Genomic DNA, 72,089 nt, shown 5'->3' on the forward strand with positions numbered 1-72,089 from the left:
TAAAGTTGTATTCAGTTAAGTATCCATAGGGGGCAAGCCCAGCCTTCAGGGTGGAGATTCTCATTTTTAATATAAACCAGTATTACTTATGTAACAAGACATCTCCGCTTTTCCCTAGATAATCTTTGCTGCCTACTTCCATAACAAGTCATGTTTTTAAGTGCCATGTACTCCTCTGGCTCCATATAAATAATGCTGGGGGAGGTAATAGTAATTAAGGTGTTGGTAGCAGAGTTCTGACTGATTTACTTGAAGAAAGCTATACTGTAGATATAAATTCATCATTTTTAGGTGTAAACCATTTTTTGAAGTTTTATTAAGTAAGTTTCCTATTGTTTGTTTGTGTAAGAGCTACATCTACACTACAAGAATCCCCATCTCCTAAAGACTATTTTTTAAATATAAGGTTTTAAGACATTTCAGGGAACAGTTTTAATAGCCAGACAACATTTGTACGCTTGGTTTCCAAGAACAGTTTGAAACAGATTCTCAAGTTTTTATATTGCAGATCACATCTGAGTAGAAAGACTGTCCTGTGTGCCACCTCTTTTTCTATTCATAATCATCCACCCTCTTTCCCACACAGGACCACACTATACCCATATGGTAACTACAGCAAATATTTTAAAATACATGTAGTTGACTTGTTCCTGGACACAAGGAGAGCTAGAATCATGTGATCAAGTGTTCTGCCAACTACAGACTGAGAATGTGATGTTAGTTGGATGTTATACCTCATCCACCACAAGGCAGTAGTAGCCCAACACCACCATTTTCCTGAAACTATTCTCAAAAAACACCTTTGAAGACAATTTTAGGATACAAGCACCAGAGTAAGGCATGCTCCTCTGCCTCACTTTCCTCATCTGTAAAATGGATATAATCCCTTGCATCCCAGGGCGACTTCATTCATTCATGGCTGTAAGGCACCATGAGATCTATGGATGGGATGTACTATCATGTACACAAAACCAAAGAGACCAGAAATTCAACAAAGTCAGACAAAAAGTGGCATTAAACAAAACGAGCAAATTTTAATAAAATTTAATGATTAAATCATTAAACAAAAGTTATATACATTGCTGGCACATTGCATCATTCAGTCAAATAATCCCTTTCAACAGCTAAAAATTAGGTTTAATGGTACTATTGTGTTACCATTTTTGTACCTTAGAAAAGATACCGGTGTGTTTAAAGTGCAAACTTGATGCCAGTAAGCTATATTTTAAGGGTAGCAAAAAATAAAGTTTTCATCCAATGACACAATTATAAACAACGTTAATTATATAGGAGTATCCTAATTTTTTTTTTAAATCTCAGATCCTATGCTCTTAAAAGTTATCTGATATATAACATGATACTCTTGCATATACCTGTCTTTCAAAAGGATCTCCTATAACTTGACTAATACCAACCTTTAAACAAACACTTTGCAAGACACAAAAACAGACTGTTCTGACCATTTTTCATACAGATTTTAAGGGCACAAGCTCAATAGCAATTAAAGATTAAAGAAAATCCTTTAACTGTATCCAGCATAATCACATTATTTTCTTAGGTACTTCACTGGTTTTTCTGCTTACTTCCTTTTTGTCTCTCAAATTCAGCAATTTGATTGAATATGTTGAGTAAATTCTGGGGCAGGCTCTTTTTAACACCACTTTCTGATTGCCCTTTACCATTGAGTGTAGTTTCCTCATCTAGCTCCTTTGCTTTAGTAGTTTCCCCAGGACTACTTTCCCTATTTTTATAGTCTCTCCTTTCATTTGTACTCTGCGTTAACTCATGTCTGCTACCATCATCATTTCCACTGTACTCATATAACCAAGTGCTGCTGTACTGTTTATTCTTTTCTACTGATTTGCCTGAGAAATCTGACCCTGCTGGAGAAGTGGAATACATGCTCTGACTTGAACCACACTTTCTAAACTGTTCTTTTCTCCCCTCTACTTCCTTTTCTAACTTTCTAGAATCATGTGTCTTGGTTTTATCATCCGACTTCCAGTGATATGAACTTGAGGAACCCCTCCTATTAGAGGAGGATCTGTCTGCTTTACCCTGTTTTTCATTTTTGCTGCTGGTTGACTGAGTCTTGGAGCTACAATAAGAATCCCTTGAATCTTCAGACCTACCTCCAAAAGTGTCTTCATCATCAGCAGAAGTCCTTGATAGAGAACACTGTCTGTCTCTCTCTCTCACCTCTGTCTTTTGATACACTAATCTGTCCTGCCGCTCCAGTAGTTTTTCCATTTCATATTTTTGGTTAAGGAAGGAAGCAGAGGTATCAGCTGGGGGCGAGTACCATTCATCTTTCCTACTCTGATCTCGCTGATGTGAAGAAACCCTAGATGAATGTTTTTTGGAGCTGCGAGAGGACACTGACCGATTTCTACTCCTTTTCTTGTGCCTTTTGTGATCAGAAGAGGAGGAGGAAGAGGATGAAACTGATACATCAGATGAGGAATCACTTGAGGAGGAGGAAGAGGAAGAAGTTGATCTTCTCCTTTTCTTCTTCAGCCTAAAAATGTAATTAACCTATGAGGCATCACCACCAGAATCATCCATAGACTGCAAGTTTCTGGCAAAGCTCTGTCCTTTTCAAGGTCCCTGGAACACAGCCTTTAACTCAGAACAGCTCCAAGACCAAAATATTTAATAAAAGCCTCATTGGGACATGGAGAGAATCTTTTAGCCACACAGTACTTTAAAAAAATATTTATTTTCTTGTGTACATTTCAGCTACTTGAAGTGCAGCGGATCAGCTGGGAAGGACACAGGATTGTAGAGAGTCCTGTGTGGATCATACTCTTGAAGTAGCTTATTTAGCAAGCTTCAGATATGCTATTGCAACAAAAAAAACTTTGAACTTTAAATATTACTTTAGGTTGTTTCAAACAACCAATGTGACTCAAAAGAGGGCGATCTTTAGATGAGTTTAGCTGAGATCCTGGACTGCGGTCAGATCTGAGTAATATTCACAAACCACTAGTGACAAGAAGGTATACTAGGCCCAATCTGGCAAGCCTTGCACGTGTAGAATTGCCATGATTTCAAGTGACATTCCTGCGTAGGGAGGACTTTAACAAACAGGCTCTTTGGGGCCTTGGTATTACAAGAAGGGTTCTTCTGGTTGGGTATCCCATCGTACTTCCTAAATACCCATTTAGGCAGATAAGTATTATTTCCATATATTCCCCCTGCAAAAATCCAGGTGTAGTAGTAAAGAACACCTCATAGGAAAGTTTGGGGGAAACAACTTGTTAGTTCTACCTAACTAAAATTTTCTTTTTTAACTAATGAAATCTGTAGGAAAATGGATTCTTCACGGGCTTATCTGTTCATTCGCTCTTTTAGGCATAATCCTGCTTTAATAACCTCACTATTTGTTGCTGTGGAAGCAATTACAATGTCACAAACAGATGGGATTACAACTTTATATGAGGACTTTATATTATATTCTGAGCAGCGGGAGCTAGTGAACTACTGAAATCAGAGGTTATTTTATGCCGTTAACCCAGCTAACAGGGTGGGAAAGAAAACAGCATATAGAAGATTATCCATGAGGTATCAGTGGCTGTTTAGTGGCTTTATTTAAAAAAAACAAACACATTGCTTTATTCACTATTGCCTGACCTCTGTTACCTGTTAAGAAAATGGGGTCTAAGTATGAATCACTAATGTAAAAAGGAAGCTTAGCAATAACAGGAACAGAAATATCACCCATTTCAGTGACTGGATGCTAACTGCTGTTTACTTACTTATGTTTTATATTAGTGATGCTAATGCTCTGGTTCTAATCAGCAGTAGATTCTTTAAGATGTAGTATATTGAATATAATAGGGTTACCTTTTTTCTTCTTTTAAGAGCTTACGCAGTTTTTGTGCACTTGTTTCTATTTTCTTTTCCTTCTGTCTCTCTTCTTTTGCAGCTTGCTTCTCCCTCATTTCCAAAGATTTCTTTTTTGAACCCAGACATCAAAAAATCATATTAAAAGTAACAGTATGGTAACCCAATATTTCCCCAAATCCCACCCCCCACCACCACCACAAGATATATAAACACACACACCAACGAATACAATACCAAGATTCCCAGATGAAGATGTTATGTTAATCAAATAAAAGTTGATTGTGCAGAAGTTTGGCATTAATCGTTGAGATGATCAGTATGGTATTAAGGACCATATTGCAGTAAATATCACATTAAAAAAAGACATGACCAGCCATTGCATTGGTACCCATGACCCAGGCCAAAAGAGGCAGGAAAAATACAACAAAGTTAGTTACGTGAATAAAGATTGAAACAGGGAGATACGTATTGGGGAAGGTGGTATTACAGTTTGTATATAAAACGTGATGACAAATCCAATTTTAAAATGTTGTTGGAAGTGGCCATGTTCGGATACAAACCATTTTGTAATTGTACCACAGCCCAGTTTGATGCATGTTTACATAAGAAATCATATTCCAGTGGGTTGTTGTTGATGAGCAGCACCAGATGTCAGACACAGCAGCAACGGTCCAGTTCAGAAGAAAATGCATTAAAAAAAAACATATCATCAGTATTACAGGAAAAGAGTATTTTGAACTGTAAATTGTATCATTCTAGTAGGGCAGCTAAAAACAGAGAGACATGTAAACCAAGGTTTACTTAGAGGTAACGGAGCCTTCAGTTACTAATCAATCAATCATTAAAGGCATGCTAGCTAAGCCCATTAGCTGGACAGGCTCCTGTACCCCACAGCTCTCTAAGGGCTTGTCTACATTGTGCAACAATATGCACTATGGCGGGGAGGCAATTTCTAAAAATGCTAACGTGCTAACTGGTCCATGTAGACCCTGCTGGTGTGCACTAAAAACTCCCTGATGTGCTTTAACGTGGTACTGTTTGAAATGGTTTGAAACAGTTGAATTCGTATCCAGGGTGAGCAGCAAGTCTCTGGATACCAATTCTCAAGGCTTGGCAATGGTCATATAAGAGATACTGCCTTAGGATATAAGGGAAACCCTTAATTTATCGTGGGCAAACTTACACAAACTGCTGAACAACAGCGAGCCTTATGTTCCTCAGCTGCATCAATGACCATCACCATCAGTATAACTTGGAATGAGAGTAAAACCATTTCTTTGACTTGTTTCATCACTTTTATTTGTGACTTAGGTTGTAAGACTCCTTGTTACAGCAACAATACTTTTTCTCAGGATAATGCCAAATATGTTGGCAGTGCTCACATACTGCAAGTGGAGATTTCTGCAGTATAATTTAGCTTTAATAAAGGTTACCATAAATCTCCTCTTCCCCATCCTTCAACAAAACCTTTTCACATTATGGCTTCCCTGACCTGCTAAAGCAGTGTCAATCAAGCCCTGCATAAAGAAACCAGCCTGCACACTTCTACCCCAGTCTATTTACTTCCTTCAGCACAGCAGCATTGAGTACAGCAACCCAGTGCCCCAGTTCTCTAACTTTAATTCACTCTTTTTGATCCTATCTGGAAAACAATGTAAGTAAAGGAGACCAATGAAAAAGCCAAAGAGAACGCCACAGACAAAGGAGCTTGACATGGAGACCCATAGGGGCTCACTAAGGAAACATGTTGTGGGCGGCAGAGAAAAGAAAAAAAAGGGACCCTGGAACTTGCTTCCCCCATTATTTCCTCCAAAGCTTGCACCCTGGTTTAATTGTTATTTTTTTCTCCGTTTTAAATAACTGGCTTGTTAATTTGCACCTCACAAGTTTGGCAGAATTCTGGATTATCAGCTGACCATAACAGTGACACGGTGTCCTCAGCTCTCTCCAGGCCTTTAATTAAGATCCTTTTTGTGCCACATGAAGATACACAAAGTCTTCCTTTTGAGCTAGCCCTGATTAGTCTTACCCTGCTCCTCTTTGAATATTCCCAATTACAACCCTCTGGCATATGTCTAAAACTGACCTGTCTGTTTCGGGATTTCACCCTACACAAAGTCTTAATTCTGTATCAGCAGTCCCACTCATGTGAACAGGTTGTTCTCTCCTCCCCTTCACCAGAAACAGTTACTGAGTTCTGGTCTTTCCCTGCATCCGACCTCTGTGCTGTTGCTTCCCCTGCCCATCTGAAATGATCAAGCCATCCACAGGCACCTTGCTTTTTGTAGATACAGCCATAATACTTACTGTGACAGATGTGTTGTAAAGAGGGGAAAGAGGAGAATAAGACACAGTAACCAGTAAATCATTTCCCCCTTCCCAATGTTTTTAATAGGAGTTTTGATTGTAGCAGATAAAGTTAAGAGAAAATAAAGAATCACCTGCATATGTTTACGGAGTTTCAGTAAGGCATCCTCCGCTTCTTTAAAAGTCTCATCCAAAATTAAAGCTTTCTTATAATAATTCTGAGCATTTAATAGGTTATCTTCCTCTTCCAACCTAACATTCATATGACAAATGTTTACAACAAACAGAATTTGTTTTTGATTATAATGCTTACTGTCTTAATTCTCAGACCGATACGTATTAAAAAGCTCACTAAAATGCAGATGTTTACATCCCTGACATGTCATTACTTTCTGAACATCAGTAGTACTGTACTTTCAAACTTTGATTCCAGTTTTTGATGAATAAAATGTTGTTACTTCTGAATGAGTCTCCAGTTTACTCAGATTGATAACCTTTTTTTCCTGAATATTAATTCTGGAATTCTTACTGTTTTTCTGAGTAGAGTATTTATATGCAATTAATTCAGAAGTTTAATAAAACAAAACACAAGTCATGGTATAAAAAAAATGTGTAAAAATTTTAAATGTTGTAAAAATGCCTTGTTAAATATTCATCACAAAATTTCATTGAATGTTATACAGGTTTAATATTCCATCAGCTAAACTGTATTAAGAAAAAAACAGTGAGGAGGAGAGATTTAAACTGATGTGTGGCAGGGTGGGGCGACATGGGAGAATATAAACAGATTATACACCCTGAACTGCTTTCACAGCAGACTTCTTATTGTTGGCACACAGGCAGGAAAGAGATAAAACACTCCCTTTTTTATATACTTAGTTAGCCCAATATAAAAAAGAATGAAAAAACTGAATTGCCCATAACTGCATAAAGAATAGAATTCAACACTTACTGGCCTCCTCTTTCCACAAGTGTCTGACAGAGATATTTCCTTGCATTTCTATGGGTTGGACAGTTTTTTAACGCAACTTCAAAATCATCTATGGCTTTGTTTAAGCTTCCTTTTGTTGCATAACTATAAAAATGGAAAAGCGATACAGGAATTGTAAATAAACATCACAATTGATCTTTAAATAGATTATTGGAATCCATCTTTAACAACGAAGGGGAAAAATAAAGAAAAGACTTACAGTGCCCCACGAGCTACCAAGGCTTCAACATTTTGTGCATCTATTTCCAAGGCCTTGTTGTATTCATTCATAGCCTCCACATGGCGACCAACCTTAAAATAATCAACCCCTATCTTCACACTAGAACAAATAGTAAAAAAAAAGAAGCATTACACAGAGTCATCAAGCTAAACAAATATACTTAAAATCAGTTTGAGAAGCCGTGCAACTTGTAGTACATCATCCTGCCATAAGAGTAACAGAATTGGAGCATTTTAGCAAGATACAGTTTCAAGAATTGCTCTTTAGATTAATGCCATATTTACATCACACCAAAGTGTAAATTCTTTTATCTGAAAGTTTAGAAAGCACACATACATGCTACACTGTATTCTCCATTTACAAATGGTAGGCTTACAGTACTTTAGTGTTTTTCTAAGACTTGTCATATTACCCCCTAATGGGGGGAGAGTTTTAGGCCATGTCTATGCTTACAAGCTTAAAGCAGCACAGCTGTACTGATACAGCTGTGCTGGTGTAAGATCGTGTAGCCGTGTAATATGGATGGGAGAGCGACATAATAAAACCAGCTCAACAAGCAGTAGTAGCTCTCCCGCTGACATGGTGCGGCGCACACAAGCACTTATGCAAGCAAAATTTATGTCATCCAGGGGTGTATTTTTTTCACACCACTGAGCGACAAAAGTTTTGCCGACATAAGTGCTAGTGTAGACATGGCTTTATAATGTACAGGGACAGATTCAACGCTATAGTAAGGGGGCACAATGACACTGAAGTCAATTTTGCCCCATGTAAGATGCTTTAAGACTTATATTTCATATCTTACAAACTGAAGCTTCTCTCACACATTTGTCTAAAGATAAATTATCTTCCAATGAGTTAACAGTTGGGGCTCCGAATTTCATATCAGATTTATCATGAGACTTCACTACAGCAATCAAGATTCATGATTTAATACAGCAATATATGGCCACAGATTATAGAAAATGGTTGTACTTAATCTCCAATGAATAAGACCTTATTGAATTGCGGGATGATTGTCAAATAATTGCAGCTGAGTTGCAGACAACATGTGGAAAATTGCAGAAAAGTAATAATGGACCTTTATTATTTGCAGTAATTTGGAAAAGCTTAGAGCGGGGGCCCTGGGGGCGGCCGGCCAAGGCTCCCACTGTTGAAATTGCAGTGGAGGCCTAATATTGCGGGATTCACAATATGGCAAATTAAGCAGGGTTTAACTAATGAAATAAATGATGTACTATATTAAAATTAAAGACAGTTTCCAAGACTGGCATTATCTCTACCACCACTAATTCCATCTCATTCCCCTTCCAGCTGTATCATTTTTATGTCTGGGACTACTTCCCAACTAAATATTGCTTCTGTGGACCTGCCTACTCATCTCAATAATTTCCATGGACAGGAGGTGAGACCAGAATGGCAAGGGGCAATTCCCAGCTTGACTGGGTTATGGGCAGAGGCTGCTGAGCTGAAAGATGATAAACCTTCCCCATTCACCCTCTTCTCCACGCTGGACTAAGGGAGATTGGTAAACCACTTTGTCTATTCCCTTTCCAACTCTGTGCTTTTCCTGGTAGAGCTGGGAAGGAACTTTGTTTCCCACCCTGAAAGAATTTTGAGATTTCAAAAAAAGTTTTCCCATCCTGAATAGCGACAAAAAGTCAAAGTCTTAATAGTTTCTGCACACTTTCAATCCATAAAAAAATTTAGTTTGGGTCTACCAAAACGTTTTGTTTAGATTTTGACCTTTTTACATTTAAAAGCATAAATTAACTACAATTTTAAAACAAAAAGTCATTTCAAAGCAAAAAATGAAGTTGCTTCAGCAATGTTGAAACAAGAGGTTTTGACAATTTTGAACATTTCTAATTAAAAAGAAAAAGAAAAATCAGGATATTCATCAAAACCAACTCTTTCCTGTGAACACTTTCTGTGAAACAGCATTTTCCAGTGAAAAAGCCATCTCGTTGGAAAATTCCTGACAAGCCCCATCTCTTGGGTGCCTGCTGGGCTATGGAAGAGCAGAACGCACTCTGCAGCTTCATCCCAGGCACAGCCGTAAAGAAACGGCAGCTGCCCAAAGCAGCCTCTTCAAATGCTCTCAGTGAGTTCAGTGTTGATACACAGTGACTGACGCCAGCTCAGGCCACAAGGGAATTGCTCACAAGTTTAGGTTTGGGCTCAGGTGTCAAGACAAGGGAACTCAAGGTCATCTGATTGCTATTTATAAAAGGCTGAGCTGGGTACTAGGGCTAGGGTCCTTTGGGAAAGCTGAGGAGACAAGACAGAGCAGTGCTCAGGTCTAATTTCAGGAGCCAGCACAAGTGACCTTAACCTTTGGGAACTAAACTAAAGGCTTTTCCTTAAAATTTGATTTTTTTTTTTTTACTTTACAAACAGAGAGCATTCCCCCACTCCCATAACCTATCAACTGACCACAGCCACTCAGTAAGTTGCTCCCTGGTGATATTCAGGAGGTTATTCATTGTGAACACTGGTACAAAGAAATATGATGAACTATGATCATTGATTCTAAAGTAGATGCCACCTAAATTGCTTGACAAGAAAATTAAATACGCTGTACCATTTCAAGGCCCAAGATGCAGATTGCTTTTTCCTCAATGCAAAGGCAAAGTCTTCTTCATTGAAGTTTTTGCTGTTTAAAAACAAAAAAAAACAAAAAAACAAAAAAACAATCAAGGGAATAAAATTATTAACTACCCAAGTTTCCTTCTGAGTCCATATTATCAAAAATTTATACCAAGGTTTAAATAAAATTTCAGCATGGCTGAAACAATATTATATTACTCTCCCCTCAATCAGCAATAGCATTTCCGATTTCCAAAGTCATAGCCTCCCTAAATGTATTTGTCTATTGCAGTCAAGTATACTGTCCCATGCCAGTTGCATTAATATAGATTAAATTTTGAGCTACACATCAAATGGGAAATAATCTACATGTTAATTTTCTGTACTTGAGAAAGAAAATTTTCTGAAACTGTACTGCTCAGAAGATCAGGTCCATTAGTAAAGCAAGCTATTACTAAGAAGTGTTGGGGATAAATATTATTAGGATGTAAAGTAACCTGTGATTTTAATCTAATGTTCCCACCAATATACAATGAACAGTTTACCCAGTTAAACAGTATCAAGCAGATTACTAGTGGATGAAGTGGCTTAGAATTCTGTCACTTTTTTAAAAAAGTGGCAGAATTTTAAGAGTAATTTTGTTGTTCTGGAGTGTCTTTTATATTTAATTGCTGAGCTCACGCAAGAGAGGATCAACCCAAGGTTGAAGTAACAGTTGTCACAGAAATTTTTACATAGAAACTACAAATAAAGACAGGTTTCAGAGGAACAGCCGTGTTAGTCTGTATTCGCAAAAAGAAAAGGAGTACTTGTGGCACTTTAGAGACTAACCAATTTATTTGAGCATGAGCTTTCGTGAGCTACAGCTCACTTCATCAGATGCAAAGCTATTACCAGCGGGACAGTGGGGTGGGAGGAGGTATTGTTTCATATTCTCTGTGTATATATAAAGTCTGCTGCAGTTTCCACGGTATGCATCTGATGAAGTGAGCTGTAGCTCACGAAAGCTCATGCTCAAATAAATTGGTTAGTCTCTAAAGTGCCACAAGTACTCCTTTTCTTTTTACAAATAAAGAGACATTTCAGATAGTGGCATTTTCTCTAGAAAGCAATGGAGACGGTGCAATGTCACTGTACCTTTGCAGGCCTCTCATTAACGATGGTGGGCTGGATTCACTTAGTCCTAGTTTTCCTAATAAAAATTCAACTACTGCTGGATTAGCAAATCCCAAGGAATGATGTAAGACTTTTTCATATGTCTCCGAAGTACTGGCTACTTCAACACTTCTCCTTAAAGAAAATATGAACATACACAAATATGACCACTCATTTCTTTAGTAATGTTGACATATGTAAAGTCAACATACATTGATACTTTTACCCACACTGGTTCACAAGCAAATTACATAGCTTCCCTTCCCTCAAGTGGAAATACAACACAACTCCTTGGCCTTTGCTGCTGTTCCTCCTCATCCACTAGCTGCAGAATTCTGTGGTCAGTTTTCTTGCCCTTCCTCCTCCTGTTTTATCCCACCCTTTGCCCTCCTGACTAATGAGAAGCAGTACTTGAAAACCTCATTTTGGCTCTCTTCTCTTGCAGTACCATAGCTCCTTCTGGGCCTTGAGACAAGCCCTACAAGCACTCCTGTACTTCTTGCTGAAGACAGATTTTAAGAGTTTCATATCTCAGCCCTTTAAGTCATTAGTTTATTAATCCTGTATTCTCCCACGTAATGATCATTTCCTGCAATATATATTTTAAGTCTCTCTCTCTCTCTCGGCTAAGTTTACTTCATTCTTCATCTTTTTGTGAAAAATTCTGAAACGAACTACATCCATATATGAACAGTGATGCTTTTATTTAGGAAAACAAGTCAATAGTATAAAATTGAAGAATATATGTCGATCAGCAGAGTACAAGAGAATGCAAGGTCTTACCTATAATGTAAAGGCAAGTCTTCAGAACTAATTACCCCCAGTTTAGTACTAGATAGACTGGGTGGAAGAGCAGAGCTGTGCAGTGATATCGTGAGCTTTTCATGGTAACGATCAATGTCCTTGATTGCAGCTATAAAAAAAACAACAAAAAACCCCACTAAACAACATCTTAAAGTTGAGAACAAAGTCAACAAAACTGGAAAGAAACAGCTTCCAGAACAGTTTTAATATGCATTCACCTTGTATAAGGTCTCCAGTTTGATAATATGATAAAGGATCACCATGGCTGCTATGAGAAGGCACATCTCTCAACGGACAAAGAGCCTGCAATGGAAGAGACCAAAAATGTGACCAGGAACTCTGATCTTAATAAAGCAAATGATAATAAAATGTGTTGCATTAGAAGACAACTTCCCTCAGCCCAGAAGTATCAGCTTGCACAATGAAGATTTGTCCCATGAGCAAATATTAAATTATGTTTCAAAAAAATCTAGGTTTTAATTACAATGGCAGTTATCCTGCTGAAGAGAACTCATTTGTGATACTGTGATATTGAAGACTAATGTGAGTAATCCAGTTTCCACCCAGCTTTAACCCTTAAACAAATGTTGAAAAATGAACTTGTTATCTGTAATCAAAAAAGTCCATTTTGTGTATATTAAACTAGATGGAAACTAGTCTTAGGTTATGTCTACACTACGGACCTCACAGCGGCACAGCTATATCGCTGCAGCTGCACCGCTGTAAGATCGCCTATGTAGCCGCTCTATGCCGACAGGAGAACATCTCCTGCCGACATAGCGCTGTCCACATTGTCGCTTTTGTCAGTAAATCTTATATAGGTCCGGGGGTGTTTTTTTCACACCCCTGACCGACAAAAGTTTTGCCAATGAAAGTGCTAGTGTAGACAAAGCCTAAATCTGTCCAAAATTGAGCATTAAAGCAGAGTGATATTAGTATGATTAAATTCAGATCGAGGTCAATGCATCAAAACATACACTAACTTTTCAACCTACAGCTAAAATATTTGAGTGGTAAAGAAAGAAAATATCTTGCTAAGAAAGCAAGGCAGCTTCCACCTTAATCAAAGCCAGAATGAATTAAGGCTTTGAACTATTAACCATCCCAGAACTCAGGTTTACCCCTCATAATTCAGGTCCCTAGCACAAGATGGAGCCAACACATTAGAAAGCCAGGACTGCCCTGCATCAGTTTACTTGTTACTGATCATACTCAAGTCTTACAGTGATTTCTAACTGTGAGATCTCTCTGATGACACCACTGCCCAGACAGATTAACACCATGAAAAAGCCAAATTCACGAATAGAACTAATTCTTCCGATCACAACATCGCCACGCTCAATGTCTCGGAAAAACAGCTCCCTCCTGTCCTCACTTGGCACCTCCATGAACTGCTCCAGGGGTGGCATAACAGCATAACAATCTGCAATTAATGGGGAGAAAAAGTTATGAAATAACTGCTCTGCCTTCTGAAATCTAATTACAGTTCACTATAGTATCAGAAAATCAATGTGATTTTTAATAAAGCACTTTATATTCCTTTATTAGGCATTATGTATAGGCAACACATCCCAACATACGCAACGTTGCAATAGGAACTCTTGTTCCTTCTTGACCTGAGGAAACTAAGAGCACTCTTTCCTTTCTCACCCCTGCCCTGGCCAACAAGGTCCTCCATGCCCATGTCCAAGTCCCCAGAGATCTCATTCCCTCCTCCCCATATCTGTACTTTAATTTTCTGCTCAAAAAGGATTGGGTAACATTTGCTTTTTAGAGTCTGTCAATATCATTTCTTTAGTCAGCCAGAAACAGTAATTTTTGATCAACACAAGGTCAACACTTGCTTCATATATCCACTACAAACTCTGCGGCACCCAGCATCTGCTAGCCGCCAGTTCACATCTATTGCATTTTGAGTTATTGGCAGAGGGAAGCAAGATCCTGGATCCAACCTGACTTCTCTCTTGTCCAACAGCTTCAGCTAGCTCTGTAACTTTCTACAGATCAAAGAACTGGTTTGCTATTGCATCTATTGGCAGCTATTAACAACTTTCAGCATAGTAATACCCCTATCTAAGCTCTGCCCATTCTCCCAATAGAGTTTAATACGTTGACACCTTAACTCAAAGACAGAAAGAAATGGTGGGGTGATTGGGGGCACACAGGGACTGACACAGGTGGATGTACAAAATCCCTGAAATTGAAGGGGACGGAAAGGTGGCACACAGAGAGCTTGTAGGAGGAAAGCACGGGAAACACAGGAAGCCAAGAAGGCCTGCTGTAAGCAATGATCTTGTCCTACAGAAGTTATGAAGTGTGCATTTTCACATCACAATTTTGCTTCCAGCAAAAAATCTCCTAGGAGCTTTCCTCTCTCTACCCAATTTATCTTCAGCCAGCTAGGGGGGCCCACTTTCAAAGGACCTATTGTTTCTGCAGAGCCTGTTTGCTGAGACAAACTTCACCCATTCTGTTCCAATGGAGAATTCATACCATCACAACTCTTCCAGCCTCAGTTTCCACAGCTACATTCTCAGTTACTTCGGACAGCCACATAAGATTCTATTCCCAGATACCTTTTCAGATGGTCCTTAAACCTGAAAACCCATTTGCACTTAAAAAGTTGGATTGAACACAGCATTTGGCCTACTTGAACAACAAAGTGTATAACCCTCTAGTTAATATGGTGGAGTGACAGCAACTTTAGTACTAGACTTCACATAACAATGAGTACTTTTTACTGACTGTTTAATTTGAATATTTTTCCAAAATGCTAAACACAGATATCCATTAAGTAACCATGGGTGGCATGGTGGCCCCACCTGTGCTCTGCCTCTTCCCCTCTCTGCTCTGCCCTTTCCCCAAGGAGGAAAGCATGAGTGGCAGGGGCATTGGAGAGGAGGGACACAGCAAAGGTACCGGGTCTGGGGCAGAGTGGGGGTGGAGCTGTGGGCGGAAGAGGTAGGACAGGGAGCTAGCTTCCCACAGGGGAAGCTTCACCTGACGCCCATGTAAGTAACCAAAACGCCCACATATTTTGCTTCTTTCACAATGTGTCACCACATTTTTCCAACAACAATTGTTTTTTAAACAGCAGGAAACTTTCAACCTTAACAGAGCTGCTGTTCTAACAAAATAGTTTGCGAGAAGAAAAAAGGCACCTTGGAACATCCCCAGCAAGTCTGTACAACAGAATGGTAGAATTCCCATTTCTTTTGCATGAAGGATCAGTGTTAGTAATAACGCCTCCCTGCATTTACTTGGTGAGCATCAGAGGAGTTTAGAATGTTTTACATATAAGTACACCCTAACAAACCTGTGTAGCAGGTAATCTAGTAATCTGCGTAGCAGGTAGTAATCTAGTTGTATAAATAGGAATATTGAGGCACAGAAAGACCAAAGTCAAAGTATGGGATAGAACCCATGTCTTCAAAATCCCAGACTCATAATACAACACCGTAATAGCTGCATTCCCCTTAGATGCTTAGCAATGTGCGCTTACTTTTACACTTTGTTCCTGAAGATAATGTTGGAATATTGATGGATCCTTTGGACAGTAAGTATTTAACAGAAATTCTCTGAAAGAAGGCTCTTCATACAAAATATTGTATGAACGTATTTCTTGCAATAATTTATCAATTAACACTTAATGCTTGAATTTTAGTGTTAATAAGATTAAATATTCTCCTCAATTCCTAAGCTAACACTTTGGGTTTGTTCACACAAGAAAATTTATCCAGAATAGGGTTAGGTATAAATTTAAAGCAGATTAAAGCAGTTATTTCTGAATAACTCATTGTGTATTCCAGAATAAGGGCACACTATTCTGAATTAGTTTAATCTGCTTCCAGAATAAGAGCATCCACACATGAAGTTAATCAGGAATAACTTCCTGTTTGATCAAGCCCTTAAGAAGCGTGCTGTGACCTTCTGAACAGCAGTCACGTTCCTCCCAAAAGACTGTTACGTTTCAGCAAACCAAGTTTGTGTCCACCTTGGTGTGTAATTAAAATTGGGGTCTTCCAGGAACACAGGTGCAACAGACCCTCGCTAGAGCGCGTGTTGCTATAGTGCAGATTCACATATAGCACGGTCGCGGCGATGGATCCCAAATTTAAATAGGGATCCATGGTAATGTGGCCCCTGCTATAACACGGTCCCCGCATTAACGCGGTACCACGCATGGATCCTGAACCCTGGGTTCTAGCGAGGGTCCAGTGTATTACATAAATCAGTCTTGTAAAATTATGCTCATCCATTCACTTAATACAAATAATTTTCTCACCAGCTCAGTAAAGAGTACAGAAGTGTGAGAAATAATTTTACAAGGCTGACATGATTTAGTCTGATCTATGACTAATGACATCAGTGCTTTAGATAATGGCATAGAATACACTTAAAAAGTTTGCGGATGATACCAAACTGGGAGGGGTTGCACGTGCTTTGGAGGATAAGATTAAAATTCAAAATGATCTGCACAAACTGGAGAAGTGGTTTGAAGTAAATAGGATGAAATTCAATAAGGACGAATTCAAAGTACTCCACTTAGGAAAGAACAATCAGTTGCACACATACAAAATGGGAAATGACTGCCTAGGAAGGAAAACTGTGGAAAGGGATCTGGGATTAAGAGTGGATCACAAGCTAAAAAAAAAAAGCACAACCATAATTCTGGGATGTACTAGCAGGAGTGTTGTAACCAAGACACAAGAAGTAATTCTTCCGCTCTACTCTGTGCTGATTATGCCTCAACTGGAGTATTGTGTCTAGTTCTGGCACCACATTTTAGGAAATATGTGGACAAATTGGAAAATGCCAGAGAAGAGCAACAAAAATGATTAAAGGATTTTTAAGAACAGGTTAGACAAACACTTGTCAGGAATGATCTAGATAATACTAGTGCTGTCATGAGTGCAGGGGACTGGACTAGATGACCTCTCAAGGTCCCTTACACAAGTCATATTTGAGGTGGTCAGAACCCCAGTCCAAGACTGATTTAGGTCTCAGTTCTGCAAATATGCACCTGGGTAACTTTATTCATGAAAATAGTTCCACTAATTTATGGGACTACTCATATGCCTAAGTGTGTGAGGAATCCATGGCCTTTTTTTTTGTACATCTGTTTTTTAAAAAGCGGAAGCTGTTTTGAGAATTGGAAGATCAAGGATGCCTTCTGCTTCCACGACTCCATTTTCACATCAGTACTACAGTGTTCAGAGTGTCACTCGAGGTGTTTACATTTTCATATTAGATAAACTGAAAACATACTTATTTAAGCCAAAAATGCAAACATGTTACCTTTCCCCACCACATTCCACAGTATAGGCCTTAATCATGGTTGACTAAAATGAGAATTATTTTTAAAATCTGACAGATGTATTCAGAGTGTGAAGATTATTTAAATGATTTATCTACTCCATGCATTTCTAAACTTCAAAAAACTTGAAATAAAATAACACTCTTTTTATAAATACCATTTATTTTTAAAATGTATTGTATACACAAGACTTTTACTGAATTCCTCACAGCTAATTTGTCTCTTAGAGAATCACTTTTCACCTGTGATTACAGGATTTACCTTCATTCTCTTCATTTGATTCTGAATCTGTTGATGCACTTGGTTTCCATGAAAGAGCAAAAAGTAAATCAGCTTTCTTTGCAATGAAGTGTTGTATCTCAATGTTATCAATTCTCTTCTCTTTCCTAAGAAAAATAAAGAAAAATCTAGTCCTCCCCGCTTTGTTCACATAGCATGCTACACCTGCTACATAAAAATAAATAAATAAATAAATCACTGTCCAGGGCTTTGCATAAGCATTTAATTAAATATGCCCCAATTTATACTACTGATGACATGTTTAGTACAAAATGCTTTGCCCAAGTTTTTCTACATCTAATGTAGAGCATGGTGGTAGAGACAACATTTGTGTACAGCACCAAGAACATGAATGGTGCTGAATAGCGAAGCTTCCAGAACAATGGCGTTTGGATTTTCTCTGTCAAACTAAGCCTAGCAGATTTCACAGTATGCTGCCAGGTGCCTTTGCATCAGCTTTTGAATTGAGTGTACAGATACTACTAGGAAGTAGGACACAAAAAGCTCCTCCTGCCATTTCCCTTTCAGCCACAAGAAAGAAATCCATCCTCAATACCCTGAAGCCTTTCAACTCGAGCGATGAAAAACACTATTCAGGAAGAGGGTATTAGTGCAATGCGGCCCTGTTCCTGGAGTCAAGTGGAAAATGTCAGCTTTCATTTAAAAAGAATGAGATTCTAGCCCTCACGGTTCCAGAGGAAAGCTTGGAAACAGGACGCAGGAACCAAAAGGCAAAGAACCAAACATTCACTTTTTAACCACCTCTGATTTTTAAGCCAGTCATCGGTGGGTTTTTTTGTTGTTTTTATTGGGGGGCGGGGGAAGAAGAGAGAAAACGGGGGGGGGGGGGCGCTGACTCATTTGTAAATGCCTGTGGCTACCACTACCAGGGAGCTGCTCAGGGGCGAGGGAGCTGGTGTCAGCGCCCAGGCTGGGGGAGACTCTGCCCGAGGCTTAGAGGGACGAAGTCCAGGGCAGCGGATCCCCGGTTGTGGGGGGAGGGGAGTGCGGGTCCCTCTGACCCCGGGGGTCACCGACCGACCAAACCCTCGGCGGGGGCCGTGGAGCCGCATTAAAGCCGATACAGGGGCGGGGGGGGGGGCTCCCCAGACCCGGCTGGGGCGTATCAGCAGCTCCCTCCCCTCCCCGGCCCGGCTCCTTACCTGGCGGGCGGCTGATGCTGGGCTTCCCGGGGCGGCTCCAGGCTGGGCCCGGCCGGGGGCAGGAGGCCCCGGAAGTCGGGGTTATCGTGCTGCTCGGTGCGGAGCAGAGAGAGCAGCGTGGGGCCATGGAAACTCAGCGCCTGGCGGAGCAGGTCCCGCTCCATCCCCACCGCGGCGACTCCCCCCTCCCACCGCGCAGCCACCGGAAGCTTCAGATGAGCAACCCGGAAGTAGAACCCGCCCACGTCTTCCCCCTCCCCGGAAGGGGAAAGGGGCGGGGTTACAACGGGAGCCCGCAAAAAACCGGCCCCGCTCTCGCGCATGCGTACGGCGGGAGGGCAAGAGCTGTGAGGGGGCGGGGCGAGAGAGGCCGAGTGACGGGAGGGAACAAGAAAAGCTCCGTTCCTGTGCCCCCCTCCCTTTGCTCAGCCCGGCGCGAGGGGGCGCTGGCAAGGCGGGGTACGGGCTCCCTCAGCCCGCCCGTCTCCGGTAGCTGGGCCCCGCCCAGAGCGGGGGCGGGGTTAAGGACGCACGTCTCGTGCGGGCCAGCCCCGGCGGGGGCGGGGGGGTATCGCCAGCCCCTCGTGACACGAGCTGCGGCGTCGCACCAGCGCGCGGGGGGGGGGGGGCGCCTGCGGGAGCTCGGGCGTGAGGGGGGGTCACGCTCCCAGCTGTTCTCCGCCGGGCCCGGGCGCTGCAGGGCTGGCGTTGCCGGGAAAGCAAAGGGGGCAAGAGCTGAGCCCGTTGTGAGGCTTCAGCCCGCCTGCCTGCGCTGCCGCTCGCTGGAAGCGGGAGCCTGGCCGGAGATTACATTTCCCGCTCCAGCAGCCCTGCTCGGTGGGCGCCCGCAGTCGCTGGGATTAGTGCAGTGGAAGCCCCATGACTTTATTCTGTGCTTTACACCCTGATCAACTAGATACGTGACTTATTGTTGCTTGTGGTGAGATTCGTCGGACCCGATGAGGGGCCGTGTGCATATAAGTAGGGCCCTAAGCTCCATTTTGGTTAATTTCACGGTTTTAGGACTTTTAGAATAGTAAATTTCATGATTTTAGTCAGGGGCGGATTTACCATGAAACACACAGTGCACTGGCTGGGGGGGCCCCCAGCAACCCTTTTTTGTGTCAGGACCCTCAGTTTGAGAAATGCTGGTCCTCCCCCCAAGAAATCTATATAGTATAGGGTAAAAGTACCCAAAAGACCAGCTTTCACGGTCCATGACACGGTTTTTGCAGCCATGAATTTGGTAGGGCCCTACACATGAAACAAAGTTGGTCACAGTCTCAGACCCAGAGCAGGCAGAAATTCACACACACATGCTTATCTTTAATTACATGCATATGGACAGTTTCAGGGCCTAAATATATGAGATAACAGGTTTGTCCAAGTTCCAACAGATGAGGAGCAGAAGGCAACAGTTAACTATTAGCATAATAAATAGCTGTTATAGCACATCAGTGGTCTAACAGATCTTATCTATAAAGATAGATAAGCAAAATCTTTACAAATGGACACTTTTGTTTTACTTTGTGTGGAGATTATGCTATCTTAGCTTTAAACTGACCTAATTTATAATACTTATGTCATTTACATACTAGTTCATACTCTAGTGAACACCATGAGAATTGCTTTCAAAATATTGTCGTATCTCCAAAAATGAAAATGTCTTGCCTATAATAAAAGCAAATATACATTAAGCAATTATTACTATTTTAATATATTAAGTGCTCTTAGGAGAGCAGACTTAAAAAGCTAAAATATCCTAAAATACAGTTAATATAGGTCATCTATCTGCAATGTGTAACTGTGAGATAAACAATTATTTGAGTTATTGAAGGCAACAAATTTCCCAGCGCCTTTGATGCATGCTTTATCACACAGTAACGTGCCTTGTCATTAGCACATCATACTCCCACATTACTTTACGAAATGATCATGCTTTTATTTGTGTTATGTATTTCAAAACCACTGGCCTAACAGTCTGGGTTCTCTCTTGCTCATCACTTGCTATTAGCACTTTTTATCAAGACAATTTGGTATCCCTCCTCCCTACCTCCCTTGCTTTCTAGCCATCTTTCCTCCTAACAGAATGGCATTCAATTTCCTTGAAAAGGAAGTTGCTGAGGATAGTTCACTAGAGGATGCTATAAGACCACAGTGACTAGTCTTTCCCCTTTAAAGAAGTGTGTACAAAAAACCCTGTGTTTTTGAAATTTATCCTCCCAGAATTACATGACTCACACGTAGAATCTGTTTTTTTTAGTGAGGTGCTGCTTCTGCATCCACTTTTCCCATAAAACTAGCTAACTCAGATCCGAGGACATCAATGACTTGCTAAGGTTACAAACAATGAATTGGTGACTTCACGGATTAGAACTAAGATGCTAATCCTGCAAACTGCTCCAGGCAAGCAGATCTCTGCCCTTGGACAGTCTTATTGACTTTAATGGGCCCTGCATGGGCAGAATATCTTGCAGGATCAGGGCACTGCGTTTCCTTTCCTCTGCTCTAACTACATGAACAGGATAAAATAGTCCAAGGTAGAGCATGGCCCCTAATAATGAAAATTGGATTCTGACAAGGAGTGTGAGTACAATCTAGTGTTTCAAAGAGGAGGCTGAGAGTCAGAAGTCCTGGGATCCCTTCCTAATTCACTTGCTGAGTTACTTTAGTCAAATTACTTATCCTCTCCATCCCTTGGTTTACCCATTCATAAACTAGATCTAATTATACTTATGGCTGAGATTTAAGTCAGTGTAGAGAATATGAATGCACAATTCTCATTAATTTTCCTTTGGAATTGGGCATCCAAACCTCAAAAGCATCTTGTCTACTCACAAAAGTTGCATATACCTCAGCAGCAATGACCTGCAAGAACCTTTCTGCCCACCAGGGATTGCTAGAGCATATTGTGTCCCACCCATGCTCCTCCCACCCAGGCCCCACCCCCACCAAGTTGGGGGGCTAGAACAGGCCTAGCATAGGGCCAGCTAAACCAACTTTATGTCATTTGGGGCTTCTCCTGCACCAGAAAGATCTCCAGTACTGCAAGGGGGCTGTATCAGGACTCGATTGAGCTGTACATGTTTTTTAAAAAGGGAAATCCATTGTTTGCTTGATAACTTACTGAGAACCGAGACTGTGTAGTACCTAAACTTAATGCAAAATACCATTACTTTTTTTTCCAAATGCTGATAAGTAGGGCCCTACCAAATTCACAGCCATGAAAAACATTTCATGGACCGTGAAATCTGGTCTCCCCCGTGAAATCTGGTCTTTTGTGTGCTTTTACCCTATACTGTACAGATTTCATGGAGGAGACCAGTGTTTCTCAACTTGGTGGTCCTGACGCAAAAGGGAGTTGCAGGGGGATCACAAGGTTTTTTTAGGGGGGTTGCAGTATTGCCACCTTTACTTCTACACTGACTTCAGAGCTGGGCAGCCAGAGCAGCAGCAGCTATTGGCCGGGTGCCCAGCTATGAAGACAGCGCCCCGCCAGCATCAGCACAGAAGTAAGGGTAACAATACCATCCCATCCTTATTTCTGTACTGGTGCTGGCCGTGGCTCTGCCTTCAGAGCTGGGCTCCCAGCCAGCAGCTGCCACTCTCGGACTGCCAGCTCTGAAGGCCGCGCTGCCGTCAGCAGCAGTGCAGAAATATGGGTAGTAGTACCGCAACCCACCCTAAAATAACCTTGTGATCCCCGCCAACTCTTTTCTGAGTCAGGACCCCTACAATTACAACACCCTGAAATTTCACATTTAAATAGCTGAAATCATGAAATTGACGATTTTTAAAATCCTATGTCCATGAAATTGACCAAAATGGACCATGAAATTTGGTAGGGCCCTACTGATAATGGAAGCATATTTGCTATCAGGAGTTATAAAAAATGACTTATTGCACTGCAGAAGCACTCCACTTCCAGAAGTCAAAACATACCTTGATTTGTTCTCATACAGTCAGTTCCTATGCTAATAATGTTTATGAGTTGAAATGTGGTGAGGTAAATAGTTGACAGAATATTACAAAATCCACAGCCTGAGCTTAGCTGGAACAATTTTTTGGATTTTTTCCCCTTCATATTGAAACTGAATACTTGCAAGGCCTTATAATTTAAGGGGTTCCCCTCCCACCCCCAGACACCTCATCATAAATTTAGAAAACTGAAAACAAGGAATTAAGCTAATAGGAAAAACTAAGGTGGGATTTTCAAAAACCATGTGAGTTAGGCACCCAACTTCTAACTCACTTTACTATTGATGCCCTTTAAAATTTATAAACAATGTTTTCATCCCTAAAGTTGTGATAAATGATCATCACTGACCATCTGAATCAATATATTATGCAAATAAAACAGTTTTACTAAGGAAAAGTATCTAGTCAGTTTAAGAAAAGAAAATCCAGTGTTTACATTTGAAAAGTTTAAACAAGTAAAATACAGGTAGCGCTCTCTCTCTCTCTCTATAGAAACACATAGTTGCCCAACCCTGAAATCCCTATTAATTTGTCTCTGGAGTGATATAAAAAATTACCATCACGAACACCATAACGTCACACCCAACCTGAACACAAACAAAGAATAGAAAAAAACCAAGAATGCTGATACTCAGAAGGTCAGTCCCAAGTACCTTTCCGGAAGTGGCGTCACTAATAGGGTAAGGATAGACTTAAAGGTAAAGACGATGCTGGGGGGTTGGATGGTTTCAAAAGGTCAGACCAAAGAGATCCCCTTCAGGCAATGGCATCACTGCTGCGATAGGGGTCAGGGAGGGCTGGGAAGGGAAAATTTGCATTTTAATGTGTGTCTCCCTTTGTTTTAGTATTATGAGAAAGGGTAAACAGAAGACAAATCAGTAAAGCTTAGAATTATTTTAGAATTATTTAGCTCAGTGGTTTGAGCATTGGCCTGCTAAACCAAGGGTTGTGAGTTCAATCCTTGAGGGGGCCATTTAGGGATCTGGGGCAAAAATTGGGGATTGGTCCTGCTTCAAGCAGGGGGTTGGACTAGATGACCTCCTGAGGTCCCTTCCAACCCTAACCTTCTATGATCACATTATTGTCTCATTGCTTTGAGTCAGGAGCTTCCAATAACTAGGAACATAGGACTTAGTCTTCTGTTTTCCCATGGTGACACACTTAAACCCTGACATGTAATTAGGAATAATGAATTCAGAAAAGAAACGTGGACTTGAAAAACGGGAAATTTCCAGACAGTAAGATTTGTTAGGCCCCAATCCACATCAGCAGACTCCATGCACCTTCACAAATCCAGATATAGGATTGAAGCTTTTGTCTATTGAACTGTTTTCCCAAGGAAATGTTGTGAATATTTTTGCACTTTACTGGATGATGACAGTTTTATTTGGAGGGGAAGTATTGGAGGAAGTATGAGTTTGTGGGTTTAGCAAATAAAACAAGACAGCAAAAAGTTGTTTGAAGTACAAACTCTTTGCTTATGTAAGCAATTTTCCAATCCAATACACAGCTACACATAGAAAAAAATAAAAAAGTACAGTGAGTGGCTAAAAATAAATGATCTTATGTTTCAGTTCAGAGGAGACATGATGATTAGTATATTAATTATGTTATGGCCTCCAGATTGTCATATCAGCAGAAATACATCTGTAAAGCAAACCTACCTACAGAATAATTATGGTCTTTTCAAGTTTTATAAAAGGAAAAATTTTTGTGAATAGAAATGAAGGCCACTTCTGAGAAGAATGTTAACAAATATGTTTAGATCATATTATCAGATATGGTACTTTAGAAAGGAGGTTAGTTACCTCTGAACATCACAGCTGAGCTGAGAGTAAGTGATGGTTTCTCTTTGGAGTGCCTCCTTGGACAGAGACATCTGCTGATCTTTTATGTCAGGGAGAGAAAGAGGGCTGAGACATTGGAAGCATAGGGAAAAAACTGAAGCCCTCCTTAAGAGACAAGGAAATGGCCAAATTCAAACCTAGTTTTCTCCAGGCTGTACCTAGTTCCATCAGGTTTGAATTCTGACATTACCTTAATCAAACATCACCAAATGATCCAGCCTTGGGAGATCCGTTTACTGTTTACCCAAGAAGGTTATAATTTCATTCTTATACTAATTTTTTCATGTCTCTCGATATATTAGTAAATTAATCTGTTTAAGATGGCAATCCTGCAAACAGTTACACATATATGCTTAAATTTAAGCACATAACTAGTCCCGTTTTACTTCTGTGGGAGTATGCCATTTTGAATGGCATCTGCTGTAAAATTCCTTTACCAGCAACACTGATTGTAAAACATTTGAAAAAGTTCTGAATCGTTCAGTGACCTATCTGAAAGGCTTAAAAGAAATTTCTAAACAACTTCAGATTTGTTGCAGTTCTCTCATCTCTGGTGAAACAACCTGTTTCTTTTCATGTATGAATCAGTAATTCTAACCCACCACTTGTGCAATGTGCACAATAAATAGTTACTAAAGAGCAAATAGAACAAAGTAACCATTGAACACTCAATGAAGCAGAAGTGTACCCATTGCCCCAAAGTAATTAGCAACCTCTTCACTTGTTTTGTTAAGTTGTGTTGCTACTTAAAATTATCTTAAAGTAACACTTAGGAGCACAATTTAAAAAACAAGACTTGTTTCAATAATATTCTCTAGATAAAGATTAAGGTTAATTAGCCAAAGATCACTTGGCAACTGTTAACTACTGATTAGTGGTCCCCATAGTATTTGCCCCTAGAAAGCATTTTTTTAAATGGGCCATGTTGTGTGTATTTTTTAAGATTTTAATGGACCACATTCAGCCGTGGCATAAATGGGTGAAATTCCCATTGAAGTCAATGGGCTGAACTGACTTACATGGCGCCAAATTACTTTATAAAAAGAAAAGGAGTACTTGTGGCACCTTGTGGCACCTGTAGCTCACGAAAGCTCATGCTCAAATAAATTGGTTAGTCTCTAAGGTGCCACAAATCCTCCTTTTTGCGAATACAGACTAACACGGCTGTTACTCTGAAACCTGTCAAATTACTTTATAATAACTATTAGAGCTAGCTGGAAAATACAGTGACACAAAACTATTTTTGTAAATAAAAGTGGCAAGCTCATGTCACTGTTACTTGTGGGTATAAGAGCAGCCGCTGGAGTTAGTGAACCCCTGGCATGTAATTGGGGTATTACCTTTGGTAACACATTCCCATGTTCTGTGACTGGGGCTAGTAAATAAAAATTAGTCTTTCTTCCCAGCATTTCTGTTTGTCATGCTGTTACCACAAAGGAATCATATTAATAGTAATTTGTGAACTCAGACAGCAGCTACATATTTGTGAAAAGGTCTTTGAATCCCAGAAGTTGCATGAATAATAATTCATCTCAAATGTAAACCACAAATGCATTATTAATTCACTGATATTTATTATTTGTTACTTAAACTATCTTGTGAACGCTTCTGAATAAGAAATCAATTCCAGGAAAGCAGGGTTGGTTCACAAGTAAACTAGAAGGCAGGAAAAGAGCTAAATTGGCAATGAATATATTCAGAATGTGTAATATGTCTTTCTGTTAACTTAAAGGAGCTTCAGGGATAAAAGTGGGCCGGTACGGCGCACCGGTAAAAAGTGGCCCCCGGTACCGGCCCGTAGCAGCTGACGTTAAAGCGCTGCTGCGGCATCACTTTAAGCAGGGTCCTTTGCCACAGCAGCACTTTAAGGCAGTGCTTTAACCTTGCTGCCCCTTTTGCGCCTCCCGACGGCGGCCCTGCTGGGTCCCTACTGGCAGGGCCGCTGACAAGGGGCGGGGGCTTAAGTGCTGCTGCAGCAAAGGACCCTGCTTAAAGTGCTGCAATGGCAGCAGTTAAACATCGTTGCCCCTTTTGTCCCCATCAGGCCGCCAACAGGGGGGCAAAAGGAGCAGCTGCCCCGGGGCCAGCGATTTTAACGAGCTTGCGGCTTCGGCCGCCACTGCTGCTACCACAGCAGTGGTGGCCGGAGCCCTGGGCCCTTTAAATCACTGCTGGAGCCCCAGGCGGTGCAGGCCAGGCAGCGAGCATGGACTGGCTGGGGGATGCTGATCCCCAGCCTCGCCCCTTCCACCCACGGCCCCGCGCCTTCCAGGGCCCGGAGCTGGCCCCCATGCCGGTAGGTGTTGAGTGTTACTTTCACCCCTGAGTAGATTTGGACATTGCTCAGAGATTTTCATTGTGTATAATTTGACTTTTTTTTAACTCCCGGTAACCCTTGAGAGTCAGTATCTTGCCTTCTATTCTTGGCTCTGCCTCTGGCTTAATGAGTAAATCAGTGAAGATTCAGATTAATATCTGTAAAGTGTTTGGATGGCTCTGTTAAAATGTAAGTGTACTCATTCCCCCACCCCTGATCTTTCTGTGGGATTGTGTGCACATGCCAACCACTGAAATCAATCAGAATCAGCCATTTATCTGAGCATGAGATTTGGGCCAGATCTTTAACAACCATTATTTTTGTACTCCCAATCAAATAGAGGTGCAAAATTGCAGGTGAAAATTATAGTCTGTTCATCTACTATCGATCTGTCTATTACTCTATTGTATTTCCTATGTGACCATTACCATTTTCTAAAGGTCCAGATTTTCAAAGATATTTAGGCACCTAAATGTGCAGACAAGTGCCTAGTGAGATTTTCAGAATCACCAAAACATGTTAGGCCTCTAACTACCTTTGAAAATCTGGCCCTAAGCAATGACTGTAGTTTCTGGCATCAGCAGATTCCTCTTGCTGCCTGACATCTGCCATACCATGTGTATTCTACTTCAGAAATCGCAAGGCGTACAGCTGGCAAACTTGACAGTCATTCTGTCTGTAGCAGCTGTGCTAGAACTCATGCTGTTACAAAGAGCTGGGAGCAGAAGTGGTTTTTTAGATGATATAATTCACAAGTCTTTTCATGGAGAAAAATAGTATTTTAAAAAGTGACCCCAAAGAAAAATTGTAGGATAAAATAAGAATTATTATAGGGATGTACCATTGGTCTTTGGTGATGGAGGAACAATGCAGACATACTTAATAGAGTAAGTACAATGGAAATTTCGCTGGAAAAAGGAAAGCCTGCATAGGAACCAATTGTGGCTTTCTTAACTGAAAAAAGTGTACAATATAAACATTTTAAGTTTTCTTTGGGGAGCAGCATGACACATCTTAGTGATTAAATGCCAGCTCCCTGGCAAAACCCAAGAACAACATGAATGCATTTTTTAGTGGAGAAAGCCACAATTAGCACATCTTGTGCAGCGACTTTCCTAGCAGAAAAGAGACAGCAGCAGGATGGTAGGAATTAAACTCTATTGGCAGGTGTATTTTTGTGTGTGTGTTGAGTACACCACTTCTTTTTCTTTCTCTCTGCTGCTCAGAAAAAAGAAATCCAATATTTTAAAATTTGTTTGTTTTTACACTATAATCATAACTCACAAAAAGATTAGAGCATTGGTAAGTGCTGTACCAGTATAAAGTTGCATCATGACTGAGATACCCTGCATATTTATCTGTCTCAAAGTTGGCACCCAAATGAAACTAACAAAAATTATAGGAGGCAAAGTCTGGGCAGCAAAAAGGAAAAATAAAACAAGCTCCTAAGGCTACAAATTAGATCTTCTCAATCTACCCAATCAAACCCCTCTTCCATTCCAGCAGAGAGGCCTAGCACAGTGTTTCTCAACCTTTCTGATACCAGGGGCCAGCCTCCTGCCTTCCTAAACTGTGTCAGGGTGATCTCAGGGTCCTCTGCAGGTCCACAGACCAGTCATTGAGAAACACTGCACTGAGCATGGGAGAAGGATCCAGGGACTCCTAATTTCTATCAATGCACTAACACTGACTCACTGCATGGAGAAACAATTTCTAAAGCTTGATGGAGAATGGGTATGTGTGTGTTTCAGTGAAAGATTATGACAACTTATTACAAAACTTTAGGCATGGATTTCATTCTTGGTCTCCATTAGCTTTATGATGTAAACTACTGGTTGATTTACATTAAGAAGTATTAAGTTCATTGGATCAAATTCTGCCCTAGATGTGCATGAAGAACTCCTATCGAAATCAGTGGGAACCTCATATATGCATTTGAGGGCAGAATCTGGCCCATTAGTAATAGAATTACTTCACCAGACCTATAGCTCTCTAAAGATCTACACAAGAAGTAGGTCAGGAAGAGTAGGTGTGCGAGGGTTATTCTTAGCACAGTTGTCTGTTGACATGAAATTCTCTGTCTCTACGCCAGACAGACCAGATAAGATCAGGCAGAGTTTCAGAAGCACAAACACCTGCATCTTTCTAGTTTAATATTAAATACTCTTTTTTTGAGATGACAAATGAGGTGTCCTGTAGCTCTGAGCCCAAGACTGTGCGGTTTTGCACCTGCTAACAATGTCTAGTTATTGCTACTTAAATGGAGCTCAGATTCTTTTCTTTTGTCTCAGCAGTACATTTCCTCAAGGTCAGCATTGCTCAAGGCCATGGAACAGAACAGAATTCCCCCATGTGCATCTCCATTGATTTCAATGTACCCCTTTGTGATTTGGTTCCTTGATAGAGAACAAGCTATGCTAGCAATTTTAGTTCAAACTACTATTTGTTTGTGTGAAGTCTTAGACAAAGGGATTCTGTGCTATGCCTCTAAGAGGAGCACAAAACTCTAGGCCCAAGGAGAGGGGGGGACCTATGGTGGCTTGAAGGCTTTTGAGGAAACCAAGTAGCTATGGGATAAGAGGGAAGGTCCTTTCATGGATCAGTAATTGGTTGAAAGATAGGAAACAAAGAGTGGGAATAAATAGGCTATTTTCACAATGGAGAGAACTGAACAGCGGGGTCCCCCAAGGATCTGTTACTGGGACCTGTGCTGTTCAACATATTCATTAATGATCTAGAAAAGATGGTGAACAGTGAAGTTGCCAATTTGCAGACAATACAAAATTATTCAAAGGAGTTAAATCCAAACTGGACTGTAAGGTGTTACAGAGGCATCTCACAAAACTGGTGAATGGGAAACAAAATAGCAGATGAAATTCAACATTGATAAGTGCAAAGTTATGCAACACTGGAAAAGATAATCCCAACTATACATGTACAATGTTAGATTCTAAATCAGCCATTACCACTTGAGAAAGAGATCTGGGAGCCACCGTGGATAATTCTCTGAAAACTTCCACTCAGTGTGCAGCGGTGGTCAAAAAAGCTGATAGCATGTTAAGAACTATTCAAAAAGGGATAAAAGATTAGACAGAAAATATCATTATGCCACCATATAAACCCATTGAGCACCCACACCTTCAATATTGTGTCTAGTTCTGGTCACCCCATCTCAAAAGGGATATAATGGAACTGGAAAAGGTTCAGAGAAGGGCAACAAAGATGATTGGGGGATAGAATGGCTTCCATACAAAGAGAAACTAAAAGTATTGTGGGTGTTCAGCTCAGAAAAGAGACAACTAAGGGGGAAAAGACAGAGGTCTATAAAACCATGAATAGTGTGGGAAAAGTGATGAATGGTATGGAAAAAGTGACTAGAGAAGGGTTATTTATTCTCACACAATACAAAAACCAGAGGTCTCCCAATGAAATTAATAGGCAGCAGGTTTAACACAAACCAGAGGAAGTACTTTTTCACACAATGCACACCTAACTTGTGGAACTCAGTGCCATGGGATGCTATGATGGCCAAAAATATAACTGAATTTGAAAAAGAACTAGATAAATTCATGGAGGATAGGTCCATCAATGCCTATTAGGCAAGATGGTCAGGGATGCAACTCCATGCTTAGGGCAACCCTAAACCTCTGACTACCAGAAGCTGGATGGATTGCTCCATAATTATCCGGTTCTGTACACTCACCCTGAAGTTCTGTTATGGGCCAGTGTTGGAGACAGGATCCTGGGCAAGATGGACCATGGTCGTATGGCAGCTCTTGTGTTCTAAGAATGGCTTTGGCTCCTCTTAAGTGTAATCAAGCTGAGCAAGTCTTTGATGAGGCCTCCAGTATTGCTACATCAGGGAGGAATTTTTTCACAAGAGAAAGTTGTTATATGACTTTGAGCAGAATTATGTTACTTGACCTATTCTGTATGATAATGCTGGATCCCCAGGGGGAGCAGGATACATCACACCCCAGAAAGGAGCATGGGAACCTAAGATTTTTATGGAAGAAAGATTTTTTTAAAACAATTTTATTCAATTAAAGTTATGTCTGAATTACTCCAATTTCACAGTATTCTTCCTTTAGCAAGGGCAAGATACCAGCCAGCTACTGATAAAAATGTTGTGCTATTAATGGCTGCATGTTCAGAATTTTAGGTCAGTCTGCTATACGCAACATGCCCACAAGAAAGCCCACCCTCAAAAGGGTGAAAGATAACGAGGGAAAATAAACAGGAAGTTGGTGCCAATGACTCCCCTGGTTCCCAGCTCTGCAGGTTCAGCTGATGGATCAACTAAATCTAAGTGAGAAAGGAGAGCTTATACCACTACTTTTACTGCTGCTGTTCCTCCATGCAGTGTCACTAGGGCACTATTCATCTAAAGAACAATCTTGTTAATGCTGACTCCCAATCTGTGAAAAGCAAGCAAAGCATTCCAGATCACCTCTCCCTTCCTCCTGAGCAAACTCTTAACAGAGGTGTTCATCTCTGTTGGTCTAATTATAGCCAAAGATCTGCAACCCATTTGTGGTGAATCTTATCTGACTCAGAACTGGAACATGACCAGATTAGTGGCTGATAGCAACACGTTCTCCTGGGCCGTTGTCATGTGCATTCTTCTTCAGCAGATTACACCTCTAGTTTGTTAGTAATGTTTCCTGGGGTGTTTGCATATATATATATATATATCTTTTTCATTTTGAACAAGGTTTTAACATCATAGAAACAGGCTTCCCACAAAAGCAAGGGATACTCGTGTGGTCTAGTAGTTGAGACACTAGACTGGAAGTCAGAGAATTTGGGGTGAAATCGTGGTCTCAATGAAGTCAAGGAAGTTTTGCTATTGACTTCAACAGGGCGTGGATTTCACCCCTGGGTCCTAGCCCCAGGTTGGCCATGGACCTGCTGTATGACCTCCCTGTGCTTCTGTTTCCTGTCCCACACTTTGTCTATCTTGTCTATTTAGACTATTCGATCTTCATGGCAGGGACTGTCTTTTACTCGGTATATGTACAGTGACTGGTACAATGGGGCTCTGTTCTCAGCTGGGACCTCTATGCATTACTGCAGTACAAATAATACTAATAGGTGTACAAGCTGAGGCCAGGAGGACTTGACAAGGTTATGAGTTCTAAAGTACTCTTGAAATTTTCAAGAAGTCTTAATATCCTCTGTGCCCCAAGACTGTTATCAAAGGGAAACAAAATAGTTGCTAAAAATGCATGTCTATACCCAGTACTTTCTTTCTACTTCATTCAAGTCTGTTCCTATCACTCATCTAAAATGCTTGATCTGTTGTTCATATCATTGCATTTTACATGACAAATACTTATAATACCAGTAACAATTAGGGGTGCATGTGGAGTTCTTGTATTGGTGTTTCTTTGCGTGTACATTTTTCACATTTTTTAATGTTTTGGGGTGCCGATTACGTGCCAAAAAATGCAAAAGGTGGCCTTCTCTCACCATTTCAGTTCCTCCATGGTAAACATCAGGAGAAGTGTGATCAGATCTAGTGTGATTTCAATTCCACTGAAGGGCTTGGAGAGCAAAAGAACCCCAGTGACAAACACACTCAATTACTGACATATTCAGGTTTATTCACACTCCATGTTATTCAGGTTTATTCAAGTTCTTGCAGAACCCAAATGCCCACCCCAAAAACAGTGACAGAGTCACACTACTTTGTTATTATTTATATTATAGTAGCATCTTTAACTAAGATCGGGGCCCTACTGCGCTGGTCAATGTACATACACCTAATAAGAAGCAGTTGGTCCTGAAGACCTTAAGTTGTAATCCTTTTTTTCCATTATCATATGTTGTCCTTAGGTTCTTTTTAAAATCTTACGTATTCAGAATGTTGGCCTTTCTCTTGTTAATTCCATCTCAACTTCCTATAGTTTTTCAATAACAGCTGTCTGAAGTGATCAAAGTTGATCAAAATAAAGGATGGAAGATATATTATTTTTAATACATTTCTGTGGTTCTGATCAAAGTACACGGAGGATCAAATGATCCAATGATAGGATATAGTGGAAAGCAACTATAGTCAAGTGACAAACAGAAAATAATCTCTTCAAGTCTACTGGGTACATAATTGTGTGTTTAGCCTCTGTCATAAATATAAAGGGAAGGGTAAACCCCTTTAAAATCCCTCCTGGCCAGAGGAAAAATCCTCTCACCTGTAAAGGGTTAAGAAGCTAAAGGTAACCTCGCTGGCACCTGACCAAAATGACCAATGAGGAGACAAGATACTTTCAAAAGCTGGGAGGAGGGAGAGAAATAAAGGGTCTGTGTCTGTCTATATGCTGCTTTTGCTGGGGATAGAACAGGAATGGAGTCTTAGAACTTTTAGTAAGTAATCTAGCTAGGTATGTGTTAGATTATGATTTCTTTAAATGGCTGAGAAAAGAATTGTGCTGAATAGAATGACTATTTCTGTCTGTGTGTCTTTTTTGTAACTTAAAGTTTTGCCTAGAGGGATTCTCTATGTTTTGAATCTAATTACCCTGTAAGGTATCTACCATCCTGATTTTACAGAGGTGATTCCTTTACCTCTATTTACTTCTATTTCTATTAAAAGTCTTCTTGTAAGAAAACTGAATGCTTTTTCATTGTTCTCAGATCCAAGGGTTTGGGTCTGTGGTCACCTATGCAAATTGGTGAGGATTTTTACCAAACCTTTCCTAGGAAGTGGGGTGCAAGGGTTGGGAGGATTTTGGGGGAAAGACGTGTCCAAACTACGTTTCCCAGTGAACCCAGTTAGAGTTTGGTGGTGGCAGTGGATATTCCAAGGACAAAGGATAAAATTAATTTGTACCTTGGGGAAGTTTTAACCTAAGCTGGTAAAAGGAGGTTTTCATGCAGGTCCCCACATCTGTACACTAGAGTTCAGAGTGGGGGAGGAACCTTGACAGCCTCTTTGTGCCCCTCATCTTCATCTTACTTACAAACTTTTCAGTTACATATGTGCAACTCCACCGCTTTCAAATGTACCTGAGAGCAGAATCTGGCCCCTAAGATTGTTATGACCACTATTGTTTTGGATGTTCCTTCACCATTACATTCTGAGGGCCATATTCTGTCATTGACTGTGCACTTCAGTGACTATAACAGCCTGCTACTTGCTTGCAGCTAAAGCTCCTTTAGCAAGTAGTAGAGGCTTAAAGTTTTGGTGCTGGTGGTCCTGGCTTCTATCTTTTGTGCATGTTCCCATGACTCCGAAGACAGAATATAGTGCACAGTTACATCTCATCTTGCTCAGGAATGAGTCCAGAATTGCCACTATTGTTAAAAATCATATATGAAAATGAGCCTGAAATGAAAAAGGACAGACAGCCTATTTAGTGGGTCCTCATGCTCACTAAGCACAATTAACCCCAGCTGCAGCCTACCGAAAATCAACTGTTTGCACGGGCTTACTGTGAAGTCCACCAGGTAAATGGGAAAAAAAAATTCTTCCTTTAAGAAAGGATTATTTTCCAGTGCAGAAGGTTTGGAATAAGACTGTGAAACAGTTATCTCCTTAGGAGTCTTTATAAATCTTTGGAGCACTCAGGGTTTTCTATCGTTACATCAGTATGACTTGAATCAGCTTTTAAACCAACATAGTTAAATTAGTGCAAAAAGAGTGTGTGCATACTCTTATTTCAGTATAAGAGTGGCTTAATTTCAATTTAGTTTAGACTTGTGCCCAATCATTTTAACCGAACTCAATATAAGCCACTCTGCGTGAAATGAGTGTCCACACAGACTTTTGCTCCACTTTAGAAAATGTGAATTTAGACCTATATGATTAATTTTTTTTATATGAGGAAAAGGATAATTACAATGAAATAAAACACAGAGTTAAGGCAAGTAATCTAGGAACAGATTTAAAAAGTTGAGGGAGTTGGGCACTTCATTCCGTTAGGCCTCTTTGAAAATCCCAGACCTGATCTATTTCTCATCTGACAGGGAAAACATAAAAACTGGAAAGTCCATGACACTTTTGTAAGAATTGAAGTCAGAGGATCACATTATTAGTTAGAAAAAGACTTAGGTCATCTAGTCTGAAATGTTAGCTTCTCTGTCATGGCCAAATTATATTTCTGCTTGCCTAAATCCCCTTATGTTGTTTTAGTTGGATAAGCTGTATTTCTTTACTTCCTGTCCTAAATTCTTGTGTATAGTGCTGTTTGTGCCAGTCCAAATGGCTGCATTTCAGTGGTGAATGAGGTGATTCCTGCTTCTTTATAAAGAGTCAGATTCTGCTGTCACTTACCCTTGTGTAAATTGCGAGTCACTTCATAGAAGTCACATTGGTGGTTAAACAGATGGGAAGAGAGATCAAATTCAACCTCAAGGTTGGTAAGGTGCTTTGGGATAAGAGTAGTTATGTAAATATGAGATTGTTTTATCATTAAAAGGAATGTTTCTTAATTTGCTTTTTAAGGCCCTGATTCTGCATCATTCAAGTCAACGATAGCTTTATAATCGACTTCAACAAGCCTAGAATCAAGCCTTAGGAAGGGTGCATCTCAAAACTGTTTAACTAACTATGCAGCTAGCACTAGATTGTTGGCAGATGGGGAGAGCTGGCATTAATGCTAGTGAGATGTAAGAAGAAAACACTCCACTTACTGAAGAGCTCTAAAGAGACTTGTATCTTAGGGTATGTCTACATAACAAAGAAAAACCTGTGGCCAGCCAGTGACAGCCGACTTGGGCTGCAGGGCTGTTTCACTGCTGTGTAGACTTCCAGGTTCAGTCTGGAGCCCAGGCTCTAGGGCCCTGCGAGGTGGGAGGGTCCCAGAGCCCAGGCTGAAGCCTGCACAGCAATTAAACAGCCCTGTAGCCCAAGTCCTGTGAACCCAAGTTGGCTGGAATGGGCTAGCTGCGGGTTTTTCTTTGCTTTGTAGACATACCCTTAAAGCTTAGAGGCTAGATTCTGCTTTTAGGTTCACCAATGCAAATCATGAGTAATTCCACTTAAATCACTGGTCTTACCGGATGTAAAAGCCAAGTAAACAAGAGAAGTAGGCTCCAGGTGTTCTTCAAAAAGTCAATTTGTTAAGGTAACTGAGAGTCAGTGTTCTTATGTTAGCACTTCGGGACTGTTGAATTTAATCAGGCTGCAGCTGGTCCTGGCTGCCTATCTTTTGTTTCTACCACACACTTTCTTTCTGCAGTTAGGGGCAGAGTCTGAGCTCCAGTGTGCTACTATAAATCAGGAGCAGCCCCACTGAAGCCAATGGCCTAGTACAGAAATATTTAAAAAGAGAAATGGCAAAAAAATTGGGCCAATGAAAAAAGAGAATTTTGCCCTAGTATTGAGGCTAATGACAGGGCCTGGATAGGAAAAATGAAGTGTTTTGTTTAGAGTACTAATGGGAGTACACAATACAGTACTAATTGTGGTTAAAACAAAAATCTTTTTTGAATAAACAAAGATGTGCATACTGTATGGTAGAAGAAACAACTGGTCACCTTTTCTGGGTAAGTAATGGCTTTGATAAAGAAAGGGGAAAGCTTTTTGAGGAATTTAAATGGTTTAAGGTAACAAAAGTTACATTATGTTGTTTAGTAAAAATATTGGGGAAAAGGGGTAGTATTAGAAAGGCATTGTTACATTACCCAATGGCCACAAGGCAGAACAAGAGAATATAAATCACTAGGTATTTAGGAAAAAGAAAAGGAGTACTTGTTGCACCTTAGAGACTAACCAATTTATTTGAGCATAAGCTTTCGTGAGCTATTTTAATTGGTGGCAGCTATCGACTATTCAAGTCTGCTTTGCTCTCAGGGGTCAAATAAAGAAAAGAAAAGGAAGCCAATGGAATTGTTCCTGATTTACACTAAGGTAACCGTTAGCAGAATCAGGCCTTTACAAAGGAGTAAGTGGGGCTCTGGAATTACCAGACAGTTACCTTTCAAATACCTGGAACTACATTTTACTGTACGAGGGCACGAGGAGGGCCGCCCGCTCCGCAGCAGGTAACCCGGGGCAGGAGGGGCAGCGCACAGGGGAACCGCTCCCCGGCCCAGCTCACCTCCGCCTCCCTGGGCCTGAGCGCGAAGTCACCACCTGCTTCTCAGCCCTCCCTGGCTTCCTGCGCAAACAGCGGATTCGCAGGAAGCCGAGGGAGGGGGCGGAGAAGCAGAGCGGGGCGGCACGTTCAGGGGAGGAGGCGGAGCGGAGGTGAGGTGAGCTGGGGCTGGGCGCAGGGCAGGGAGCTTCCAGTGGGGGCTCTGCACCCACCAAATTTTCCCCATCGGTGCTCCAACCCTGGATCACCCACAGAGTCGGCGCCTAAGGCGCCACTTTTGATGTGACCAGTGCGGGGAGCGGCCGCTCCCCCTGCTCCTCCCCTAGCTACACTCCCCTGCCCCTACGAGCCAGAGGGACCTGCTGGATGCTTCCTGGGAGCTGCCCCAGGTAAGCACCGCCAGGACTCCCCCACCTCGCCCCCTGGCAGGTCCCTCTGGTTCTTAGGGGAGGGGTGGGCACCTGCTGCGGTGGCCCACAAGACCCTCCTGCCCAGTTCTTGAGGCAGTCAGGGAACAGGGGAGGGGGGTGGATGGGGCAGGAGTCCAGGGGGGGCGTCAAGGAACGCGGGGGGTTGGATGGGGTAGGAGTCCCTGGGGGCCGTGGTGGGCCACGACCTCCACGTGGGGTGAGGAGGGAACTGGTTGTTAAGATTTTGGCAGCTCATCACTGACAGCAACATGATTAAAGAATAGAAGCCCAGCTCATGGATCCTGGTAAGAGATAGATAGAGAGGGGATGAAAGGGCGGGGAAAAGCTCAGTGAGGTTCCTCTCAGTACGTTTTTTATTCTGTAGGCTGGGAGGAGAAGAGTTCATACCAGGTGAGTCTCTTGGGGAGTACGTGGAGGAGACACCCCACGTCTGAGGATAGCAATGAAGGAAAGAGTATAAGTGTTAAAAATACTGGAAGCTTTGATGGATAGGAATGGGCCAGATTCTCTGCCGCACTCAGTTCACACTTGGTACAAGTGAAAGAAGCTGTGTCAATTCTGCTCCCACGGGGGATTCCAACCCACCAAGGGGATCCCCAGTAGGGATTAAAGCCAGATTCTGTACCTTTTATACCACAGGAGTTTTGCAAAGGGGACAGAGCAGGCCAATGACACTGACCCAAGTATGTTCTTGAGCAAGGCCCTAAATATCTTCCAGCTGTTCTTTTGTCCTGATACTTTTGCTAGGGTACCTGCTGAAATAGATACTTACTCCTCAATATCCATTTTCCCTCTATGAAAAAGTAAGAGCTACATAATACAAGCCTGCTGTTTTTCTTTATGGAGGATGTTCTTGATAGAAAACTATTCTGGATATAAAGTATCCCAGATCACATGATAATAACTTCTAGCTTTTTGTCAGCAGATCTTAAAGCGCTTAATGTATTTAGCCCCACAATATCCCATGTGAGATAGGCATTATGATCCCTGTTATTACAGATGGGGACACTGAGGCACAAGGAAGCTAACTGAGTTGCCCAAGGTCAAACAGGAAGCCTAGAGTGGAGTAGGAAATTGAACCCAGATCTCTCAAGTCATAGGCTAGTGCTCTATTCACTGGATCATCCTCCCTTTCTACATCAAGCACCTGTCTTATTTTTATAATAAATTAGATCAAAGCCATCAAACTTCATTAACTAAATAGAGATTTTCAGTTGAAATGTTTTTTAAAACTTATTTGGGTTAAATCAGGAACAAAAATGTGACTGTAACAGTTGTCAAAATTAAAGCTCTCATTTTCTCTGTATTCACCCCCAATACTTCCTTTTTTAAAAAATGTCTCTTCCTTGAGAGGTTTTATTTGTGACAACAAAGTGGTGGAATAACTCGATTCCATACATAATTTATTGACATTTTTGAACTATTCATTCCTGGAGACATTTTTATGCATAATTGAGCTAACTTTTATTTGGCTTATTCTGCATTAGGAAAGCTCACATTAGATCCTTTGGCCCTATTCATAAATGCTTTAGGGGCTCAGCAAGGAGCCAATCCAGGGTTCTCATTCATTTTAAAATGTGCCTAATTCTTAAAAAAAAGAAAGAAAGAAATGGAATAATCAGTTTTTTTTCTCTAAATCTAAAAGCAGATTTTTGACATTGAGTATTTTCTCACAGTTCTTTAATTTGCAAAGTTCCTCTGATAGCCTTCCTGGCTGCCTATTGCCTGATTTAGGAGATTGTGTGCGTGTGTGTATCTATTTGATCAAGGATGACACTGGAAAAATAGCAAATCATTTAGGAAGAAAAAAAGCTCTGGATGGTTTTTGATGATCTGAAAGGCATCCAGATCACTGTGGTGTAATTTGCAAAGTTACTTGTTTTCCGGGAGATTTTATAGTTTATTATTTGTATTATGGTACTGCCTTTGATCCTAAGTATGGGTACATCTAGATTGCAATCAAGGCAGGGGTGTATGATTGCAGCACCTGTAGACATCCCTCTGCTAGCTTTAATCTTTCTAGCTCATGTACCAATACCAGCAAAGCGACAGTAACTTCAGCATGAGCCAGCTGCCCATGTAATTACCCAGGGTCCCAGCATACAGCCCTCACTGAAGCCCACGTGTCATTGGTATCATTATGCGAGCTAGCTCAATTAAAGCAGGCATGGGTACATCTACAGGTGCTGCAATCACACATGCCTACTACAGTGTGGACAGACCTTAAGATCGAAGCCACTTTGCGGTAGGTACTGAACAAACAAATACCCTTACCCTGAAGAGCTTATTTTGTAAAATCCCTTTATGTAGGAAACTACTGATATAAGCCATGTATTGTATTTGTGGGGCAAAAACCTGGCTCGATTGAAATCAGTGACAAAGCTCCCACTGATTTCAATGTAGATAAGATTTGTCCCATCTCAACGTCTTGGGATTCCCTCCAGAATTCCACAAGTCTTTCCCGTGTGGCTTTCTGAAGGATAAAGGACAGACTGCATCATCTAAAAGAGTGGTGGTGTATCTGTGTTCCCCATAGACTGAGGTGGCATAGGTACCTTGTATTCATCATGCCCTGCACCTTGTGTAGCAAAATAAGACACAGAAATGCTGCTGTAATGAGATGTCCTGCGTGCATTTTACACTAATTTAGTACTCACTTTGTACTGGTGGAGGTGATTACACACTCTGCAGAGCAAGAGTGAAGTGGGCCCACTGTACCTCCCATGGTGGTGGTACAGCTCTGTATCGCCCAAAATGGATCTTCAAGGCAAAAACAGCAAAGAGTCCTGTGACACCTTATAGACTAACAGACGTATTGGAGCACAAGCTTTCGTGGGTGAATATCCACTTCGTCGGATGCATGGATACATCTCTTGGGCCTGATTCTGCATTTGCCTGTACTATGTACAGTCATTTACAGTGGTGCAAAGTGAGTGCAAATCCTACTTGATCATAGTAGTAGCATTTTATATTTACTGCGCTTTGTAACTGACAGCACATGGCAACTAAGAATTGGGCACTCTGGGTTTAAATAAAAGCGGAGGCTTTGCTGAGCAAATCCAAGTAGGTGCTTTGTGATTCTGTAATGCACAACACTATACATTTTGGTGGCAGCTTCCTGGCTAGCCTTGCAGAGGCTGCTGGTTCAGAACAGGTATATCCTGCATTGCCTCATTCTGTGCAGAATGATGGAAGACAAAGAAAGAAGGGGGGAAAAAGCTGATCTAAGGAAGATCCAAATGCTATGGGGGGATTCACCTTCCCACTCTCAATTGTCACCAGCCCCCACTGTAGCCTTGTAAAATAATCAGAACTGCACACCATCTTTCCTATTTAAATTTTAAAGACCAGATAAAGTGGGAGGTCACATTTCAGTCAGCTTCAATCAGAAAGTACTTCAGAACCTGAGAGGAGCTCAGCCATTGAGTGTTATCACTTTAATTACTATTTGTCTACTGTTTTCATCCTCCCGGTTCTTCTGATCCTAAATTTTTGGTCAGGCAGATAGTCTAACACAGGCTTTCAGTGAGTAAGCAGAAGGAGAGGGAACCCCACAAAAGATTCCCCCACAAAATGTATGTGTCAGCAAAATATTTCCAAAAAAGTATGCTAATCAAACAGTGTGATCTTGAACTTTATACCTTCACAGAGCGACTACAAGAAAAACAAACATTAATATGAGGATGGCGGCTGGGACCTTCATTATAGTTACAACTGCATCAGCATTTCTAGGGGACGTCTCATTTTTCCTCTTCTCTTTATCACTTGACCTTAAACACTGCCTATGTTCTGAGACTTTGCATGTGAGGGCTGAGCCCAGGGGATGTTTTTCTTTGCACAAAGTGTGGAAGACAAATCAACTTCTGAATATAAAAACTGTAGGTATCAATACATTTTGAAGTGCAGTCTTGCTCTTATAAGTGATTGTGCAAAAATGTCACCTTCTTGCTCAGAGCTGCTCTCTGTCATGGCTATCACTTTAATGCTGGAAAATAAGTTTTTACTGTTTTTCATCCTCTTAGCCCTTCAGGAGCCAACACAGTTAACAGAGCTCAATTCTATTCCTACTCATGCATCAACAGAAGTATTTACTAAGTTTCAGTTGCTTATACCTATGCAGCCTCCATAAGGCACTGGAGCTGTACAGGTGTCATTGGTGACTGGGGCTCCTAGGTCTTACCATAATAAATAATTGAGGGTGTGATGGGTTGGACCAGTTGGCAGCCCCAAGGGGGTTTCTGTGATGTGCCAAGACTACTTCTGCCTCTGCTTTCCCTGCCCTCCCAGCTTGGGACTTCACTGCCCTGTGTGGTTTGTTCCAGACCCGCTCGCCTGCTGCAAACCCAGACCCAGGTCTGAACCATGTCCCCTAGCAGCTGTAGACTTAATTGAAAGCATCTTAAGAAGTGTTCCTGTCTTTTAACACTCAGATGCTCAACTCCCAATGGGGTCCAAACCCCAAATAAATCCATTTTATCCTGTATAAAGCTTATACAGGGTAAACTCATAAATTGTTCGCCATCTGTAACACTGATAGAGAGAAAGAAAAGGAGTACTTGTGGCACCTTAGAGACTAACCAATTTATTTGAGCATAAGCTTTCGTGAGCTACAGCTCACTTCATCGGATGCATACTGTGGAAAGTGTAGAAGATCTCTTTATATACACACAAAGCATGAAAAAATACCTCCTCCCACCCCACTCTCCTGCTGGTAATAGCTTATCTAAAGTGATCACTCTCTTTACAATGTGTATGATAATCAAGTTGGGCCATTTCCAGCACAAATCCAGGTTTTCTCACCCCTCCCCCCCCACACACACAAACCCACTCTCCTGCTGGTAATAGCTTATCTAAAGTGACCACTCTCCTTACAATGTGTATGATAATCAAGGTGGGCCATTTCCAGCACAAATCCAGGGTTTAACAAGAACGTCTGAGGAGGGGAGGGGGTAGGAAAAAACAAGGGAAAATAGGTTACCTTGCATAATGATTTAGCCACTCCCAGTCTCTATTCAAGCCTAAGTTAATTGTATCCAATTTGCAAATGAATTCCAATTCAACAGTTTCTCGCTGGAGTCTGGATTTGAAGTTTTTTTTGTTGTAATATAGCAACTTTCATGTCTGTAATCGTGTGACCAGAGAGATTGAAGTGTTCTCCGACTGGTTTATGAATGTTATAATTCTTGACATCTGATTTGTGTTCATTTATTCTTTTACGTAGAGACTGTCCAGTTTGACCAATGTACATGGCAGAGGGGCATTGCTGGCACATGATGGCATATATCACATTGGTGGATGTGCAGGTGAACGAGCCTCTGATAGTGTGGCTGATGTTATTAGGCCCTGTGATGGTGTCCCCTGAATAGATATGTGGGTACAGTTGGCAACGGGCTTTGGTGCAAGGATAGGTTCCTGGGTCAGTGGTTCTGTTGTGTGGTATGTGGTTGCTGGTGAGTATTTGCTTCAGGTTGCGGGGCTGTCTGTAGGCAAGGACTGGCCTGTCTCCCAAGATTTGTGAGAGTGTTGGGTCATCCTTCAGGATAGATTGTAGATCCTTAATAATGCATTGGAGGGGTTTTACTTGGGGGCTGAAGGTGACGGCTAGTGGCGTTCTGTTATTTTCTTTGTTAGGCCTGTCCTGTAGTAGGTGACTTCTGGGAACTCTCCTGGCTCTATCAATCTGTTTCTTCACTTCTGCAGGTGGGTACTGTAGTTGTAAGAATGCTTGATAGAGATCTTGTAGGTGTTTGTCTCTGTCTGAGGGGTTGGAGCAAATGCGGTTGTATCGCAGAGCTTGGCTGTAGACGATGGATCGTGTGGTGTGGTCAGGGTGAAAGCTGGAGGCATGTAGGTAGGAATAGCGGTCAGTAGGTTTCCGGTATAGGGTGGTGTTTATGTGACCATTGTTTATTAGCACTGTAGTGTCCAGGAAGTGGATCTCTTGTGTGGACTGGACCAGGCTGAGGTTGATGGTGGGATGGAAATTGTTGAAATCATGGTGGAATTCCTCAAGGGCTTCTTTTCCATGGGTCCAGATGATGAAGATGTCATCAATATAGCGTAAGTAGAGTAGGGGCGTTAGGGGATGAGAGCTGAGGAAGCGTTGTTCTAAGTCAGCCATAAAAATGTTGGCGTACTGTGGGGCCATGCGGGTACCCATAGCAGTGCCGCTGATCTGAAGGTATACATTGTCCCCAAATGTAAAATAGTTATGGGTAAGCACAAAGTCACAAAGTTCAGCCAGCAGGTTAGCCGTGACATTATCGGGGATAGTGTTCTTGACGGCTTGTATTCCATCTTTGTGTGGAATGTTGGTGTAGAGGGCTTCTACATCCATAGTAGCCAGGATGGTGTTATCAGGAAGATCACCGATGGATTGTAGTTTCCTCAGGAAGTCAGTGGTGTCTCGAAGGTAGCTGGGAGTGCTGGTAGCGTAGGGCCTGAGGAGGGAGTCTACATAACCAGACAATCCTGCTGTCAGGGTGCCAATGCCTGAGATGATGGGGCGCCCAGGATTTCCAGGTTTATGGATCTTGGGTAGTAGATAGAATATCCCAGATCGGGGTTCCAGGGGTGTGTCTGTGCGGATTTGATCTTGTGCTTTTTCAGGGAGTTTCTTGAGCAAATGCTGTAGTTTCTTTTGGTAATTCTCAGTGTGATCAGAGGGTAATGGCTTGTAGAAAGTGGTGTTGGAGAGCTGCCGAGCAGCCTCTTGTTCATATTCTGACCTATTCATGATGACAACAGCACCTCCTTTATCAGCCTTTTTGATTATGATGTCAGAGTTGTTTCTGAGGCTGTGGATGGCATTGTGTTCCGCACGGCTGAGGTTATGGGGCAAGTGATGCTGCTTTTCCACAATTTCAGCCCGTGCACGTCGACGGAAGCACTCTATGTAGAAGTCCAGTCTGCTGTTTCGACCTTCAGGAGGAGTCCACCTAGAATCCTTCTTTTTGTAGTGTTGGTAGGGAGGTCTCTGTGGATTAGTATGTTGTTCAGAGGTATGTTGGAAATATTCCTTAAGTCGGAGACGTCAAAAATAGGATTCTAGGTCACCACAGAACTGTATCATGTTCGTGGGGGTGGAGGGGCAGAAGGAGAGGCCCCAAGATAGGACAGCTGCTTCTCCTGGGCTGAGAGTATAGTTGGATAGGTTAACAATATTGCTGGGTGGGTTGAGGGAACCATTGCTGTGGCCCCTTGTGGCATGTAGTAGTTTAGAAAGTTTAGTGTCCTTTTTCTTTTGTAGAGAAGCAAAGTGTGTGTTGTAAATGGCCTGTCTAGTTTTAGTAAAGTCCAGCCATGAGGAAGTTTGTGTGGAAGGTTGGTTTTTTATGAGAGTATCCATTTTTGAGAGCTCATTCTTAATCTTTCCCTGTTCTAGAGGATGTTGATCAGGTGATTCCGCAGTTTCTTTGAGAGCGTGTGGCACAAGCTATCAGCATAGTCTGTGTGGTATGTAGATTGTAATGGATTTTTTACCTTCAGTCCTTTTGCTACGATGTCCATCTGTTTGCAATTGGAAAGGAAGATGATGTCTGTCTGTATCTGTACAAGTTTTTTCATGTAGTTGATAGATTTCCACTCCATATGGCTAAATGCAGTGCCTTGCATAATGACAGGTTTCAGAGTAACAGCGGTGTTAGTCTGTATTCGCAAAAAGAAAAGGAGTACTTGTGGCACCTTAGAGACCAACCAATTTATTTGAGCATGAGCTTTCGTGAGCTACAGCTCACTTCATCGGATGCATACTGTGGAAAGTGTAGAAGATCTTTTTATATACACACAAAGCATGAAAAAATACCTCCTCCCACCCCATTCTCCTGCTGGTAATAGCTTATCTAAAGTGAGATATGCACAGCTGTTTCCCCCCCACCCCAGGTATTAATACATACTCTGGGTTAATTAATAAGTAAAAAGTGATTTGATTAAGTACAGAAAGTAGGATTTAAGTGGTTCCAAGTAGTAACAGACAGAACAAAGTGAATTACCAAGCAAAATAAAATAAAACACACAAGTCTAATAAAGTAACAGTAATAAAACTGAATACAGATAAAATCTCACCCTCATAGATGTTTCAATAAGTTTCTTTCACAGACTGGACACCTTCCTAGTCTAGGCACAATCCTTTCCCCTGGTACAGCCCTTGTTCCAGCTCAGGTGGTAGCTAGGGGATTTCTCATGATGGCCACCCACCTTTGTTGTGTTCCACCCACTTATATATCTTTTGCACAAGGTGGGAATCCTTTGTCCCTCTGGGTTCCCACCCCTCCTTCTCAATGGAAAAGCTCCAAGTTAAAGATGGATTCCAGTTCAGGTGACATGATCATATGTCACTGTAAGACTTCATTACCCACTTGCCAGCCTACAGGTATACAGGAAGACTTACATTGGTCAAACTGGACAGTCTCTACGTAAAAGAATAAATGGACACAAATCAAACGTCAAGAATTATAACATTCAAAAACCAGTCGGAGAACACTTCAATCTCTCTGGTCACTCAATTACAGACCTAAAGTGGCAATACTTCAACAAAAAAACTTCAAAAACAGACTCCAACGAGAGACTGCTGAATTAGAATTAATTTGGAAACTGGATACAATTAATTTAGGCTTGAATAGAGACTGGGAGTGGATGGGTCATTACACAAAGTAAAACTATTTCCCCATGTTTATCCTCCCCCAACCCCCACTGTTCCTCAGACATTCTTGTCAACTGCTGGAAATGGCCCACCTTGATTATCACTACAAAAGGTATTCCACGCCCCCACCCCCCCGGCTCTCCTGCTGGTAATAGCTCACCTTAAGTGATCACTCTGGTTACAGTGTGTATGGTAACACCCATTGTTTCATGTTCTCTATGTATATAAATCTCCCCACTGTATTTTCCACTGAATGCATCCGATGAAGTGAGCTGTAGCTCACGAAAGCTTATGCTCAAATAAATTTGTTAGTTTCTAAGGTGCCACAAGTACTCCTTTTCTTTTTGCGAATACACACTAACACAGCTGCTACTCTGAAACAAGTAAAACAGAGCCATCTACAGGTAATTGTTCTGGTTAATGGGAGCCATTAAGATTCCAAACCACCATTAATGGCCCACACTTAGCATAACTACAATCAGACCTCAATTATATTTCATATTTCTAGTTTCAGATACAAGAGTGATACATTTATACAAATAGGATGACCACACTCAGTAGATTATAAGCTTTGTAATGATACCTTACAAGAGACCTTTATCATGAAGGATATTCCAGTTACATTATATTCACACTCATTAGCATATTTTTATAAAATCATATAGAGTGCAATGTCACAGAGGGCATAACTTTATTACAGTGGGGTTACACAGGGCATAATTTGACCTACAGCATCTTTATTACTGGTGATGATGCATGACAAGGAAATAACCCAGTTTAACACTCCAAAACCGTTGTGAGTTTGAAGGCCTGACAGAAAAAAACAACTTGTAAATGGAGCACGTTTGATATAGAAATCAGAGAGACAAAATAAATCTGAAACCCCATGATGCTATTTGTACTATGTGCTTGCAAAACAAAACTGCACCTTAAAGATTTTATTTTGGCAGTGGAATAATTTTTTAAAAATGTTTCTTTTGAACTTTAGGAAGCAGTTAGTCCTTCAGTCTGATTTCACTGCTTTTTCATTTTGCAGGTAAAAAAATTTTAAACACTCAGAAAGATGCATGCCACAGTGATAGTAACTATATTACATCTAGAATTTTTAGACTAGTTCAGAATGCTCAAAAAAGTGCATTTTTAAAAATCTGTCCATAAATGTCACAATGGGAGTTGCTGGGTGTTGAGCATTTGAAATTTGGGCGCTGAACTCTTTGGGTCAAATTTACAAAGGTATTTAAACACCTAAGGCTGCAGATAGGCATCTAGTGGGATTTACGGAAATGCCTAAACAGGTTAGGCACCTAGTCCTATTGACTTTCAATGGGAGCGAGGCACCACTCCGCACCTTTAGGCACCTAAATACCTTTGTAAATCTGGCCCTTTGGCCCTAGTTGTTCTCCCTATGATCTGAATCCAGATCCGCATTCTGCAAATGGCTCCTATCTTTGATGAGCCAAAGTAAACCTGCCTCTGAGCAGCCCTGAACTCAGTCCTTAAATGTACATGTCCAAGAGCACAAGTCTGACCCTTAGATTGCCCCTGCTGTATTTACAGATGCAAAATTCCCATTCAGGTCAATGGGTGTTTTAACTGCTTAAGAACTATAGTGTCACGTCTACAGACTAACTCAAAAACTCCTGCATGTCACAGCTCAGTTATCTAGCAAGATAAATAATAAATCTAACATGTTCAAGATGCTCTGGGAGTTTTCAGAAAATCATTGTTCAAAAGGTGGCTTTAGCATCACCTGGCTAGATATGCAGGCGATATCATTTATCTATAATGGACCACATCCCATAATGGACCATGGGGGAGGAGAAAGTGGTACAATGCCACATTTCTGTTTTGCTAATCCTGGGGTCAATTGGATATCTGATTTGGTCTCTGGCATAACTTAGACTGAAGGTTACTCTATTTACACCAGCAAGAATAGTCCTATAGGGATCACCTGAGGACAGCCAGAATGCAAGGCAATCTGCCCATGCCCCTGCCCTGTATTCCATGAGGCAGAAGTGGGGGCCATAAATCTGGCTCCATTTGCTTTATACCTACACCGGTTAGTAGAGCTTTGGCGACATTTTTTAGCTGATTTTTTAATTATTTTGCCAAAAAATGTATATTCAGGTCTGCTGAAACATTTTGTTAGGTTTGTGTTGAATTTGCCAAATTGTTTTTGGTTGAAAAATAATTTTTAAAAAATCAAAACATATGGTTTTGACATTTTCATAATGAAACATTTTGGGTTTTTTTAATTTGAAATGGCCCTTGTTTCAAAATTTGGCTCAATTTCATTCAAAATAAAACTTTTGAAACCCTCAAATGAAACAAAATGTTTCATTCATCCCAAAACATTTTTGTTTGTTTGTTTGGCCAATGAATTGGAAAAAAAATCATTATTCACAAGCTCTGCTAGGATGTCCTTTTCAGGTGCTTTGCATTGTCTGAACAGCACAAAGCTGTCAACTGGGGACCCAGAAATCTGGCCTAATGTTTTTATAAAACTTCAGAAAGTAAAACTGTCTGATTTTCAATGGAGAATTTCATTGTTTCACCTTTCTCAGCCCTGGGTCCCAGGATACTGCTCTTTACTTAGTGCTCATTACAGGAAAGTTGCTTTTTACTTCCACTCCTTAAGCACGCACTCTTTTTATGGAGCAGGGTGACTTAGCTTCAGTTTCCCATCAACTGGACAACTCAAAAACACCCAAAGCAACCAAAACAAAAAGCCCATACACTTCACAGGTGTCTTTAAAAATTACTGATTACCAAACTGAGCCAAGTAATTGTACAGCTTTTTGACTGATTCCTTTTCCAGGAAAAAAATCAAATCTTGTTTACCACCACTAAAAGAAAGACATATAGGAATAAGTTTCTTCTGAGGCATTGCATATGGGCTACAATAACCCTTCATGCAGCATGTATCGCTGAAATGCAGCGAAGTATTGTGAGATGATCACTCCACCGCAGCTCTGATCTCAGGCGCACTGATGTAAAACTAGGCAATAGTGACAATGGCATGTGATTAATTTCCTCATTGTACAGAGAGTTTGTTTTTCCTTTTGAGTTTAATCATGACTCTGCATTTCTGAAACCAAACTGGTAGGAGTAAACAGAGGGAACAAAGTCTCTAAGCAGTAGATGCAAACTTTGCTCTGAAATGAAATATGTACTTTGTGCATTGATATTGGTGGCATATGGGCATGATAAATTCAGATCTGGTTGCCATTTAGCACAGTTCGGAATCCTGACCTTCAAATCACACTGCAGGACCATACCTGATTACATTAGTGCCTGAACTCAGGCCCACCTGTTAGGGAGGAGTTGTTCCCCTGCACATGACAATGTGACAAACTTACCAGACCATATGTGATAGTTAAAGATGCAGTTAGGTTACATAACCTCTATTCTGTTACAAATGCCCTCCTCTGTCTTATAATGCTATGATGTTGCATACATCTCTATGCTTGATCACGTCTGTTATGGTAAAACATAATAAAGAAAATGTGAGATTAGCAATCCAATACTGCACAGAAACCTATCACATTAATCATAGCAAAGGACATACTGATCATTTGTGTGCACACGGGGTGTGCCGGGTGTGCCCAGGCACACCCTAATGCCCTGCGCTCCGGCTGGGAAGGCTGGGGGGTGGAGTTTGTTGGGGCGGAGTTTGGGCGGGGGCGGGTTCTGGGCACCACCAAAATTTCTACAAACCTGCCGCCCCTGGTGACAGGGTCCCCCCCACCCACCTGTGCAGGGTGTATTTGTTGCCTGTACAAACTTCCCCAGCAGCTGCACAAAGTTGTTGTAATTGTGTCACACAGCGAACCCCATGCTGCTACCATGACCCCCTTTGGCCCCCCACCTACCTGGGGCCACCCAGCCAATCGCCGCCTCCCCAGCGCTACACGTGATCTTTGTTGACTTGCGTCAGTCATAGTGCTCTTCCACCACTGCGCTCCAGCTTGGTTGGCGCTCTTTGCGCCCGCCCCATAAGTGCCATCACGTCATTGGTCAAGGGGATGTCCAGGGGGTGTGTCATAACCATACAGCTAAGGGTAGCCTACCTATAAGGGGTTAAGAAGCTCAAATAACCTGGCTGGCACCTGACCAAAGGGACCAATGGGGAAAGAAGATACTTTCAAATTGGGAAAAGGGAGCGGGGAAGGCTTTGTGGTGTGTTCTCTGGGGAAAGCAGAGAAGCATCAGGTCAAAAAAACTCCCTCTCCTATAAACCATCCTGTACAAGTCTCTGATATTACAAAAAGACTAAATAAATAAGGCAAGGCGCATTAGATTACCTTTTGTTTTCAACTTGTGAATTTTCCCTTTGCTAGAGGGAGGTTTATCCTAGTTTTTTGTAACTTTAAAGTTTTGCCTAGAGGGAAGTCCTCTGTGTTTTGAATCTGATTACCCTGTAAAGTATTTACCATCCTGATTTCACAGAGGTGATTCTTTTACCTTTTCTTTAAATCAAATCCTTCTTTTAAGAACCTGACTGGTTTTTCCATTGTTCCAAGACCCAGGCGTTTGGGTCTTTAATCATTTTGTAACCAATTGGTTAGGATATTATTCTCAAGCCTCCCCAGGAAAGGGGGTGTAAGGACTTGGGGGGATTGCTGGAGGAAGAGGAACTCCAAGTGGTCCTTTTCCCTGGTTCTTTGTTAAAATCACTTGGTGGTGGCAGCATTACTTAACCCCAAGGTACAAGGGAGAATTTGTGCCTGGGGAGTTTTTAACCTAAGCTGGTAGAATAAACTTAGGGGGTCTTTCATGCAGGTCCCCATGTCCGTACCCTAGAGTTCAGAGTGGGGAGGGAACCTTGAGAGCGTGGGATTTGGTGGGGACTTTGTTCTGAGCAGTGGTGTGGTAAGGGGTCCGAGCCGGGCCAGAGAGTCTCGGGGGCAGTCAGGGGATGGGGAATGGGGGCATTGGATAGGGCATGGGAGTCCCAGGGGGCCTGTCAGGGGGCGGGGGGTGTGGCTAGGGGGCGGGGCATGCGGGACAGGGGGTTGGATAGTTGGTGGAGTCCTGGGGGGTGATTAGGGGGCGAGGGAGGTCTCTGGAGGGGGCGGTCAGGGGACAAGGAGCAGGGTGGGTTGGATGGGTCAGGGGTTCGGGGGAGACCTGTGGGGGCAGGGGTGTGGAGTGGGGGCAGGGCAGGCAGGGAGCAGGGGGAGTTGGATGGGTCAGGAGTTCTGGGGGTCCTGTCAGGGAGCAGGGAGAGGTTGGATAGGTGTGGGAGTCCTGAGGGTCCGTCTGAAGGCAGGGGTGTGGATAAGGGTCAGAGCAGTCAGGGGACCAGTAGGGGGTAGGGTCCTAGGGAGGCAGTTACAGTGGGGGGGGGTCTCAGGGGACAAGGAGCAGGGAGGCTTAGATAGGGGGTAGGGTCCTGGGGGGCAGCTAGGGGTAGGGTCCCGGGAGGGGGCAGTCAGGGGACAAGGAGCAGGGGGGGTTGTGCGTTCTGAGGGGGGCAGTCAGGGGGCGGGAAGTGGGAGGGAGTGGATGGGGCGGGGCTAAGGGGGGGCTCCCCAGGGTGCACACCCAAATGAAATGTGCTGCACACGCCTATGATACTGATGGTCTGGCATCTTTTCCCCACTTCCTATTCAAAAGAGTCACAAAGTGAAACAGATGACATTTGGGACATTTCAATCCAGCAAGTGGGGGCGAGAAAGGTTAAGCTAACTGCTTATTCTCTATGCACAAAAATACTGTTGTGATGCCTATCTGTGTCCGTACTTCAGGGATTTAGAACATCTTTTTAAGACGATCCTTTGCTGTTTGTCTCTTTCTGATATTCTAAAATAGTGGGGGCAAATTTTACCTACTGATTTTTGTCTGGGGGAAAATTAATATATTTTGAAGTAACAAGTGTATTTTGTGCCTGAGCTGACAAATTCTTATGATGATTTCGCAAGACTGTTATGAGGTATTCTGATTAAGGGCTTGATACAGCTCCCGCTAAAATCAATATAAAGACTCCCACTGACTTTAGTGGGAGTTGGCCTAGGCCCTAATTGCCTGGGCAATTCCCAAAACCATTCATCAGCGGACTGTGATACACTTTATAATATCAGGAAAGCACAGACAAGGGAGCCCTTATGTATTTCTAGAGCCATATTTTGGCACTCTTCAGTTAATACCCCACCAGCCCCAGTCTACAAACATAAATGCTGCATTTTACAAATGAGGAAACTGGGTCACAGAGAGGGGAAGCGATTTGCCAGAAATCATGCTATGGCTAATGTCAGAGCTGGAGGAGAATCTGTATTGCCCCTTTCTCAGCAATCTGCTTATCTACTAAGCTACATTCTCTTTCATACAGCCTGGCTGGTGTTAACCACTACAGGGGAAATTTAGGTAAGTAAAACAGCAAGATAAGGTAACAGCAAGCCCTCGCTCCACCCCCATCAAACCTTGTGTGCTCCCACTGAAAAATGAGCAAACACGGGAAGCATGACCACCTCAAATTTCTCCATTTTTGGCATTTGCCCTCTCTAATGTGGCAAGGGTAAAGACAAAAGGAATCCGTGCAGACTTTGTGTGATCTCTGTAGGCAATCAGTTCATTTTATCATCCCTATATCACTGTATTATGCGATGTTATGGTCAATTCATATATAATGAATGTGTGCTAAACAGTTTCAAGTCATAGGATTATAGAAGTATAGGACTGATAAGTAAATAGGAGTGATGAGTGTGTATTCGGTATATAAGTAAAGAATGGCTGGAACGCAAGGCTTACAGGCTGAGACCTGTAAGATGCTAGTTTAGCCATAGTAGGCCATAGGCTTAAGAATGCTTGACATGAGTGGGTGACCTAGGATTAACCCTATGCAGTAATTTTGTGACCTTGCTGGCATAAGATGTGCCAGTAGGTGAAGTTATAGAAAAATGGATTGCAATAGACTGCAGTGTATTGTCCAAGACCGCAAGACACCTGATTGTAACATCTTTGAATGTCTGTCTTGACTGCAGGGTACATGTTCTGCATAGATGATAATGAGAATAAGATAAACTAAGAACAACCTATGAAAAATGGGGCACCCCAATATTCATGGGGTGTGGACATTCAGAGAAGGAAAAGAGGGAAAACCATATGCATAAGGTGTTAGCTGTAGTCAGAATTACAATATAAAAGAGGGTTCCCTGGTTGGGTAAAAGTGAGAAGACCCAAGGGATGATCCAACAGGAAACCCCAGCAGGAACCATCCCTCTAGCAATGATAGTCTATTGAGAGGTCCATTGGACCCTAGAATACCTTTGAGGATGTGAGTATGACTAGTTATAATTATTGCATAGGTTTTTGTAGGATTTCTATATGCATGGGTAATTGTAACTTTGCTCATTGCTTTATTAAAACGTATAATATGGACAAGACTTTGTACTTGTGATTGTGTCTATGGTCACTATCCTTGGACTGTGTATGTTCCTAGCATCTCCAAATTTGAGAAAAGCACCAGAGGCAATTTTCACTCTGTGGTGCTTGAAACTGTACCAACGGGAACCAAACCCATGGTGGTGTAATACAACATCACTAAATTCACTTTAAATAAAATAAAAGGCTACAGCTCTTTGCCTTTCCGACTGCATGCAGCATAAAGCAGCTAAGGGACAAGCACAGAATTTCTCTTTGGTACTGTCAGATATTAGGCAGAAATTTAGTACAGACTATCTTATGTCCATTCTGGGATGACTAAACTGGAAGCCCATGGAGCCATTCCAGACTGTGTGTGAAGAGGATCCACAGGTACTCTTAGAACAATTCCACTGCAGTTACACTCTGCTGAGAGACACTTTGTATTAAGCATAAGGAAAAGTTAAGCTGGGCAGATCTGTTAGTAGCCTGTCCCTGGGTTTAAGAACCAGAATAAAAGTTTTGTAATTTAAAACACAACCTACCAAATCTACAAACCCTACCCAAAACAAAACACAGCACTATGCTGCAAATGCAATTTCCCACCTGGAGAAGATGAGAGATGTTGCACTGCTTAAGGAGCTACCAGAAGGCACTCAGATATTACAGTGAGGACGGCAAAATAAGAACCTAGAGAGAACAAAATAGAATAGAAAGAAATTCACCTTAAATTACTGAAATATTTCAGTTTACAAAGCAGATCCCTACCTGGATTAGACAGGCGCCGAACACACCCAAGTTGTAAGCAAATGTGAAATTTTGAGCCCAATGCAGAGGGGGGGGTCAAAAAGAATGTAAATTATACCGTGAGGGGCATACAAGATGGTGGAAGTTGCACCAGCTTAAACACCCTTGGACTCACTCACCTCTGAATTTGTTTCTAAATCTCAATGAAACTATAACTACTAGTGGGCATTCAGTGAACTGTGTCAAGAGATAGAAAGGGGAAGCCAAAAGGTAAGCGGAAAAACATTAGAACCATTCTAAAATCTTGTTATAGGGCCAGGTCCCACACCCACTGAAGTATATTGCAAAAGGCCCATTTAATAAAAAATGCTTTATGTCGCTCAAGGTGGTTTCAGAGAGGAATAAGGATGCAAATACTGAAGCATCAGGAACCTCTAGAAACGGCAAAAATAAAAAGCATCATCATTAAACAGAACTCACTGATTAAAAACTAAAAGCACGCATAAGAACATACAAGGTCAGACAAACACTGAGGTTCCCACATTCTACAAAAGCCTGGTTAAAAAAGGAGCAAGACACCATCTGCCAAGCCATCTGTTCATCCTAGTCCTGTTTCTTGTTTATGATCACTGGGATAGGAGTTTCCAAAGGAAAAAACGCTTAACATCATCAAAATCCCCAAATAAATATTTAATATCCTCTAATACCACTCTTGGCTTCGCCACAGTGGTGGCGCTAGGTCAGAGTTTTAGCTGGGGCCCCTGGTTTGACTTAGCTGCTTGTGCACTTGTGAACTAAGGGCATTTTTCATAGAACCCCTCGAGTACTTTGCTGGGCTGAGCAAAGGGGTTCTGTTGCTGCTGCTTTACAGCTCCCTACTGGCATGAGTGAACGACGCCTCTACAGAGAGCCAGCACAAGGACTTCACACTACTTAAGCCCCACTTAAGTACTGCAACTTCGGCTATCTGCACAGGCAGTGCATTTCACCCAGAATGAGACCCTGGAACAGCAACTCCACATCGATTTTCTTTACCCTTGCCTTGTTGCCTATACCTAGGTGTTTATAGATAGGAACAATCTCTATGGAGGCAGGGTAAGAGTGGGAATAAACCTTTCTGTAGCTGTTCTTCTTCGAGGTATGTTGCACATGTCCATTGCATGGTAGGTGTGCAAGTGCCCTGAGCACAATTGTCAGAGAACATTTTCCCTCAGCAGTACCCACTGGGGCAGACCGAGCACCCTCTGCCATCATGTGCCACTGCATGCAGGTATAAGAGGGTGGAGCTGCCCCCAACTCCCTAAATTCCTTCTTACCAGATAGACTTTGATAGAGAGGGGAAGGAGGGTGGGTCGTGGATCTCCTGCTGAAGGACAGTTTCATGAGAGTGCTTCCTGAAGAGGGACAGGGACGAGGAAGATATCCCACATTCACCATGCTTAAGACCCACTGGTCTGATGTTATGCGGAACCCAGCATTTAGGAAGTGAGAGAAGCAACTGGTAAACAAAGGTGTAGAAACAGGTGGAACTGGTAAACTGTCCTTGAACAACTCATCAAAATGCGTGTTTGGATGAAGTGGCTGGAAAAGATGAACCTGCTGATGCAGAAGAGGAGGGTGGTCCTGTAAACTCTGCCTTTGTTTCTTGGTTGGTCCTGGGAGCGTGGAACAAAGCCCTGATGTCTGTAGGACTGCTGCGGCTGAAACTGCTCTCTTTTTGTCCCTGGTGTATAGATTCCAACTGACTTTAGTGTCCCCCTGGGATATTTTAGGCTATGAGGCCTGTCGCCTGTCTTGTCTGGAAATAGGTAAGGACCTTTAAATGGGAGGTCTTGGCTGGTCTGTTGAACCTCTGCAGGGAGACCAGAGAAGTGCAGCCACAGAACACCTTCTCATAATTATGGCAGATGCAGTGGTTCAAGCTGCTGTGTCTGCTGTATCCAAGCTATCCTGGACAGCTGTTATGGCATCAGCTTGCCTTCCTCCACCACTGAATTCCTGTTTGCAATCATCTGGTAACCTGCCCTTAAACTTCATCATGTTTTTCCAGAGAGTGAAGTCATAGTGACTTAAGTGTGCTTCCTGGTTTGCAACTCTGAGCTGCAGACTTCCCGTAGAATAAAGTTTACAGCCAAACAAGTCTAGCCTCTTTTATTCTCTTAGGTCTCAATGCCTGATGTCCCTTCCTCTCCTTCTCATTAACTGCTGCCACTACGAAGGAGCCCAGGAGGATGAGAATACAGATGATCAAACCATTTAGAAGGGACCTATCACCTCCTCTCCACCTGTTTTGCTGTGGGAGGGAGGGAAAAGGGGGCCTACCACAGTGCAGTAACGAGAATGGCTACATTAATCAGCAGAATCACTTCTGGCCGAGGCCAGAAAGTCCACCAACTTGTAAGATTTTTTGCAGACTCAGCTTACTATACAACCAGCAGGGTTTAAACCCCAGAGAGAGAGAGAGGCAGGGCTCTAGTACCAGTCCTGGTACTGAAATCTGAATTTGGTCAAAGAAGACCTTGAAACTTAATACTAACTCTTATCTATAATACACTTTACCTGACTAACTTCCCCAGAAAAAACAAGGTATATGGCAAGGAGTGAGAGAAGAACTGGCTATAACAAGACTGAAGCACGCCAACAACCATCACCGGTGGCACGAAGGAACTGAGGAGGGATGGGGACAGCTCTTATACCTGCATGCAGTGGTGCGCAATGGCAGAGGGGCACTAAAGCCAAACCAGTGGGTGCACGTTGTACTGTAGGTCCATGCACAGGTGTAAGGGAGAGAGTTCTCTGACACGTGTGCACGGACCTACAGTAGAATGTGCACAGATCTACGGCAGATGTGCAATCACTCAAATAGGGTATTATCCCTGTAAATAGTTTGAGTCTCTAGTGGTGCTCACACTATTCTATGTTTTAGAAGCCTCCAGAAATCACTCAAAGCATGAACACATACACAGCTAAGTCTTGCATCTTTGTGTGTATTTAGTAAACAGGGTTATTCAGGACCCAACTGTGCCCATATGGTTTCTTCATATTATTACCGTTGAGTAAAGGACAGACGCAACAGGTAGCTTCTCCAGTGCCTTGTCCTTATGATGGGAGCTATTCTTCTATGATAGGTGCATAGCATAGTCACCAGGACAAAATGGTATTCACCCAAGAGTTCTGAAGGAACTCAAATATGAAATTGTAGAACTACGAACTGTAGTTTGTAACCCAGTGGTCACCAACCAGTCGACCGCGATTGACTGGTCGACCCTAGAGACTCTCCCAGTCAATCGAGATCTCTGGTGGTGTAGTGGGGCTGCCGCTAAGGCAGGCTCCCTGCCTGCCCCAACCCCACGCTGCTTCCAGAAGCAGCCAGCAAGCCCCCATGAGCCGGGGGGTGGGCAGGGGTCTCTGCACGCTGCTCCTGCCTGCAAGCACTGCCCCTGCAGCTCCCGTTGGCCGGGAACAGTCAACTGTGGCCAATGAGAGCTGCGGGGGCGGTGCCTGCAGAGAGGGCCAACGCGCGGACTTGGGAGCCACGTCCCCCCCCCACCCCTGAGGCCACAGGGGCGTGTTGGTTCCTTCTGGGAATTGCATGGGGCCAGGGCAGGCAGGGAGCCTGCCTTAGCCCCACTGTACCGCCAACCAGGAGCTGCCCGAGGTAAGTGCTGCCCGGCGGGAGGCCGCACCCCAAACCCCAGCCCTAAGCCCCCTCCCAGAGCCAGCACCCCATACCCCCTTCCTGCACCCCAAGCTCCTGCCCAGCCCTGCCCTCCCTCAGAGCCAGCACCCTGAACCCCCTCCTGCTCCCCAACCCCCTGCCCCAGCCCTGACCCCCTCCCAGAGCCAGCACCCCATGCCCCATCCTGCACCCCAACACTCTACCTTAGCCCAGAGCCCCCTTCTGCACCCAAACTCCCTCCCAGAGCCCGCACCCCTCACCCCCTCTTGCACTCCAACCCCCTGCCCCAGGCTCAGCCCAGAGTCCCCTCCCACACTGAGAACCCCTCAGCCCCAGCCCAGAGCCCGTACCCCATCCTGAACCCCAACCCCCTCTCCCAGCCCAGTGAACATGAGTGAAGGTGGGGCAGAGTGAGCCATGGAGAGAGGGGGGATGGAGTGAACAGGGTGGGATTTCGGGGAAAGGGCAGGGCAGATCCTGTGTTGCCCTTAAATTCAAAAAGTGATCTTGGGTGTAAAAAGGTTGGAGACCACTGTTGTAACCTATCATTTAAATCAGAAAATATCATATTGCCTCGATATAAATCCATGGTATGCCCACATCTTGAATACTACGTGCAGATGTGGTCGCCCCATCTCAAAAAAGATATATTGGAATTGGAAAAGGTACATAAAACGGCAACAAAAATGATTAGGGGTATGGAACGGCTTCCATATAAGGAGAGATTAAGACTGGGACTTTTCATCTTCAACTAAGGGGGGATATGATTGAGGTCTATAAAATCATGAGTGGTATAGAGAAAGTAAATAAGGAAGTGTTATTTACTCCTCATAACACAAGAACTAGGGGTCACCAAATGAAATTAACAGGCAGCAGGTTTAAAACAACAAGGAAGTATTTTTTCACACAATGCACAGTCAACCTGTGGAACTCCTTGCAGAGGATGTTGTCAAGACCAAGACTATAACAGGGTTCAAAAAAGAACTAGATATGTTCATGGAGGATAGGTCCATCAATGACTATTAGCCAGGATGGGCAGGGATGGTGCCCCTAGCCTCCATTTGCCAGAACCTGGGAATGGGCGACAGTGGATGGATCACTTGATGATTACCTGTTCTCTTCATTCACTGTGGGGCACCTGGCATTGGCCAATACTGGAAGACAGGATACTGAGCTAGATGGACCTTTGGTCTGACCCAGTATGGCCATTCTTATGTTCATAACTCCCAGTCTGTCATCCCCAGAATCCTCAGAAGCAGCAATTGCTACTGGGATCAGAGTTTAGTGGGGGTGAGTATGAGCAGTTATAAGAAATCTCATCTCAAGAACTGAGCATAGGAAAGAATTAACTGACAGCAGATTAGTCTCATCCCTATATTTTAATATTGCAAGATAGCTCACTTGTCAAAATACTCCCACCCCCACCCACACTAGCAAACAGGCAAATAGGCAAAACAGTGGGGTAGAAGAGCTGGGTAAATTGTTTGTGCAAAGCCTTTTTTTCCCTAAAACGCAGATTCAGGTCGATCAAAGCAATTCGTGAATTTGGGTTGATTTTGGTGGCTTGTTTCAGTCAAAAAGAATTTTGTTTTCTCCAGAAATGTTGAAATGGTTCAACTTTTTGTTCTGGAAAGAGATTTTGGAATGTCCCTAAATTTTATTTAAGAACATTTAAAGTGTTTAAAAAACCCAGAAAGCGAAACAAAAGATTTTGTTTCAGATAGAAGAAAATGTTTCATTCAACCCCAAAACAATTTTTTTCAACTTTTGCAGTTCAGCCAGCAAACAGAAAAATGAGGTATTCGCACAGCTCTAGTGGGTAGCTCACTCCTGATTCAGCTGCAGAACATTCTGTGCAGGCCAGGAAGCATTGCAGGGTGGAGGGAATCCATTAGAGAGAAGAGTCTAGAGCATAATTAAGAAAAAAAATTCCTCTCGCTGTCCAAATTATGCTTTCTTCACTCACAGTTTTCATTTAGCTTAACTAAATTCATCCTGACTTCAAACACTTGCTGAGATTAGAAAACCTCATTCTTTTTTTTTTTTTTTAAATTCTCTTCTCTTTGGCTAAAATGTTCGGACTCTCCCTCTTTGAATTATAGCATTGAAATGGACTCTCCAGACAAGGACTAACTGCAACAGCCAATCAGCCCAGTAACCATTTTTTCCCCAATCAAAGTTAGCTCATTCTTATAAATAGGGTTGAAAAGAAAAACTCACCAGAAAGGAATTGTAAATTCTTACACTTGGCTTTTGTATGGCCATGATTCTGACTGTGATCAGTGTAGCTCAGGGAGAAGGAAAGGGGCTGTACACCGCCTTGTGGACCCTAAATTCTGGATCCTGCTGATACTGGTATGGTTCCCAGGAGTAATTTAGAGCATTCTAAATGCTGCTGTAATTCATGACAGGCTGGCCACAGCCCCTAAGGGTTATTCTTGTAGCAGGAAATAACCGAAGCAGAGAGGTGCTTCAGCAGTACCCCACTCCCAAACCAGGCCCCCTATATCACATGCTGGGAAGAGCTGGCAATGTGATACCGCTCTGGCTTTATGCCATCCAGATATTCTCATTACTAAAGGGAATTCACAGGAATTCCTACACCAACTTTTTAGTAAATTTCGGCTGCCAGAGTGGTACAAACAAGCCAGGAAAAAGGGTTCATAGTCTAGACCATTGGGGCAGATTCTCCACTGATTTTCACTTCAGGTCCCCATCTCTACCCGTGCAAAGCAGATGTAACATGTTCAGAAGCATTGTACAATCACGTTGTACAGGAGTAAATGAAGACGTAAGGTGCAAAGAACTGGAGCATCAGACCCAATAGTTCTTCAATTCAGTATGAGAATAAGCCCTCCTTCCATACAAGAGGGATCACCTGCATGTTTAGCTTAGACATTACTTATAAATATAATTGTTTATAAATATCAATCCCAATGAGTGAATAACCAGGATAGCACCAATGCTGAACAACTCTCAGAACGGATGTTTACTAGAAGGAACATTGAGAGCTACAGTGAGTGAAACGTTCCACTTAGCTAGGGAACTCAGCACAGTGTGCTCATTTGAAACAGGGAGTAGAGTACTAATTATCTCCCATAGCCCAAACATGCTGCTCATTTTCATAGTAAGATGATTTAGTGCTTTCATTAGAATTTAGACAAAAACCTGCTCAAGCTTGAAAACAAGGTTAGGAAAACTGGCATGAAGCTATGAGCCAAGGCAGCAAATGTAAAGCTCTGTTTTGTGTCTGGGATCCTGCAGAGCTAATGATAAGCAATAACAGGCAGGTTTAGCACAAGATCTCACTGCCTCATTGGTACTGTTCTGGAGCATGGCTTTATTTTTATTTTTTGCGGGAAGGTCTTAAGGACAATGCAGCTAGGCTTGAGAAAGATACATCTAGACCTAACCTTTTTTGAAGATGCAGTTTTTCAGCACCAAAATATTCTAGCTCAATATTCAGTCCTGTACCAGTGACAAGTGTCAGGTCTGCTCTGCTGTGACTCCTCAGGATCAAGGCATGAGCTTTACTGGAAAGGGTAAATTCACAGCTTTCCAATGGGACACACAGCATGGGCCTTAATATTGCAACATCAATCCTCAGGCCCACCAATGCGGGGGACAAAAGGGGCAGTTGCCCAGGGGCCCGGGCAATATAAAAGAGCCTTGCGGCCAAGAGCCCGGGGCCCTTTCAAATCGCCCAGGCAGGCCACAGGGCTCCTAGGCGCACGGGGAGTAGTTCTGGCAGCGGCGAAGGCAGTCAGGAAGGCATGTGGAAGCCCTGACCATGCCGGAAGCAGCTCACTGCCAGGAGCAGCTCGCTGGGCACCAGCCAGCATAGGCACAGCACCGCCCAAATGTCAGGTGGACCTTTCTAGAGGGCCCTGGCCGGGCAGAGCTGTCCCTAGGGTATGATGAATCAGGACGACCGCTGCGGGCACCGTGCTTTGGGGGGCCCCCGTGGGCCAGTGCGATTGGTCCGTGCGGTCGGTCTCAGAAGTGATGGGTCGGTCCTGGAAGTGACGGAGTCCTCACTTCCGCCCTGGGCCCCGCACTCCGCTAGGGACGGCCCTGGCCCTGGGGCCCGGAATTGCTGTCGGCAGGCCTGTCAGTCCTATATTATTTGTATTGCAGTAGTACTTAGAGGCTCCATTGAGACTGGGTCCCCCCTCTGCCAGGTGTTGTGCAAATACATAGTAGAGCTCATAATCTGAAGCTATGTCCACACTAGCACTTTTGTCAGTAAAACTTTTGTTAGTCGGGGGTGTGAAAAAACACCCCTCTGACCGACATAACGTTCACCAACAAAAGTGCCCTTGTGGACAGTGCTACATTGTCAGGAGATGCTCTCCTGCCAACATAATGAACAGCATTCGTTGAGGGTGGTTTAATTATGCTAGCAGGAGAGCTCTCTCCCGCCGGCACAGAGTGGCTACACGGGAGACCTCAGAGTGGCACAGCTGTAACAGTACAGCGATGCTGCTGTAAGGTCTCTAGTGTAGACAGAGCCTAAGTGACTTGCCCACAGTCACACGGGAAGTTTGTGGCAAAGTTGGGACTAGAATTCAGCTCTTCCTAACCCTAGTCCTGTGCCTTAACCACAAGACCTCGCTTCTTCTCTGTGCAGTAGGAGAGGTATGAAAAATAGTCCCAACACAAACACAACTCCAGGCCACGGTGCGCCAGGCGGCAGCGCTCCCAGCCCCGGTGCGCCGGGCAGCAGTGGTCCCGGCCCTGGGCGGCGCAGCCAGCCCCTGTGCTTTGGGTGGCGCAGCCCCAGCACCAGCCGCCCTGACTCCCTGCAGGAGGCAGGCCAGCCAGCCCAGGCCAGCCAAAGCAGAGCACTCAGGGAACGCAGGAGGGGGCCTGGCCTGCGGGAGGAGCATGAGCAGGGCCACACTAGGCTGTTTGGGAAGGCACAGCCTACCCTTGCCTATGATATCCGCCGCCCATGCAGGCACATATAACAATATACCCCCTGGATCATGCACACTTACATTCTTAGGCTGGCATAAGATAAACCAATCCCCCAATGTTGACATACTTACAACCTTATGGAGACTGGTAACAGCAAAGATAGAAGAAAAAGTAAGTAGAGAGCACCACACAAGGGTTTGTTCATACGCAGGCTTCTGCCATTTGGAAATTCCTAATATCCCATCAAAGGATGGATTTGACAGCCTTTTATACCCCTTTTTGCATTCCACCCACATCCAGGACCATATCTGATCAAGTCTCAGCTCCTAATTCATATTTGGTATTCCAGGAGCCCATTTGAGGTTTCTGGATGTCCATATGTGGTATTCCAGTTGACTGTAATTACATTTTCAACAGATAGACCAATCATCTGCGTGAGTCCCTTTCCTTTTTGATACATCAGTGCAATTAGCTCTTATTGAAAAAAGCTCCTAAGATATTGCCATCTGTTCATTTGTGGTTTGCCTATTTATCACAAGATGCATATTGCTAACTTCTAGGCCTTATTCTAACCCTTAACACTTAATGCTTAAGATAGGGTGACCAGATGTCCTGTTTTTTAAAGGGACGGTCCGTATTTAAGCTCTCCTGCAGGTGTTCTGACTTTTTCTTAAAAACGGGCAAATTGTCCTGTATTTTCTGTCTCCCACCTCATCAGTACTGGTGGGTACTGCTGCTGGCTGGATCCCTGCTTGCCAGCTGCCTACCTACCTACGGTGAGTGGGGGAGTTCAGTGGCCGATGATAGTAGTGGGTATGCAAGGCTGGTGGCGGAGCAAAGATGCAGCGTGCGGGAATGGGCCGCTCACCCGGCTGGTCCATCAGTGCAACCCCTGCTGCGTGCCAGTTCTCGGTCAGTAGGGCCCTATCCCCCGGCCTGTTTCCAGCAGGCGCTGGGTGCGCACTTCGAGCTGTGGTGGCTGGTGAGTGTGGGCAGGCACCAGGCAGCAGCCGGTTACATGTCACCTCTGCAGTCCACCCATCAGCTCTTTACGTGCTCCCCCTCTCGCTGTCCTGTCCCTGCTTTGCCCCTTCAGCCCCCCCCCCCACCACCACCACCAGCCCCGCTGCTCCTCCATATCCCCCCCGCCCCGGTGGGGCACGTCTAGCTCCCAGCGCTGTGCAGAGAACCCGCCCCTGGTTGGAGCGCTCAGTTCACCAACCTGAGGTGCTGGCCAGGAGGAGCTGAACCCTGCGTGTACCAAAGCCCCGCACAGTGCTGCCACAGATAAACCTCTCCACACAGATAGGGGTTTTACAGATATCTCTGGCGTTTTATTAAATATGTCTTTTATTAGTTTCTACTTATACTCTTCAAGTCTTAAAACACAAATACACTTTCACAATTACACAATAAAACTAGGTTCACACTATCGCAGCTGGGCTCTCACTTCACTTCAGTTTTTTCTTATATCTCACTGACTGACTGGCGAAGCCCCACCGCTTATATACCTGCTTGGGCATGGCTGACTACATTCTGGGAGGTTCAAGGAAAATGTAGTTCTCAGAAAGTCTGGAAGGTTCCATGAGATTCTACAAAGGTCCAGAACATTCTATGAAGTTAGTGAAAAATGAATCCACATACAGAATACCTCAAACATGTTACTTCAAACATTCTATTTTTCCCTTTTATCGCTTACAACAAAAACAGCATCCTGAACCCGGCGCCCCCCAAGGCTGGCACCCCCGGCAGTTGCCTGGGTTGCCGGTCCCTTAATCCGGCCCTGCATTTACCCATCTCACAGGGATATGGTGAAGCTTAATTGATCAGTGCTCACAGGGTGCCTTGCGAGATGAAACAAGCTAAATAGATTACATACGCATACACGCATGCAAGTGAATTAAATACTGAGGGCTCTGTGCTGCTTTATGTTGAATTTTTTCATCATTTAAACATTAAGCATGTTACTCCTTACTTTAAATTATGCAAACTCAATATTCTCTGTAGTGTTCCTTGCATTAAATAAGAGACAGGACTATTATAATGAATGTAAAAGGGAATTTTTTATTCAGGCCACACAGATGGACTCTCTAGTTTATGTTTGGCTCTCCAGCTCCCAGACTAACTAAACACACAGTCTGTGCTGCCTGGTGTCCCGCTGAGGGGACTCAACAAGGGTCTCACTAAGCCCTGATCTGGCCTAAGCAGTTTGGGAAGGCACTCTACATTCTTTAGGCCAGATGACTGCATGCATCTCAGTTTGTGTGTTACTTTCACAGGAATAAGAAAAGGAGTACTTGTGGCACCTTAGAGACTAACCAATTTATTTGAGCATGAGCAAATAAATTGGTCAGTCTCTAAGGTGCCACAAGTACTCCTTTTCTTTTTGCAAAGGCAGACTAACACGGCTGTTACTCTGAAACCTTTCACAGGAATGAGGATGGTGTGCTGAAGAGAAGAAACAGAGCCACAAAGTGGAGAGAATGTGGTGAACAACTCTAATGTCATCTATTCTAAAACCTGATCATTTGGCAAAATATTCTGCAGAGCATGGTCTGTGCACCTTTTCTCTATAGTAGCATTACATCTCATTCTTGCACATCTTTCCAAAGAAGCACTAATAGTCCCATAGGCCACTTACCTTTTCACCAATTCATCATTACTAGTTTGACATGTCACTTAACAGTTTCACATTCAAACCTCTACAAAAGTATATTTAAGTGCGGTTTTACTCTAAAAGCTAATTATGTAAAAATGTCACCTTCTCACTCAACAGATCTGTTTCTGTTGGGTATTCAGAGTCACTTATTTCAGTGACAAAAATTATTCTTTTATTACAGAGCCAACACAGTTAAGAGAGTGAACTGGATTCTATTCCACCTTGCCCATTATCAACAGAGTTGTATGCTAACTTTCAACCAGCTATACCTCATTGAAATTATGGAAGCTTCACAGGTGTCACTGAGGGCATAGTCTGGTCCACACATCCTTTATCACTGATGATGGTGCATGAGATGGCGAGAACACAGATTCACTCCCAGGTTACATCTACACAGGATTTTAGGAAAGTCTCCCTCCTTTGTACTAGAACTGGGCCAGCAACACCAGTTCCACCTATGGTTGGCCCTCGAGTGTAGAGTGTGCCACAGTTTTCACCACAACATCATCTAGACCTCCTCTGAGCTCTAGTTGCACTGGTACCAGAATAGTGATATCCTTAAAATCGTCATTCTAGGCAAGGGTGCAGAGCCTGAGATGAATATACAGAGCTGGGATGAAGTTGGCACCATTTACAATCTTTGCGGAAGAGGCTCAGAGGCAAATGAATAGGAAGATGCAAATACTTTCTCGTCCACTTACAGAGTAGTTTCATTTGCGCCAACTGAATGCATTGTAATGTATTTAGATGAAGCTCAAATTATATTCCCTTTGCAAAGAAATTGAAGATTTAAGCTTGTATCTATAAAGCTGCATGGACCCACTAGGAATATTATAAATCATTCTTTATCTTTTAACCAATCCCATTTCAGAACAGGCTTCCCTATGGGGATCCTTTATATTGATAAGTTGGGTCCCTTGTGAAAATTAAAGCAAACATTTCCAACTAAATCATCAGGAAATAATTTCAATGTAATTTTCCTATTTACTCAGCTGCCAGCATCATTGACCATCTTAGTCTTAAAGATTTTAAATCTTGATGGAATTAAGGTCTGTAGAACATACAGCCCTTCCCCGTGAGTCAAAGCAATCAAGCCAACAATCGTCATTTTCCCCATCATTAACAAAAAAAAACAAAACAAAACAAAAAATCACACGGCTTCCTAGTCAGTAAAACAATTTAACAAAATTCAAAACATCCAAAAATAGTTAACTGCAAAAGACTTTCCCATATAACTGATATTGCAAACCTGCTGAAGTCCTGAACTACGGACTCGGTAAAACCTTTTTTAGTTCCTTATATAACAGAGGCAGCTTGTTATGATTATCAAAGATAACTGTGCAGGGGGCGTGGACTGGATGATCCAGTAAATCCTTTCCATCCCTATGCTATGATCCTAGTTAGCAACTGCCTCATAACAGAAACATAAATGCAGCTGACACCTGCAGTTTCAAAGAAACAAACTCACAACCACTCAATGTAAAGAAAAGAAAAATCACCTATTATTTAAGTGTAAGTCCCCAGTTTCTTAATTTGATTTTTCAGGACTACATTTCAAGAACCAGAGAGACACGTCAGTGCAATGTACTTTTCAAAGTGCGGTTTGATTTTCAGCTCTATGGCTATGTGAATGCCCACAAGAACCCCAATGAATGAATGACTACCTTCTGTTGCGATCATTCTGGTTCTAACCTGACTCAGTATATCCATCCTTACCCTTCAGTACTGGGAGAGAAACCAGAGCTTGCTCTCCTCAAGTGGAAACAGAGTCGGAATATGGCTTGTTGATCTCGAGGTATGATTCTTGCTTTGGGTACAATCTCTCTCATGTTCATATCCCTACGATGTGGAAACAACACCTCAGAAATATCTTCAGAGATCTCATTTTATGAGATTGCAAAGAAAAACCATCTTGCAAAGAGGATTCACAGTCTAAGCGTGAAGGTTTCTGCAAGTATAACATTCAACAAAAGCTGCTTTACTCAGGCTTTGAGTTACTCACTCCTGTGGGCTCAAACTCCTCTGCCTCTGTGGGTGGATGAAGGGGGGAACCTATGTATACATGTCTGAGATTCCACAGTATGCTACCCTCTTCCCACAATCTCATGGAAATACCTTTATGAAAGCTCTATGGGGTCAACCAGTCTCTGACAGACTCTGCTCTATTAATCAAGGTAAACATTGAGTTGCATCCGATGAAGTGAGCTGTAGCTCACGAAAGCTTATGCTCAAATAAATTGGTTAGTTTCTAAGGTGCCACAAGTACTCCTTTTCTTTTATTGATACTGCACTCAGTCATAGGCAACTACAGTGACCCTTTCCCTCTGGGTACTGAGTTATTACTGTTTTTTATTACATGCCTTACGGTAGTGCTTAGAGCCCCAGCTGAGATCAGGGTCCCGTGGTGCTAAGCACTCTATAAATGTATAGTAAGAGACAGTTCCTGCCCTGAAGAGCTTGCAATCTATATAGACAAGACAAAAGGTGGAAGGGAAAACAGAGAAACAGAGATGGGAGGTGACTTACCCAAAATCAGACTAGTCATAGAATCATAGAAGATTAGGACTGGAAGAGACCTCAGGAGTCAGTGGCAGAGCTACAAATAGAAGCAAGGGCTCCTGAATTCCAACCCTACCTTGGATAATAAATTTGCTGCTCTCACAGTTTGACATGACTAGCATTCTCTGTTTAATACATGTCTAGGAATACTTCATAGTGTCTGGTTCTAACTAGCACTAGTCTCCTTTAACAGCCTGGTCACTAAATCTGCAAAAAAAATTATTTACACAGAAAGAGAAGGAGGAGAAGGGAAGGAAGGGAGGAGACTGTTTTGCACAGTTCCAGTAAATTAGAATGAACATATATGAAATATTCCCATAGACATGTAATAAACCACAGAATTTGCCTTCAGCTCTTTTGTGCTGAATAACTGCAATGAAGAAAATGCTTTGTCTTTTAAATAATTCATTTTCAGAGAGGCCGATCTCCTCCATATTTTCTCCCTCCCCAGTGATTCTTTCGATTAACAGCTTTTAAATGTTCTTTTCCCACTGAGATTTTTTTTCTCTTTTCTTGCACTATTTATGTGATGTTAGTAGATATTGCAAGGGAAACCTGTAACCATGGGCACCAAATCTCCCGTCCTATAGCCTCTTCATACCACTTTGGCAGGAGAAAGGGGCCATAAAGAATGTGCAACCGGCCCCAGGTGTCACAGCACAGGGAGTCTCCTCTCTTGATGTAGGGAGCGTGGCAACATGGAGAGAAAATATGTTGGCAAAAAGAGGGGGAAAGGCAAAGCACACAGAGCTCTGGCTATTCTTTGCTTCCCACAGCACGCAGAGAGCTATGGGAAGCAGAGTATAAATTAGAGCACCTCTAAGATAGATCTAATTTACACCAAGGGGCAGGCAGGACCCCAAAAGGCCTGAAAGGATCCTTTGCCCCTCTTAGCACAGGGATTGAGGAGGAGGAACTCATAACTAGGGCCACAGGACCTTACTCTTCTCTCACAACAGTTTCACAGCGGTGTCACTCTGCTGACTTGAGTGAATTTACTCCTGATTTAAGAGGAGAATCAGGCCCAAGAACGAGGATTTGACAGTTTTCTTTGAAATGTTCTCTATTTGGCCCCAATGCTTCATTCCCTGTGCAAAATTTTGAAAAAAGGTTTTGATTTTTGGAACAAAGTTTAATTTTTATTTCAAAATGTACTTAATTCTTCTACATAGAAGTTTTTTAAAAATTAAAAAAGAGTCAAAGTTGAAATAAAATGTTTTAAATGTATCCAAAAAATTTCAATGACCTGCAACAAATTTTTAAGTTTCATTTTGCAAAATATTTCAGCTTTTTGTTCTGATACGGGACATTTTTCCCACCAAAATTTGGATTTTTTTGTGGAACAGAAAATTCATTGTTTGACCAGCTCTATGTATAATTCTTTATAAAGTCCTGAAGTCCTTACTGACAGCAAAATGTTATCCCATAGAGCCACACACAGAGGTGGCCTGGATCAGGCCCCAGTTGTGTCAGGGAAGCCATCACTTGCACTACACCATCCCTGAACATACATATGGGTAGTGGATGAGCCTGGGGTAGGCGGGCATAAGGTGCGCACGCATTGAGTCCACTGCTAATCTTCAGGGATATTAATATGACCTAATTGGAGCCTTTTTAAAAGGAGTGCAGTAGTGGGTGCCTCAGGTAGTCTTGTCACTATAGCTTGTAAATGATCCACACTGTCAGGGCAAAACTCACAGGGAGTACCAGAGCCTGTGAAGAGATACAGCATCTTCATGCAGATGACCCTGCACTTCCTGTGGACCCAGATCATCACTACACAAAACTGGGGTGGACTGGGATACACTCAGTGAGAGGGTCCTTTTATGGGAAGTCAATGGAGGTTTGGCGCACATAAAGACTGAACAAAGACTCAACAGAGATTTCAGGATTTGGGCTTATGTGTTTTCATTTTCAAAGCAAATGCTTCTGTGCTCTTCTTGCTATGAAAGATGAATGCCAGTATCTTTGAACTCTTTACAGATCCTACAGCAGCAAACCAGTGTGTGCCCCCCATTACTAAAACCTAAAAAAAACTAGGTTTCAGAGGAACAGCCGTGTTAGTCTGTATTCGCAAAAAGAAAAGGAGTACTTGTGGCACCTTAGAGACTAACCAATTTATTTGAGCATGAGCTTTCGTGAGCTACAGCTCACTTCATCGGATGCATACCGTGGAAACTGCAGCAGACTTTATATACACACAGAGAATATGAAACAATACCTCCTCCCACCCCACTGTCCTGCTGGTAATAGCTTGATCACTTTAGATAAGCTATTACCAGCAGGACAGTGGGGTGGGAGGAGGTATTGTTTCATATTCTCTGTGTGTATATAAAGTCTGCTGCAGTTTCCACGGTATGCATCCGATGAAGTGAGCTGTAGCTCACGAAAGCTCATGCTCAAATAAATTGGTTAGTCTCTAAGGTGCCACAAGTACTCCTTTTCTTTTTAAAAAAAACTAGTAAGGAAATAGTGTTAGTTTCAAGCTATTGACTGATTATTCTAAACTGCAAGTAAATTAGTTTAACAGCATGAAAAACTGAGTAGTGAGAATGCAGTGTTTTTCTTAATAAACCAACAAATCAAAATATTGTACATATCTTTTTATCTTTTAAATGTAAGCCTATTTAGGTACCTTGATATAAAATGCCAGAAGGATTTGATTGGCATGTCAATTAAAGGTATCTACAGAAGTCAATGTTACCTTATGCTGGGGTGCAGGTATTATGATTATACATTCTCTCCAAACTGTTCTCTTGGAATCTTCACTAGGAAGCACTGAAGTTATCTAATTGGTCAGGTGGAAAATCATAAAGAAGAGTAGCTGCTAACAGTTTTTAGACTGTTCCAGAAAGTATCAAAGTGAATTTTGTAATAACGGTTTATCGAGCTACTTTATTGCTAATTGGGCTTTTGTGTTAGATTCTTTAAGGTTTGAACTCTGTTTATGCTTCAGGCCTGATCCTGCATTCCTTACCTATCCAGAACTTCCCCTGCACAAATCAGGTACTTGTGCACACACATTGTGTATTTGTATGTGTAATTAGATTCACCCACATTTCTGCAAACAAACTGAGACAGTTTGTCCCCTGATGTGTGGAATAGACTGGGGCAATTTATCTCCTCCATTCATTTAATGTATTTGCTTCGAAAAAGTTGATCAAGAAAATTCTCCATCATGACAGAGTATTTTATTCCAGGGCAGATTTGGGAATGAAGTGGAGTCAGCATTATAGTATCATACATTATGTAATTAACATTCAGCCAAATAAAAAATCTCATTACAAACAATTATAAACATTCCATGCATTTTTTAATTCTAATAAAAATTTTAAACCACAGCAGCTTGTTACAAACTGAAGCCACTGTATTTTACGGTAAACTCAAATAAAGTTAAAACAACTTTTTTTCTTAATTCTTCCAGTCCTCCCATAACTGGAGGCTTACTTGGATCCATCCCACTAATCTGGATTTGACTCTAAGGGTTTGTCTACACTAGATGTGTTTACCTGATTGCCATTTAATGCAAGAAGTTAACACATCTTGAAAGGCTAGGGTAGACTGCCCCAAATGTCTTTTCCAGATTACAAACATTTGTGCATTACCATATAAAGAGCATCTGCATAAATGTTCATCTGTTGTAAGTCATTGTCACACCACTGAAATAAATGGAGTAACGATGATTTACACCAGCTGAGTACGTGGTCCTTTGGGTTTAAACCCCCCAATTCAGAAAACAGAAGCACGTGCTTAACTTTAATCATGTGCTTAAATCACTCCCTATTTAACAAAGGACTTGGGCATGTGCTTAATCATTGAAGTCAGTGGGACTTAAGCACATGCTTAAATGCTATGCTGAGTTGGGGCCCAAATCAAGATTAGGAGCCTGATTCTGCAGGCCTTCCTCAGACAAAACTCCCACTGAAGTCATCTCCACAGTACTGCAGCTAAAATAAATGTCTTTAGTACTCAGCTTAGATAGAACCAGTAATAATGCAAGTGGTTAAATAAGTTGTTTTGGGCTTTTTGTCTCCTTTCTTGCACAGTGGAATGAGCTTAGCCGATTTTTGGTAGAGTACTCACCGAACAATACTATTAGAGAAACATAAATTGAATGGGCAGCCAGTCGTAAAAATAATTGTCCAACCTTTATCCTCTCCAGCTCATTTGTGAGAATTTGAAGTCAAAAGTCCTATTAATGCTAACCATGAACTGATTCGCTTAAAATTGAATTAACT

At 42.4% G+C, this 72,089-nt stretch overlaps 1 protein-coding gene across 2 annotated transcripts; it reads right to left on the reverse strand.

Annotated features, from left to right (window-relative positions):
• Positions 1-1,009: 1,009 nt before the first annotated feature.
• On the reverse strand, positions 1,010-18,908 carry TTC14 (tetratricopeptide repeat domain 14). 2 transcript variants are annotated; one of them, XM_048864156.2, is made up of 12 exons: positions 18,675-18,908; positions 17,494-17,618; positions 13,139-13,338; positions 12,134-12,218; positions 11,895-12,024; positions 11,094-11,246; positions 9,952-10,023; positions 7,347-7,466; positions 7,109-7,231; positions 6,291-6,408; positions 3,847-3,956; positions 1,010-2,518 (listed from the first exon to the last, which is right to left on the reverse strand). In XM_048864156.2, exons 1-12 carry the CDS (start codon positions 18,836-18,838, stop codon positions 1,564-1,566), a joined length of 2,355 nt encoding a protein of 784 aa, XP_048720113.2. In that variant the 5' UTR covers positions 18,839-18,908; the 3' UTR covers positions 1,010-1,563. The 2 variants fall into 2 exon arrangements, with proteins under 2 accessions (XP_048720113.2, XP_048720115.2); XM_048864158.2 differs by lacking the exon at positions 13,139-13,338 and having other exon boundaries at positions 18,675-18,898.
• Between the last annotated feature and the right edge of the window lie 53,181 nt (positions 18,909-72,089).

Source organism: Caretta caretta, chromosome 9 (assembly GCF_965140235.1).
Source record: "Caretta caretta isolate rCarCar2 chromosome 9, rCarCar1.hap1, whole genome shotgun sequence".
Classification (NCBI taxonomy): Eukaryota; Metazoa; Chordata; order Testudines; family Cheloniidae; genus Caretta; species Caretta caretta.

Excerpts from the sequence above, each read along its gene's own strand:
- TTC14 (XM_048864156.2), bottom strand. The coding sequence starts at position 18,838 with ATGGAGCGGGACCTGCTCCGCCAGGCGCTGAGTTTCCATGGCCCCACG. Across the intron at positions 13,339-17,493 it reads ATCAAATGAAGAGAATGAAG|ATTGTTATGCTGTTATGCCA; the intron begins GTAAATCCTGTA and ends CATTAATTGCAG. Across the intron at positions 7,232-7,346 it reads TTGGTAGCTCGTGGGGCACT|TTATGCAACAAAAGGAAGCT; the intron begins GTAAGTCTTTTC and ends CCATTTTTATAG.